The sequence below is a fragment of the Myxine glutinosa genome, chromosome 2 (assembly GCF_964187855.1).
Source record: "Myxine glutinosa chromosome 2, kmMyxGlut1.1, whole genome shotgun sequence".
Lineage (NCBI taxonomy): Eukaryota > Metazoa > Chordata > Myxini > Myxiniformes > Myxinidae > Myxine > Myxine glutinosa.
The window spans coordinates 186,848,837-186,920,925 of record NC_136262.1 but is presented as its reverse complement, the minus strand read 5'-3'; positions in this window follow the sequence as shown (position 1 = coordinate 186,920,925).

Sequence of the window (72,089 nt, the reverse complement as noted above, 5' to 3'; positions counted from 1 at the left end):
GGCCTGGCTTGGCTTCAAATCAACATGTCACTCACTGTGCCTGGCCTGGCTTCAAATCAACATGGAACTCCCTGGGTCTGGCTTGGCTTCAAATCAACATGTCACTCTCTGGGCGTGGCTTGGCTTTAAATCAACATGTAACTCCCTGGGCCTGGCTTGGCTTCAAATCAACATGTAATTATCTGGGCCTGGCTTGGCTTCAAATCAACATGTCACTCTCTGGGCGTGGCTTGGGCTTGGCTGAAAATCAACACGTAACTCTGGGCCTGGCTTGGCTTCAAATCAACACCTAACTCTGCGCCTGGCTTGGCTTCAAATCACCACATAACTCTGGGCCGGGTTTGGCTTCAAATCAACATGTAACTGAACATGTAACATGTAACTGCAATGTAATGTAATTACATGTGACATGTAACTCAACATGTAACTTTGTGTGTCTACCTTCAGGAGTGCCATGAAGCACTATCTCTCCACACTGAAGAATGAACTCTCAAACCTGTCTCCTTCCTCCAAATCCTGGTGGCGTCTGGTGAAATCCGTTTCTGGTGTTTGTTCCCCTTCCATCCCCTCCCATCCCTCAAATGGCCACACAATTGACACCACACGTGACAAAGCCGAATGCCTCAACTCTGTGTTTGCTTCAAAATCTTGTGTCCCAAACCCATCTCTGTTCCCACATTACCCAGTCGAACCCAACTGCTCCTGGACTCTGTGGTCTGTGTCCTTCTCTCCTGACAATGTGGAGAAGTTTTTGTCAAACCTCGACTATGATTCTGCAACTGGACCAAACGGCATCAGCCCACGGGTCCTAAAATTCTGCTCTGCCGCTCTATCTCACCGTCGCTCTGTGCTTTTCACCCTCTCTTTTGCTCAAGGTCATCTGCCAGTATCTTGGAAATCAGCAAACATTCCCACTTTACACAAAAATGGTGCAAAAACAGATCCTTGCAACTCCAGACCAATCAGCCTGCTCCCAATTATCAGCAAATACATGGATTCCATCACTGCTTCTTATATCAAATGCTTCCTCTTCTCCAATGGCTTGATCTCTGATCATCAATTTGGATTCAGACCAGGTCATTCTACTCTGGACATGTTGCATCTGCTGTCTCAACAATGGATGGAGGTCCTTAATGCCAAACAGGAAATCAGAGCTGTCTCCCTTGACATATCACGTGCCTTCGATACGGTCTGGCACACAGCTCTGCTCACCAAACTCCCCTCCTATGGTATCCATGGAAATCTCCTTGCATGGCTTGCGGAATTCCTCTCTGGTCGTAGTCAACGTGTGGCCCTGAATGGATTTCTCTCATCTCCCCTTCCTGTTCTGGCTGGAGTTCTCCAAGGTAGTGTTCTGGGCCCTGTGCTATTTCTGGTCTTCATCAATGATCTCTCCCCCCCGGTGTGTACCCCTGGTTAGAATAGGTACACCATATCCCTGCGTGTCGGAAGAGGCGACTAAAAGGGTTGGCGTCAGGAAGGGCATCCGGCCATAAAAACATTGCCTCAAAAAGAGAACCATGACAATTACAACTACATATGGGCAGGGTACAGCCCGAAGTACCCCATGGGGGACCCCACTCCCGCTCGTCAAAACTCAAGGTGGGGAACCCGATTGATGCAAGGGTGGAAATCACTCCATTTATGACGACGAAAAGTCTGATGCCCGACGTGGAGATCGGTTTCTGAGGTTTGGGACTTGGAATGTAGGGACAATGCCAGGGAGATCAGAAGTGGTAGAAGTATTGCTCAGAAGAAGAGTGGACATATGTTGTGTGCAGGAGACGAGATGGAAGGGAAGTGGTGTGAGAATGGTGAAGGGTAGGCAGGGACAGAAATACAAGTTTGTGTGGCAAGGGTGCCCAGAGGGCGTGAATGGTGTTGGTGTCCTGTTTTCTGAGGAGTTTGTAGACAGTGTCGTGAGTGTGACGAGAGTGAGTGAAAGGGTGATGATGGTGAAAATGATGATTGGAAAGCTCTTGGTGAACGTCATCTCGGGATATGCTCTGCAGGTTGGTCAGAGCGATGAAGAGAAGGAAAAGTTCTGGTGTGCAATGGAGAAGCTGATGGAAAACGTGAAAGATGAGGAAGTTGTTGTGGTAGGAGGAGACCTAAATGGACATGTGGGAAGGAGTATGGATGGTTTTGAGGGAGTTCATGGGGGTTACGGATATGGTGTGAGAAATGGAGAAGGTGAAAGGATTTTGGAGTTTGCTGATGGAGCTGATTTGTAATACTCAGTTCCAGAAAGAGGATAATAAGCTTGTTACATACACGTCAGGTGGGTCGACGACAACCATTGACTACCTGATGGTGCGTAGGCGAGATAGAGGGCACCTCCAGGACACAAAGGTGATCCCGGGGGAGGAGGCTGTTTGACAGCACCATTTGGTTGTCTGCGACATAAGGTTGAAAGGTGCGAGGAGAGCTCGGCGGGTGAAGTACCAACCGAGAATGAAGGTGTGGAGGTTGAAAGAGGTGACAGTGAGGGAGGCATTAAAAGAGAGGCTGAGTATGGTAGAGGATGATGTGGTTGAGCTTGAAACTGGTTGGATGTCAATGAAAGATAGTCTGTTGGGAGCCGTTGGTGAGGTATGTGGATGGACAAAAGGACCACCGAGGCACTCGGAAACATGGTGGTGGGATGATGAAGTTGGAAAGAGGATTGACGAGAAGAGGAAGAAGTTCAAGGAGTGGCAGAAGGCGAAGGGTACGGGGGAAGAAAAGGAAGAGCTTGAAAGTTATAAGGCAGCCAAGAAGGCTGCAAAGAAAGAGGTAGCAAAGGCACAGGAGGCATGTAGGAAATGTTCGGAGAACGCTTGGATTTGGAAGAGGGTCAGAGAGCGGTATTCAGGATTGCAAAGCAGATAGCGAAAGAGAGGTGTGATGTGATGGGGGTGAGTTGCTTGAAGGACGAAGTGGGACAAATCGTTGTGGACCCAGATGGAATTAAAGGAAGATGGAAGAGAAAAAAGAAATACTGTTGAATGCAGAGAATGAATGGGATGGCAACATGGAGAGTAACCCAGTTTTAGGACTGGCAGAGAAGATAACCGAGGAGGAAGTTGAGGAAGCGATTGAAGCAATGAAGAGTAGAAAGCGGGAGGGCCGATGGGAGTTGTGGAAGATATGTTGAAGGCAGCGGAAAATTGGGGTGAGAAGAGAATGACAGAGATCTGCCATCTGGCGGTGAAGGAAGGCTGCATTCCAGTGGATTGGGAACTGAGTACCCTCGTCCCTCTATACAAGGGGACAGGTGACCCTCTGGTCTGTGGCTCGTATCGAGCAATAAAGTTATTGGAGCATGGAATGAAGGTATTGGAAAGGGTGATGGATAGGAGGATAAGGAAGAAAGTGAAGATTGACGAAATGCAGTTTGGATTTATGCCAGGAAGAGGAACGACAGACGTGCTTTTTATTGTGAGGCAGTTGCAGGAGAAGTACATGGAGAAGAGGAAGAAGTTGTTTATTGGGTTTGTTGATCTGGAGAAAGCATTCGATAGAGTTCCACGTGAAGTAGTGACATGGGCATTGAGGAAGTTAGGAGTGGAGGAATGGTTGATCCGAGTAGTGATGGCAATGTACAAAAGAGCGCGCACAGCTGTAAGGACGAAGGACGGGAACAGTGGTGAGTTTGAGGTGAAGATGGGAGTGCATCAGGGGTCGGTACTAAGTCCACTACTATTTGTAGCTGTGATGGAGGTGCTGGCTCGGAACGTAAAGGAGGGTTTACCGTGGGAGTTGTTGTATGCAGATGATCTGATGTTGATTGCAGAAAGTATGGATGGACTGAAGGAGAAGATGAACAAGTGGTAGGAATGTATGGAGACGAAAGGTCTGAAGGTGAATATCGGAAAGACGAAGGTGATGGCAAGTGGTAAAGCATGTGGTGAGGTGGAAAGAACTGGGAAGTGGCCATGTGCTATGTGCAGGAAGGGTGTCGGAGTGAACTCAATTCAATGTACAATGTGCGCTGAGTGGGTTCATCAAAAATGTAGTAGTTTGAGAGGGTCATTAACCAGTGTGGCAGCTACATTCAAGTGTAAGGTGTGCACAGAGGGAGCTGCAGATGGAGGAAATGTTGAGTTGGATCCTGGAGATGGTGTGAAGCTTGAAGGTGTGAAACCATTTTGTTACCGAGGAGACATGCTGAATGGAGAAGGTGGATCAGACTCGGCAACGGTTGCTGGAGTGAGATGTGCATGGAAGAAGTTTCGGGAACTGAGTGGCGTGCTGACGAGGAGGGGAGTGTCGTTGAAGCTGAAGGGAAGTTATGACATAACAGGGAAGTTATGACTAACTTCCCTGAAAATGTCTGCTGCTCTTCTTCTGCTCCGATCGGATCATCTGATCATGTCCTTGTTAAAGTGGACATCTCTCTGACCATCCTCAGGGAGCCTGCTCAGCGTCGACGAGTCTGGCATTTCACTCAGGCCAACTGGCACGGTCTTCAAGCAGCCATCAATCATCTGGACTGGTCTCCCATCTCTACCACCTCTGACATCAACTCATCCTGGGAATTCTTCCAAAGTAAATTGCTCTCTCGCATGCACAGATTTATCCCATCTCGTCTTCAGTTGTCATACCCTTCCTCCCGTCCATGGTACATGGAATCTTGTGGTGAGGCTGTTGCCCAGAAACAACTTGCCTTCGTCTCCTGGAAAGCAAATCCAACGGAAGGAAATCTCATTTCCTTTCACAAAGCCCGAAACAAGTGTGTGTCCACCCTCAGGAGAGCCAGGAAACAATATCTTTCCGTTCTCAAGACCGAACTCTCTTATCTGTCTCCCTCTTCCAAATCCTGGTGGCGTCTGGTCAAATCCGTTTCTGGTGTTTGTTCCCCCTCCATCCCCTCCCTTACCTCAAACAGCTACACAGCTGACTCCGCACGTGAAAAAGCTGAATGCCTCAACTCTGTGTTTGCCTCTAAATCTTGTGTCCCAAACCCATCCCTCTCTGTACCCACCATACCCAGTTGTACCCTGCTGCTCCTGGACTCCGTGTCCTTTCCTCCTGACAAGGTGGAAAAGTTTCTGTCAACCCTCGACTCTGATTCTGCAACTGGACCCGACGGCATCAGCCCACGGGTCCTAAAATCCTGCTCTGCTGCTCTATCTCACCCTCTCTCTGTTCTCTTCACCCTCTCTTTTGCTCAAGGTCAACTGCCATCTGCTTGGAAATCAGCCAACATCACCGCTTTGCACAAAAAAGGTGCAAAAACAGATCCTAGCAACTACAGACCAATCAGCCTTCTCCCAATTATCAGCAAAGTCATGGAATCCATCATTGCTTCGGATATGAAATCTTTCCTCTTCTCCAATGGCTTGATCTCTGATCATCAATTTGGTTTCAGACCAGGTCACTCTACTCTGGACATGCTGCTTCTGCTGTCTTAACAATGGATGGAGGTCCTCAATGCCAAACAGGAAATTAGAGCTGTCTCCCTCGACATATCACGTGCCTTCGACACGGTCTGGCACCCCGCTCTGCTCATATTGCCGCTCCATACCTCATCCCACAGATCGGCAGTCTGCAGCCTCCTCACTCTCTGCAGACCTGGACAAAATCACAGTCCGGTCAAACAAGTGGAACATGTCTTTCAATCCTGACAAATCTCACACTCTTACTATGTCTCTCCGAAAAGACCGACTGGAAAACCCCTCCCATCCACATTCTCAACAATCCTCTCCAAGAAGTTCTGTCGCTCAAGCTGTTGGGTCTCACTATCTGCCATGATCTTTCTTGGGAAAACCACATTTCCAAGCTGGCCTCCAAAGCCAGTCGCCGACTGGGCATCCTCCATCATGCGAAGTCCTTCCTTGGCACACCTGAGCTCCTCACCACATACAAGGCTTTCATTTGCAGCTCAATGGAATACTGTTCCCCCCTCTGGGCCGGTGCTCCTGCCTCACACCTAGCTCGGCTTCACGCTGTTGAAACCAAAGCTTTCAGAATCATTGGAATCTCCCGAATAACAGGCGAACTATCTCCGGAATCATGGCCAAGTTGCAAATTCGTGCCTCGAGTTTGGATTCCTGCACGAAGCAGGATTTGAAAATGAAATCGGAGAAGTGAAAATCCACCTGATGAGCAAGCAGATAAGCCGCGAAAATCCACCTGAAGATAAGCCGCGGTTGAAGCCGCATGATTGATACCTGGTAATCAGGGAGCCATTGTTAAGTACGTGAAGCGATTGTGCATGGACGTGCAATGGCGACGGTGAATGAATGCGATGAGCAGGGATATTGGGCTTGAGATAACGACTTTGCTAAATTACCGCACAATTACAACTTTCCATTCGAGTCTGCGGAGGTTTAAAGTTGGAGAGGATATTTAAGGCTGGTTAAATTTTTTTTCCTGTTTATCATCGCCGCCCGCCCCATAAAAGTCGTCCGGCCCTAATTTTTTTTTTTCTCGCTAAGTCAGTAAAATCCGTTCCCGCTCAGTGGAACAGGTTCGAATTTTGTATGTGCTCACGTAGGCCTATATATAGATAACTAGCTGAAAGCACCCGGCGTTGCCCGGGTTATTTTTGAATGAATTTACTACTATAATTCAGCTTTTACCCGCGGCCGTAGACGATTGACTACCATAATCCCGACATTTTTTGAATTAGAAGTTTCCTCCTATCTTTCACCGTTCAGGAGATTCGCTTGCGCAGACAAACAAACAAAAACTTTCTTTTATAATATAGAGAGATGAAGGCGGGGCTAGGCATGCGCATAACGGTAAACAGTGGGGAATAGCAGGAGGCGGGGTCAGATAAGCGTAACGGGGGGGAGGGGGGGAGGGGGGGGGGGAGATAAATTCAGTATAACGAGATAATGAGGAGGTGATGAAGAAGATTTGTAGTGGAGAAGTTGTAGTGCCAAACAATGGATTATAAATGATTGTAAATTGCGGTGATTTTGATTGGTGCGGTTTTAACAAAATAATATTGTTCATTTGGGGAAAGGGGGTCAACAAAACAATGAAGGTTAAAGTGATGGCTACAACTGATAGTAAAGGTATATGAGATCCTCGGGCAGGAAAAGAGTGATTTTAAATAATGAAGGGTTAAAGTGATTTATGAAATGGCACTAATTGCTAGTGTATTTGGTATTATAAGAATTATTGTTTTTAGTGGTGCACATGATATTACATGTGGGTGACCGTTTGTAGCGTATGTACTAATGGGGAGATTATTAAAAAGGGGACGGGAGGGAGAGTAAGAAGATGTGAGATTATGAAGGAGGGGATTCTGGGAGAGGAGGAAGTAGATTGACAGACAATGAAGGAGGAGATGGAAGAGGCAGTGGAAAGGGTGGTGGTGGTGGTGGAGGAGGGGATTCTGGGAGAGGAGGAAGTAGCTGGATAGACAATGAAGGAGATGAAAGAAGCGGTGGAGAGGGTGGTGGTGGTGGTGGAGGAGGGGATTTTGGGTGAGGAGGAAGTAGATGGATAGGCAATGGAGGAGGTGGAAGAGAGGGTGGTGGAGGAGGATGGGAGAAGGAGTTGGGAGAAACTGGAAGAAGATGCAAGTCACAGTTTGATAATAAACAGAGACCTGTTGGTGGTTGTTGTGCAAATGAATGGTGTGGCTGTAGGCAGTAGTCGTGGGATGAGGAGAGATTCCGTTGTGAGGTTGGAACAGGGTAACCAACGAGTGATGGAGGAGGGGAATCTGGAAGTGGGGGGTAGGGGTAGAGAGGAGATGCCATGCTGGAAGATGCACAATGTCTCGAGTTGACTGGCATGTTGGGGGTCCGAGTCCAGGTTCCTGGCATGTTTCTGGGACAGGGAATTGGATTTGTTGTGGATTTGGACCCAGCTATGGGATTGTGAGAAGCTGATGTTGTCGTGACTACATTGTCAGATTTGCTTCAGTTTGAATATTCAACAGAAGCGGAGGCTCTGGATGACACCAGTTCCAAGTCCTGCGGATGAGAGCAGAATACTGTCGCCATTGCTCGCTAATTAAACAAACATATTGATTTGGAGGGAATAAGAACAGAGAGTAGATGGTTAACATTATTTACAAATCGTACAAAATCGATTGAAACGAAGTTTATTGGTATCAGGAAAGACTTTTCGGGTGAACATATTTCGAGATGAGGGACATGCTGGATGATCCTATCATTGTTGGTGAGGTTAGTGTGATGGGCGTCCTTTAAACAATGGCTTTTCGTTCATCTTGATTACAATAATAATAAAAATAGGGGAAATACCCATCCGCGCTCACCTGGTAGAATTAATAGTATACTACACTGAATAAAGGTATTGTTACGGCCTGGAGTTTGGGGTCTACTACGAGGGGGTGAGCCTCCGTTCCCGCCCGAACTTACTGGACCTGAGGCTGCTGCGCACGAATAACTTCGTACTTCAGCAGGTTGCGAACCAGCAACTACGAACACCAATTGGTCCATTGCGTGATAGCAGGGTCCATCCGCTTACCTGTACCACTTGACGGTTTAAATCGGGTAAACTAACCCTCCGGCGGTGTACCACTTTTGTTCCTGGATGGAAATTTAGACAGCCGAGCAACCGTTGGTACCCGCGGTGCTGATAGTAATTTTGTTACGGCCAATCGTTACTCTGGGTGCGAGCAATGGCGGACCAATGGAAGAAAGGACATTCGCGGACAGTTGGAAAGGAAACGTTTAACGATTCGATTTAATTACAAATATTGACAGTGAAACTTATCGATAGGAAAGAAAAAAGGACAAGAGGCAGAAACTTAGCTTATTCTACGCCTTATGACGATTACAACAAATAAACGCAACATGGGCGCCCAGCACACACTCACGAGGTCGGGAGAGGGGAAACGAACGTTGGGATCCTGCTACCAAATGGTTGCAATGTTACCAGGACCTTGTTGTGTCCACTGCAACGACCTCGTCTTGTCGTCACCAACAAGCACCACGCCGACAAAATGGCCACCCCCAGCACGAGCAGGAAGAGGCAAAGGTGATCCCCAGCATGAACACGAAGAGGCAAAGAGTGATCCCCAGCACGAACATGAAGAGGCAACGGCGATCCCCAGCATGAACACGAAGAGGCAACAGCGATCCCCAGCATGAACACGAAGAGGCCAAGAACGTCGGGAACTCGGCAGAGTGAGTGCGCCAGGAACTGTGCAGGTAATAGCCAGTACACGTGGAGAGAGAGCACGTCGTGATCTCGTGCAGAGTAAGAGTACTGTTACGTGCTCCTCCCCAAACCCCGGTCACGGTGTACCTCCGAGCCCCGAGAGGAGTCACGGCAGAAAGATGTGTTATTCTGTATGCCAAGGATCAATGGTGAAACCACACCAATTGTTACCAACAAACAAGTATTGTATTAAGGTCACACAAGAATAACGGTACAGTAACAATATTAATCAAAAGTACAATCAATATATATCATTCCTAGGATGGTACCATCAGTTTCGTAATATAAAACACACTGTGCTCCAAGTGAGCGAAAAGAACATCCCCAATGTCTCTTTCCCGGCTTCAAGGCAAAGTTGCTTCCGGCTTCAAGCCAAAGTCGATCCACTCCAGTGATCGTCCGTACGATGTCGTATCGAGACCAGAATCCCGTTGGGTTGACAGTTACACTGCCAAAGATGGGCGAAGGTGTCCTCGAGAAGCGACGGGGAAATCACATCTTCAGGTATGGATGTTTGACGGCTCTCAATCGGCGAACCGCAGATTTCCCACTCAAAAGCCACGTTACACACACACCAAATTAACGTCTGGATGCGGTGAGAATGGTTGAAGCGAAGTGAAAAACCTTGAGCGATGCGCAAAGCGCGCTAGTCAAAATGGCCGACGGCCCGTTCTCGAGGCGTAACGGCACTACGTTGATTCGCCTCGGAATAAACCGCAAAACCTGGCATGCAGGTTTATCTGTCACAGCGATGACAACTCTGTCGCAGGAATCCCTTTCCCGGGAAACCCAAAGTTCACTCGTGACCCTCGTTCGCCAATCGTTCGCTCCAGACCTCGAAGCAGCTCGGCTTCTTGTCCGACTCACTCGCTCCGCCTTCTTTTCCTCCTCTTCCTCTTCGTCCGGTTCCAGTTTCATTTAAAACATTAACTTTTTTACCTTTTGAAAATAGTAATCTCTATTTCCCTCAAACGACAACAATAATAGTACATGGAATCAAAAATGTTTACAGTGGATGAAAACCACAACAAAGGAAGTGACGAATCTGTAACAGTACGTCATGGCCTCGTGCAGAAAGTCCAATGGCCACGTGCAGAGTGGAACCGGCAGGCAGAGAGCAGGCACGTGCAGTGAGAACACAAGTCCAAGGCCTTTCTATCCAGCAGACAGCGTCATGCAGGCACGTGAAGAGAGAACCAAGCCCAAGGCCTTTCTGTCTAGCAGAGAGTGTCATGCAGACACGTGCAGAGAGAACAAAGTCCAAGGCCTTTCTGTCTAGCAGAGTGTGTCATGCAGACACGTGCAGAGAGAACAAAGCCCAAGGCCTTTTTATCCAGCAGAGAGCATCATGAAGGTACGTGAAGAGAGAACAATGTCCAAGGCCTTTCTGTCTAGCAGAGAGCGTCATGCAGACACGTGCAGAGAGAACAATGTCCAAGGCCTTTCTGTCTAGCAGAGAGTGTCATGCAGACACGTGCAGAGAGAACAAAGTCCAAGGCCTTTCTGTCTAGCAGAGAGTGTCATGCAGACACATGCAGAGAAAACAAAGTCCAAGGCCTTTCTATCCAGCAGAGAGCGTCATGCAGGTATGTGAAGAGATAACAAAGTCCAAGGTTTACGCTGTCCAAGGAAACCGGGGAAGGATTACGCTGTCCGAGGTTTTCTGGGTTCCTGATTGGTGGAGTTTGTCACCCTGCCCCCACAATCCCTCTCAAAGAGATTTTTACCATGACACTCTTTGGCGAAGGGACTTTTATTGTGACGCTCTTTGGCCTCTATGGGGCATAAGGCTGCCTCATCTCGTGAACTCCAGCGCAACAGGTTAATTTGAGGACGCACTTGCCTGGTGTGCTTTTGAGCCTGCTTGCACTGCCTGGCAAATTATCCCCTTATGAGTGGAGGGCCTCGCTTCCCATCTCCAATGCATAACGACATACTAACCCATATAAGGGGAAGAATGAATGAATATGAATGATCGTTTTAAGGCCATTTTCCCTGCTAGAGCGGGGGTTAGCCTTGCGGGCACCATGACAATCATGGTTCCCTGTTTGAGGCAATGTTTTTATGGCCGGATGCCCTTCCTGACGCCAACCCTTAGTCGCCTCTTACGATGTGCAGGGATACAGTGTACCTATTCTAAACCGGGGTACACACCGGAAGGGACTAAGATAATGTTCTGCTAGGAAACAACTATTCTAAGGGACCTGTATGGTGGTTGACATCACTTCTTATCGGTTTTCCAAAACCATAACAGTATTTTAAACCAATTTCAATGGTTTCTATAAGACAGGGCAGCATGTAGAATCATACTAACATAATCATAAGACTTTAAACAAACAAACAAAAAAATACCTATTTTGGGGGGCAATCCCTCTCCCCCACCCCCTCCACCCAGTATACCTCCTCAGACCCCAATTTTTGTAATGCCTTGAACAAACTTTGGCACATCATAGGTGATTAAGGTTGTGGTGAAGTTTCATCAAGTCGTGTATGTAGTTTCAGAGAAAAGAGCAAATAACTACTTTGGGGTGGGGTGGGTTAGGGGGAGGGACGGTAGGGGGGGCAACAGCAACAACAGAGTGAGTGCAACATACCCTCCCCCCCCCATAAACAAACTTTAGTCAAAACATAAATATAATTTGGGCCAAATTTGGTTACCATCCAATCAGCGGTTTCGGAGAAGAAGTTGGAAGTGTTTATGGACTGACTGACGACGCGCCATCGCATAAGCTCCCCGGAACTTCGTTCCAGGTGAACTAATCTGTATATATAGAACTGAAAAAACACGGTCCGGGAAGCCATCCATCCGCCCGTCCAAAACAATAGTCAAGGCTCATGGAAGAGCGAGAACAGTGAGCGGATTTGAACAAACAGAACAGCAGAAAGAGGGGGAAACACCAGCAGCAGGGTTGAAGGACGAAATAGAGGGAGATTTGGACAAGCAATAAGTGTGGGGCGGAATGGGGGCGCATGGGGTTGATAAGATGGATACAGAATCAAACTCTCAGGAAGGAAAAACTGGAAATTTGGAAGGAGTTGTGCTTGGGAGTGGGGGATTTACGGGGGTAGAAATGATCATGGTTTGCGATGGGGAATGATGACCTGAGATGATTTTGGATGGGGATGACAAGAGATGATTTTGGATGGTGATGACATGAGATGATCTTGGATGGGGATGACCTGAGATGATTTTGGATGGGGATGACCTGAGATGATTTTGGATGGGGATGACAAGAGATGATTTTGGAAGGGGATGACATGAGATGATTTTGGATGGGGATGACAAGAGATGATTTTGGATGGAGATGACCTGAGATGATTTTGGATGGGGATGACTTGAGATGATTTTGGATGGGGATGACTTGAGATGATTTTGGATGGGGATGACCTGAGATGATTTTGTCTGGGGATGACCTGAGATGATTTTGGATGGGGATGACCTGAGATGATTTTGGATGGGGATGACTTGAGATGATTTTGGATGGAGATGACCTGAGATGATTTTGGATGGGGATGACCTGAGATGATTTTGGATGGTGATGACATGAGATGATTTTGGATGGGGATGACCTGAGATGATCTTGGATGGGGATTACAAGAGATGATCTTGGATGGGGATGACCTGAGATGATTTTGGATGGGGATGACCTGAGATGATTTTGGATGGGGATGACAAGAGATGATTTTGGATGGGGATGACTTGAGATGATTTTGGATGGGGATGACTTGAGATGATTTTGGATGGGGATGACCTGAGATGATTTTGGATGGGGATGACCTGAGATGATTTTGGATGGTGATGACATGAGATGATTTTGGATGGGGTTGACCTGAGATGATTTTGGATGGGGATGACTTGAGATGATTTTGGATGGGGATGACTTGAGATGATTTTGGATGGGGATGACCTGAGATGATTTTGGATGGTGATGACATGAGATGATTTTGGATGGGGTTGACCTGAGATGATTTTGGATGGGGATGACTTGAGATGATTTTGGATGGGGATGACTTGAGATGATTTTGGATGGGGATGACTTGAGATGATTTTGGATGGGGATGACCTGAGATGATTTTGGATGGTGATGACATGAGATGATTTTGGATGGTGATGACATGAGATGATTTTGGATGGGGATGACCTGAGATGATTTTGAATGGGGTTGACCTGAGATGATTTTGGATGGGGATGACTTGAGATGATTTTGGATGGGGATGACTTGAGATGATTTTGGATGGGGATGACCTGAGATGATTTTGGATGGGGATGACTTGAGATGATTTTGGATGGGGATGACCTGAGATGATTTTGGATGGGGATGACTTGAGATGATTTTGGATTGGGGATGACCTGAGATGATTTTGGATGGGGATGACAAGAGATGATTTTGGATGGGGATGACATGAGATGATTTTGGATGGGGGTGACCTGTGATTATTTTGGGTGGGGAATGATGTGAGATGATTTTGGATGGGGAATGACCTGAGATTCTTTTGGATGGGGGATGATCTGAGATGGTTTTGGATGGGAATGACCTGAGATGATCTTAGATGGTGGTGAAGAGCTGTTTTGAAGACCTGAGGCTTTTTTTTTCTCTCTACTTTTTTTTACTTCTCTCATATTAATGTCATATCCCTGACCCCCCCCCCACCCCCTTTTTTGCCTCATGGTGTTCCTTAATCATCGAATCCCATATTAGCCAGGTAGAAATAAAGATGACGACGCAAAATTATTCAATAATACCTGAAGGAGATTGTGCAGAGGCAGAACTTCCTTCCTTTTGCCTTGGAATGCGTTTAATACTGTTGTCCTTTGTGAAGTTTTCGATGACACCACAAAGGACATAGAATTGGGCATCACAAAGGTGGTGGGATGTTAATAGGTCGTCATGTGCAGGTGACCCAAAGAGGAAAGTTTGGAGTTTAAATTGTTGACACTCAAATGAGGCCAGCAGAGCAGATATTGGGAGAAATACATAAACTTTTTATTAGCAGACATAGGTATTAGTACAAATGTATAAGAAATTGCATTCTAAACACATTTTAAGGTGTATCTATGAAACATTGCACTTTGACAATGTACATGACGTAAAAGTACCACGTAGAGAAAAACCTAAGGCCAGGAAAACTGATGCAAGAAATATTTTAAAACAGTTGGTCCGTTTGATGTTCCCATCTGATCACGTGGTTGATTATGCTGGGATCCCAGGTTAAAATCCAAGAAACTTAGGCTTGTCTATTCTGTCTCTCTATCTCTCTCTCTCTCTGCCTCCTCCCCCTTTCTTCATCGCCCCTCCCTCTTTTTCCTCTGCCCCGCCCCTTTTTTCCTTCACCCTCTCTGGGTATGTCCACACTCTGCTGACAGATCGAAGTCGCCTCTTGGCAAGGATTACACTGGTTAGTTTGCCATTTGCCTTCCAGCAGTCAATGAGGATCGGAATTTGTCATTTGTTCAGGATGCCGAAGATAGCTCGCCTACCCTTATCTACAATATACACTATGGTGTCGTTAGACGTGCACCAACTAATGCCAGCACATGGGACACCTAGCTTGTCGTCCAATCGGAGGGACCACACCCTACACCATAAAAACCAATCCTTCAGCTTATAATCTTGTAATTGGGTTGGGAAACCAGAATTGATAGAATCGATTTGTCCTTGTCGAACACCCAACCTCTCCACCACATTTCCTACGAATCTGTCCCCTTTTTGAGATATCCTGTTCACAGACAGCTAAACAAACAAGAAGGCGTCAGGAGGGAGCTTGACATGTATGACAAAAATCGATATCAATGAAACATTATCAATGAATTTTTTTTTATAGCAATGAATTTTTTTTAAATCCAAATAGCTTCCGAGCTCAAAAGGTGTCTGAAATATTGCCCTGAGGAGAAAGAAAATAAGTAAGAAATTAATAATTAAAATAAATAAATAATAATTGTAAAATCATTCGTTTCTGAATCAATTGGCTAATGGCATACCTAAATCACCTCTGTTTAATCAGAATCGGCAACTTTTTGAAAATCAATTAATAAAGTAATTAATCGAAAAATTAAATAATTAATTGATTAATTGATTAATAAATGAAAAATACTCTTTATAGCCAAATCCCTTGGTCACTGTTGTGTCCAAAAATCAGCTTCATAGCTCAAAAGGTGCCTGAGATATTGCCCAGATGAGAAAGAAAATAAATAAGTGATTAATAAATCGATAATAATTAAGTAATTAATCAATTAATTGATTAATCAAAAAACATACCATTTTGCCAAAGCACGTGCTCACTGTTGTGTCCAAATTTCAACTTCCTAGCTCAAAGGATGGCTGAGATATCGCCCAGACAAACAAACGAGAGAACCTTGATCTTTGACCTTGACCTTTCATCTATGTAGTCAAAAAACGTTCCCAGCCTCACTTTTATCCTTCAGAACCCTCTGGTAAAGTTTGACGAAGATAGCTGAAAGCATTCGCGAGTTATCGCTCTCACAGACGAACAAACAAATGAGACAGACAGAAATTGAAAATTTTCGTCATAACAGACAGTGGTGAACACATAACCTCCATCTACCTTCGGTGGCGAAGGTAAATATGGCATTGTAAAAATTATGACAAAACTGTTACGAAACCGGGGTCAGGGGTTACCACGAGGGGCTCTTAAGTCCTGCTCCCCGATCTCCGGGCCTGAGGCCACTGGTCACGGATAACTCCATGGTCCAGCAGATTGCTGGTCAACCATGGACGCCGATTGAAACCACTAAATCAAGCAGGTTCTCACTCCTTTATTAACGTGTTACCTTACCGGTGGTTTGGTAATCCCGATTGGGGACTGTACACTCAACGCCCACCTGTCTACTTATTACAGCCGAGCGAAACCATGGGTTCTACGTTGGCTAAACCAGTGGCCAAACAGTGGGGCAGAACTTCCCATCTATCTGATTCTTTACACACTATGTTGAAACGATGAAAGAGACAATTGAGCAGGTTTGAAAGCTGTTTACCAACAATAAAGGATGCATATATGAGCACGCACGGTATTTACAAAGCAATATTCACACAGTTAAATGGTAGTCAAACAATAGTTACACAATAAGCAAGCAATAGTCAAACATTCACAAGCACGTATCACGAGCAGGAGCAAGTCATGAAGCACATATGACAAGTAGGCAAAGACAGCGGAGAAAAAGTAGTTACCATTTTCACCAAACAATTAGACATGGACACCTCAGTGCATTCAGGGATGATTAGGGAAAAAGGGACCAGAGCGAGAGAGAGGAAGAGAGGGAAAGAAGAAGAATTTGGGTATGGGGTATTCAAACCCAGCCTCACCCATACGTGAAGCAATAGGTTGTACGGTATGGTGAATGGCTTGGCGTTACTCATCTTTCCACTTGGAGGTTTACTTGGCACCCCCTTTTGACGCCTGGCACTCCTCAACGCTCACTTAAGTCATTATCAATAGCAATGGGCACACAATGGAGGTTGTAGCGACTTACTTTGGCTTCCCTCCCCAAGGGGGATTTCCACCTTGGACAAATTCCAAGTTAAGGTGTATAAATAGCTCAGCGTGGCATTTTATGGGGAAGTATAAATTATTATGCCCCACTGGAAGTAAAAATTATAATAACCACAACCTATTCTGTCAATTCTTTCCAAGGTATGATTACCTTTTTAAATAGTCACTTCTGTTAGTTTTTTTTTTTTTTTTAACAGTAGCTACTGAAATAAATTTGGAGCAAACCAGGGATGTGTTCCATCACCAATAGTCTTGTTATCCTTAGCAACCGTTTCAATGGAGTGCTTGCCTGAGTGCTTATGCAACACGGTGAGCGCTCTACAAGCTGATTGGTAATGGAATATATTCCCGACGTCCTTGAGTCATTCTATGCTAATCGCATTCCCCCCAGACTAATGGATCCGAACCTTCTCAACTTTCTAGGCCTATATAGGTAAGGTGCTCAAATGAGTCTTTACCATGAATGATGTATCTCATTGCGTGTCCGATTTTTCTAGCCATAAGATTTTGTGGACTGTACATGGATTGTTTATAATATTTATCTTTGGGCCTCATATGTCATTTCTCCTGGCCAAGGCTTCAAGTGTGATGTGCTACATTACCCCTGAAAACCCCACAGCCCAATTGTGACCTTTATTCGATGTACAGTACAACACTGGCCTCCAAGTTGTCTGGCCTGGGTTTTAATATCGGCCCAGCTAATAAACTGTCATCCTGGTGTTTCACAGCCAAGGTGATTCATCATTGTATGTGCCGTCCCTCAGATAAACATTAAGTTGGGAGTCCTATCTGCCGGCGTTAGTTGGTGGACCTTAAATATCCCACAGTGTACTTCGCAAAGAGTAGGCGAGTTAGTGCTGGCACCCTAAACAAATTACAAATTCCTGCCTTAATCTTGGTTGAATGTCAGGCCTGGCTAGCCACAGTTCGTGAATGACTTGGTGAAATAATCTGGTCAGGTCAGTCTTTTGGGTCTGCCACTGGTAACATGTAACCCAGTGCTACCTGCCGCATGGTCGGGATGTCAGCGACTAAACCGACACTCCTCATTGGCTTTGCCAGTGGGGAGGGTGACTGTGACACCCTGCCAGGACCAAAAACAACACCTGGCAAAGGTCAGATGAGCTTCCGTAGGGAGCCAACTGCCATCCAGTAAGGAGATGGTGTCTCCTAAAAAACACCCATCTGGTTTGGACCAGTTCAAGTCATACCAAAGACTTTAAAATGATACGTGCTGCTTCCTTGCTTGAAAAGGATAGAGTATGGACAATCCCCATCGTTTGGCATCCATGGGGAGGAGGAAATTCCTCTTGAGGAAATGCCCCACTGAGTACGGTAAGAAAAGCGGTGCCATTATTATGACATCACTGATTATGAATATCAAGATGCCTTTTATGTTTGTTGTTTCAATACTATCGGTAGCACTTCCTAATTGGTGCAGTGTTCAATGGTTTTTGTATTCTGCCAGGAGTTGGTCCACTTTTGCTCTGACGAAGGGTAAGGCGAGAAATAGCTTCACTTTTATTCATGGCAGATCAATTACCATTTATGATATTATATTTCTTACGAGCAGAGATCCGCGGAACATCTGCCCAATGTAAAATGTGACTTCACGTCCTCAACTCTCCTCCAGCCCCACCCCACAATCCAAAGTCAACAACCCTCCATCCCAAATCCCAAGTCCTCCCCCTCCCCTTTTCAACCCTAGGGCACCAATCCCTTCCCCCACTCTAAGCCTTCAAAACAGACCGCTGCCTTTATCGCTGAGGCCTATCTTCACAAGGCCTGTGGCGCCTATCGAACCAAAATAATGTTGCGGATCTCAAACGTCGGCCTTCCCCTTACCAAGGGGGGATTAATCCCCTTGTCTTTTACTAGCCGACGTGATCCAGAGCTATTACGTTCCTTCCGGTCAGCGCTGAATAGGGTGGTAGGCCGAATTATTCCTATTACCTAATTACCAGCGCCTCCCAGGAAGCAAGGGAATAACCCCGCCCGAACCACGGTTTTAGGTGGAAACGCCGAGCGATAGCGAGCCGTGATCCGGGCCGTTAACAGGTACTAAACCCGATCCGAGCGGTTCTGAATCGTGCCACGCTTACCCAATGGAAGAAATCACTAATACGGTCGGATTAAGAAGAAAGGAAGAACAGATTGGTTTATCAACACTTTGTACAATGAAGAAGAAGAAACAGAATACACCGTGCAGCCTTTTTACAGTCTTATACTTATCCCCTGGACAAACGGGCCCGCACACACAGACACACTCACACGGGGATGTAGATGGTCAGGGTTGATGGTCCAGGGATGATGTCCACAGCTCGTTCTCCGGGTCCCCGACTCGTACCGCGAAGAAGATGGAAGGACGGCAGGCGTTCCCCGCGTGTCGTTGGCGCGGATCGGACAATTATCGGGGGAAAGGTACGCTAGGCTGGCGGTTACTTCGTGGCTCAGCCGCGTATGTAATAAATGAACCGGCGCTATATGCGCTCCCAACAGTTCAAATGGCGAAGCGCCTCTCCCGCCGAATTCCTCAACAATGCGCCACTGATGTGAGTTCTTTATACAGGGCGCTCTCCAATCGTTCTTGCTTATACAATGTGCTCTCCCAGCAAGTCCTGTTAATGCAGCGAGTCCTTCACAAAGCCAATCCTTGTACACCGCCAGCCTTCCCAAACGAGTCCTGTAGACAAAGCGCCTCTCCCAATAGTCCTTATCAATTCTTCCGCACGAGAGTCCTCTTTACCTCTTGATACCAGCGCTTTTGCGTAAGTCCTCTATCATGCCAATGCTTGGCTTCCCTCACGAGTTCTCTGGAAGGGCTTTGCGTGCGCGTTTATATATCGCCGCCCAGCGAACCCTCTCGAATTTGCCAGCTGCGCTTTGACCACGCCCCTCACGCCATTCCACCCGAGCCCTGGTTGGTCGTTGGCTCTTACCGGCTCCGCCCTTGACGTCTGCTTGACGTGGCCACACCCCGACCTCGCGCTCCTCCCCCTTTTCAGGCCTACCTCATGGCATTTGGCTGGTTTGAGCATCCCAATGCGAGGGCAATAGCAAAAATTGGGCGCGGACTGGATGCTGCCCAACGAGGTAGATTTGGAGGGTGGGCCGCAAAATGAATGGGACCTACTCTTATTTCTTTTACACAACGCAGGTATCACTATTGGGAATGGCCTTATTCTACACCTATACTATGACATAACTAATGTTCTAAGGTGGCCTACGTGTTGCATGTGGACTAACTATGGGGGCAAACCTTTAACCTTTATTAATCATATATGTACACTTTCTCAGAACCGCAACAATACTTTTAACTGTCACTTTGGTCGTTTTCCACTGAGGGAAAACTTGTAGGGAGGGCATGGCGATTGTGAATATGACAGCTCCGAAGATGTCTTTGGCTTCACATAGCAGTGAGCACCAACATGGTGGCAGTATGATTTTTCAGGTTGAAATTGTGGGTGGCTTCAGGTGAACTGTCCAACCAATGGTGGAACGGGATGTAACACATTCGCAGTCGGACGGACAAACAAGGGTATCATTATGTTCGTTGGAGGTGGAGTTCGACGGAACAAGCATCATCCGAACAGTAAAAGCTCGCCTTACTGCAGACACGGTGCTCGCACATTACGAACCTTCACGTCCTCTCATTCTGGTGTGTGGCAGCTCCTCGTCGGCATCGGTGCCGTCTTGTCTCACGTAATGAGTGACAGTGCTGAGCATCCGGTGTGTTTTGCGTCACGTGCTCTGAGAGCTGCAGAGCAGAACTTCGCTCAGATTGAGTGTGAAGCGCTGAGTTTGGTATGGGGCGTGTATAAATTTCGTCAGTACTTGGTAGGTCGGCATTTTCTCCGACAAACTGATCATCAGCCGGTTCAGTTCTTGTTTAATCCTCAGAAACGCATTCCAGTCACGACCGCTGCTCGGACTACACTACAGAGATGGTGTCTTGTCCTCAGTGCGTACGACTATGAAATCAAATTTCGTGCTTCCGAACGGCACGCTAACTGTGATGGCCTGTCTTGATTGCCATCTACAATGGCCGTTGTCGAACCTGAGGATGAGGCCGAGGTGTTCAGGTTGGAACAGATCATGCGAGGCCGCTGTGGGCGGGACCGATCGAGGCCGCTGTGGGCGGGGCCGATCGAGGCCGCTATGGGCGGGGCCGATTGAGGCCGCTGTGGGCGGGGCCGAGTGGAGGCCCGTGTTGCCTGGAATAAAATATGGTGCTTGATCCTCTCTGTGTGTCCGCACCTTCATAACAGACATTACACAAAATTGGCACCAATACAATACATGAGTACCGTATACATATACAGAAGATTTGTTTTGTCATCCGTCCAAAGATGGCCGACTGACAGCCTTTAATCAGACAAAACACGGCGGGGGCTATGACATTTTATGTCTTTTTCTTCTTGATGCTCTAATACTAATACAGGCAATATGCGTGGTGTTGGCTTAATGGTTAAAGTGGCTGGCTTAAGATCTTAGCGTCTTAGGGTGTTGAGTTTGAGTCCCTGTCAGCCATTAATTAACACCAGGTTGGTTGACTGGGCCTGTCATCCTTCTGAGGTCTGCAAAATAAGTACCAGCTTACTGGAAACAGGGGGCACCACATCAGCGGCACAGCGGCGCTTCCAGCAATAATGCAACCAGCAGCCACAGACTGCATATGAAATATTAATATTTTTTCTAATCCTGATCATATTATTGATTTTTAATTACTTATTTCATCAGCCCAAGTGAAAGTTTCAAAGTAAGATTTTTGCGAGTGATTATATATTTGAGATGTATTCAAGTAAAGCATCATAAATTGATCACATGTTTCACACCTAAATTGTTGTGATGACTATTGTCAGAGGCCTAGTGTGAATAGACAACTGTATTATATTTATTACTAGATTAATTCAGCCTGATATTGTATTGTAAATACTTAAAATATTAGGTTGTGGTGATCCAAAGCCAGCAGGGGGCGGTAGTGTGACGTATTCGTGATTGTTTAAACTGAATATTTTAAACGGAATATTTTAAACTGGAAATATTTTATTTTATTTGAAGAAAAGTAATAGATATTGCATGTTGCCTTGTTTACATTAAATAAATGTTCATTAGAGGAGCCTGGGCCTACATGACATCACTCAAGAGGTGGTTACAGGTAGTATCATGGCCGGATTTAAAATAATTAAAAGTTACAATAGGACAGATTAATTGAGGGATTTAAAGTTTGTAATCTGTTCAGATCCTCATGACAAGCTCTTTGACCAAGGTGCTACAGGTGGTATAAATCATGAATGAGAAAAAGCTCTTTGACCAAGGTGCTACAGGTGGTATAAATCATGAATGAGAAATCTTGCCAATGAGCATGAAGAAAAGAATGGGTTTTGCGAACTTTTGGAAAATGAAATTGGTAAATATCCAAGACAACCACCAACTTGCATCCCTTTGGGGCAGGTAGACATGAATAGCTGAATCACTGGTGCAAGGAGAAGCATTATTATATAAACTACATGGTGAGCCATAGGTCCCAGGATAATAACATGTTACAGTAATAACATGTGGTGCATGGTCTTGAAATTCTTCAATATAATGTGGATTAGCATCAGTCCAAAAGTAAACATTGCGTTGATATGAACTGATGTAAACAGCACACACATCACCAAATATAACCTTTGATCTTTTAGGAAATGTATCGAAGTGCTCCGCAGTCAGTCATGAGCTGTCAACCTGTTTTCATGATCTGCATCTGAGAATTCATAAATTCACAAATTGCTTTATATGGTTTTATGTGAAGGTCTTATTTCATTGTGTGACGTAACGGTGAATACAAAACGCCCAACTCTGCAGAACGTTTCTGCAATGATTTTTCCGGAGAGCTGAGAACGGATATTTTATAGTTTTGAATTCCCAAATCATTAATTTTGGTCGTTAAGTATGACAGTATGAAATGCCTTTTTCCCAAAGATGAAGATTTTATCCAGACCTGAACAAAAATGGAAACTTTTTCAGTTATCGTGCTATATATCGTATTTTGCCTTATCTCTCAATGGTGAAAAATCATTTGAAATATTCTTTGATGAGGATTCGGATCTTCACCAAAATCTAATCAATTCTTCATTGTCACACACCCAACCTCTCCACCAAGTTTCGTCCTAATCCGTCCATAACTTTTTGAGGCATCCCGCTCACAGACAGACAGACAAACAGACATGGGTGAAAACATAACCTCCGTCCATATTGGTGGTGGAGGTAACTATGTAGCGTGTAAAATAGACCGCTTTATGTAAAGAGCATTCAATTACATCTTACATATGTCAACAAAGAGGGATGGATTGAGGAGAAGGGCGAGAGGGAGGGATGAGTGAATACTTGTAAAAAGGAAAGCAAGGTGTAGATATAGTTGGGGAGACAACAACAACAACATGCATTTTAAGGCCATTTTCCCTGCTAGAGCGGGGGTTAGCCTTGCGGTCCCCATGACAATCTTCTCCATTTTGCCCTATTTTCTGCACCTCTCCTTGTTAACCCCCTTGCCCACATTTGTTCTTCCACCATCTTTAGCCAAGTCTTTCTCGGTCTTCCCCGTCCTCTACCTCCTTCTACATTCATTTCCATCACTCTTTTCAACTAGTCACTTTCATCCTTCCTCAACACATGACCAAACCATCTCAACCTGTTCCTCTTCACAGCATCAATCACAGGCTCTATTCCCATCATCTTTCGCAATTCATCATTTGTCTTCCTCTCTCTCAACGATACTCCGCACATCCACCGAACCATTCGCATTTCCACCCTTTTCAGCCTTCGTTGCTGCTCTACGTTCATTACCCATGTCTCGCTCCCATAAATCATAACACTTCTCACACATGCAGCAAAATTGCAGCATACACCTTTCCCTTCAGCTTCAACGACACTCCCCTCCTCATCAGCACGCCACTCAGTTCCCGAAACTTCTTCCATGCACATCTCACTCTAGCAACCGTTGCCGAGTCTGATCCACATTCTCCATTCAGCATGTCTCGGAGGTAGCAAAATGTTTTCACACCTTCCAGCTTCACGCCGTCTCCAAGATCCAACTCAACGTTTCCTCCATCTGCAGCTCCCTCTGTGCACACCTTACATTTGAATGTAGCTGCCACACTGGTTAATGACCCTCTCAGACCACTACATTTTTGATGAACCCACTCAGCGCACATTGTGCATTGAATGGAGTTCACTCCGACACCATTCCTGCACACAGCACATGGCCACTTCCCAGTTCTTTCCACCTCACCACATGCCTTACCACTTGCCATCACCTTCGTCTTTCCGATATTCACCTTCAGACCTTTTGTCTCCATACATTCCTTCCACTTGTTCATCTTTTCCTTCAGTCCATCCATACTTTCCGCAATCAACACCAGATCATCTGCATCCAACAACTCCCACCATAAACCCTCCTTTACATTCTGAGCCAGCACCTCCATCACAGCTACAAATAGTAGTGGACTTAGTACCGACCCCTGATGCACTCCCACCTTCACCTCAAACTCACCACTGTTCCCGTCCTTCGTCCTTACAGCTGTGCGTGCTCTTTTGTACATTGCCATCACTACTCTGATCAACCATTCCTCCACTCCTAACTTCCTCAATGCCCATGTCAATACTTCGCGTGGAACCCTATCAAATGCTTTCTCCAGATCAACAAACCCAAGAAACAACTTCTTCCTCTTCTCCATGTACTTCTCCTGCAACTGCCTTACAATAAAGAGCGCGTCTGTCGTTCCTCTTCCTGGCATAAATCCAAACTGCATTTCGTCGATCTTCACCTTCTTCCTTATCCTCCTCTCCAACAGCCTTTCCAATACCTTCATTCCATCCTCCAATAACTTTATCGCTCGGCACGAGCCACACTCCAGAGGGTCACCTTTCCCCTTGTATAGAGGGACGAGGGTACTCAGTTCCCAATCCACTGGAATGCGGCCTTATTTCACCACCAAATTACAGATCTCTGTCATTATCTTCACACCCCAACTTCCTGCTGCCTTCAACAAATCTCCCACAACTCCCGTCGGCCCTCCCGCTTTTCTACTCTTCATTGCTTTTATCGCTTCCTCAACTTCCTTATCAGTTATCTTCTCTGCCGGTCCTAAAACTGGGTTACTCTCTATGTTGCCATCCCATTCATTCTCTGTATTCAACAGCATTTCCATATATCTTTTCCATCTTCCTTTAATTCCATCTGGGTCCACAACGATTTGTCCCACTTCATCCTTCAAGGAACTCACCCCCATCACATCACACCTCTCTTTCGCTATCTGCTTTGCAATCCTGAATACCGCTCTCTGACCCTCTTCCAAATCCAAGCGTTCTCCGAACATTTTCCTCCATGCCTCCTGCGCCTTTGCTACCTCTTTCTTTGCAGCCTCTTTGGCTGCCTTATAACTTTCATGCTCTGTTTTTTCTGATCCCATACCCTTCGCCTTCTGCCACTCCTTGAACTTCTTCCTCTTCTCGTCAATCCTCTTTCCAACTTCATCATCCCACCACCATGTTTCCGAGTGCCTCGGTGGTCCTTTGGTCCATCCACAGACCTCACCAACGGCTCCCAACAGACTATCTTTCATTTGCATCCAACCACGTTCAAGCTCAACCACATCATCCTCGACCCTACTCAGCCTCTCTTTTAATGCCTCCCTTACTGTCACCTCTTTCAACCTCCACACCTTCATTCTCGGTTGGTACTTCACCCGCCGAGCTCTCCTCGCACCTTTAACCCTTATGTCGCAGACAACTAAGTGGTGCTGTGAAATAGCCTCCTCCCCCGGGATCACCTTTGTGTCACGGAGGTGCCCCCTATCTCGCCTACGCACCATCAGGTAGTCAACGGTTGTCGTCGACCCACCTGACGTGTATGTAACAAGCTTATTATCCTCTTTCTGAAACTGAGTATTACAAATCAACAAATCAGCTCCATCAGCAAACTCCAAAATCATTTCACCTTCTCCATTTCTCACACCATATCCGTAACCCCCATGAACTCCCTCAAAACCGTCCATACTCCTTCCCACATGTCCATTTCGGTCTCCTCCTACCACAACAGCTTCCTCATCTTTCACGTTTTCCATCAGCTTCTCTATTGCACACCAGAACTTGTCCTTCTCTTCATCGCTCCGACCAACCTGCGGAGCATATCCCAAGATGACGTTCACCAAGAGCTTTCCAATCATCATTTTCACCATCATCAACCTATCACTCACTCTAGTCACACTCACCACACTGTCTACAAACTCCTCAGAAAACAGGACACCAACACCATTCACGCCCTCCGGGCACCCTTGCCACACAAACTTGTATTTCTGTCCCTGCCTACCCTTCACCATTCTCACACCACTTCCCTTTCATCTCGTCTCTTGCACACAACATATGTCCACTCTTCTTCTGATCAATACTTCCACCACTTCTCCTGATCTCCCTGTCATTGTCCCTGCATTCCATGTCCCAAACATCAGAAACCGATCTCCACTTCGGGCTGTACCCTGCCCATATGTACTTGTAATTGTCATGGTTCTCTTTTTGAGGCAATGTTTTTATGGCCGGATGCCCTTCCTGACGCCAACCCTCTTAGTCGCCTCCTACGACACGCAGGGATACGGTGTACCTATTCTAAACCAGGGTACAGTTGGGGAGAGGGTGACAAAAATAACACAAGGTGATTGGAAGGTAAGAGGAGTAATGGAAATCTGGGAGATTAAAGGGAAAATGCTGTGGAATATTCTGCCACTTTTGCATATGCAATATGTAGATGATCTTTCAGTGTGATTTAATCATCGTTGCTGACCATTTGCATCCATACAATAAATCCTCTTGCTTGGGCGAGGGGTCTTCACCCATTTGCTACAAACAGTGTTTTTATTTTAAAAAATATTTGCCCGAATGTTGTCCTGAAAAATGTGCAAACTGCTCCTGACACAGAGTGATGTGATATTTGCTGTGTGGCATGACATCGGAATGACCGGTGGCTTCACCTTCATCCTGATCCAATCGATTCTGCTTGTTGATTTGCTCATTCATGGAACAAGAACTGGTACGATGAACAAGAACTGGTACGATGAACAAGAACTGGTACGATGAACAATAACTGGTACGATGAACAAGAACTGGTACGATGAACAATAACTGGTACGATGAACAAGAACTGGTACGATGAACAAGAACTGGTACGATGAACAAGAACTGGTGCGAACTTAACCAGAAGCCACAGAAGTTTTTTTTCTTTTTTTGTCAAGTTATCAGAATTCTCTGGCGGGTGTCTTATTTTCACTGCGTTAGCCTTAGGCTTATGAAGGAGCTGTTTCATTCCAAGCTCCACCATAACATCTAGAAATACCAAAAAGGCATTTTCCATTTTTTTGAGGGGGGGAGGAGAGAGTTTGTCATTTTGTCCAAATAAAGTGGTCTTACCTGTGAGATACCAGGATGACAGTTTATAGCTGGGCCGAGATTCGAACCCAGGCTAGACAGCTTGGAGGTGAGTGTGCGTATGTGCATACCTGTAGGCCATCCTGCCTGCCCCATTGACTTTGTGAAAGCCAAGAAGTCTATATCATTTCAGCCCATGTTTCTCAAAATACCTCCTTCCACTCCCCCAGTACTTCCTGCATCTCCCATCCACTCTCCACCACAACAGCTAGGTCGTCTGCATACAATATCCTCCCCACAATATCTTTCTTGTTTACCTTCCTGCTTACCAACTCCATCACCATGATGAGCAAGATTAGGCTGAGAGCACTTCCCTACCTCCAACTGATGTTCATCCATGAACATCCCATGTTTCTGCCATGTTAGCCATTAAATCAGCATATCTTTCTTGCTATTGATTTAACCATATGACAGTCTAAAAATCAGTAGATATCATTTGAGTAACTTTTTCTTCGATGCACCACAACATGAAAGGAGGGTACGTTCACAACATTGTAACATGTTGATAAATATGTTGACATATAATATGGTTTGAGATAATATGGTAACAGGGTCTTGGTATCGGCATTATATATTTATTTATATTGGGAGAGAGGCCATAAGGTGGCTGGGGGCAGTAGACTTTAAGTCCTGGAGGGAACAGTATTCAGGAGGCTCAAAATGATTCTACATGTGAGAAAAGAGGTGAATGATGACAGGTAAGCATTAGACTTTGACTTCGAGAGGATAGGAACTGAAAGGGTTGTGATATGATGAGTGAATGACTGCGTTTGTCTGTCTGTTTGTGAATAGTTGTGGACAAATTCGTACAAAACATGGTGGATCGGTTGGGTGTGTGACAAGGATGAAGTGATTTAATTTCGGTGAAGATTCGAATCTGGATCTGGAACAGAGATTTTTTTTTATTGATTCTTCACCATTGAGTGATCGGGCCAAAACCGATATATAGCACGATATGCCAAAAAGTTGTGGACGACTTATGACAAAACTTGGTGGATGAGTTGGTTAGGTGACACGAAGAAGCAATTAGCTTTTGGTTCAGGTCCGAATCCAGATCCGGCCTATCAGTGGGATACAAAACGTTACCTGTTCAGCCTGGCGCAGGTATGCTCTCTACCGAGTGTCGTTCTAGTTCCTTGTGATATGCCCCAAAGTGCAAATCTATCCCGCCCCTAAATGCCAAAAGAGACATCACAGTCCCAGGCCAAAATAATGAGGTCTACTCTCTGACAATTTACTTACAAACATCTTTATAAATATTGATTCATTGTTGTAGTCATAGTTTAATTGTATGGTCCAAGGGTTGGTTGTATCACAACCTTGTAGGCCCCAGTTCTCCCTTTTTTGGTTGAAAAACACCTAATTTGTTGACAATGGGTGGAATATTTTGCTTCTGCACATTTGCGGTTTCCAGAGGAAGGAGGGAGTCGTTCACCGCTCGCTTCCATATCATGCGGAATGCGCAGGAAGCATGCAATCATCATTTTCAGCAGTTTCACTTCTTACCCACTGCATACTTGGCCATTATCTGGCTTTCATACAGCATTTGGTCCATTATCCTGTCAAGCGATTCCATCTTGTATTGTTCTTGCCAACCATGCTGGTTCAGCCGGTGTATCATTCGAAAAGCATCCATACAAATGATTCTTTATACTGTAGTGGTTACCTTATTCACATGTCGCGGTTACCTTATTCACTTGTCGCGGTTAACTTATCCGCATGTGACGGTTACCATTACGATGGGTTTGGTCTAACCCACGCACACGGACGTTTGGTTGTGTCGTCGTGACGCACACGCGGCTGTTGGAGCCACGCCCTCCGAAGAGGGTGCTTGGTTTTATATAAGCCGTTACGACTTCCGTTCGCTAGCAGTTGCTGGAGATTTCTGTACAAGAAACAACCTTTTGTACCCAACGAAATGGCCTCTTCTTATCGTCTTCGGCAACCGCTAAACTGGTGACCCCGTTGCCCCCGAACGTATTCGGGGGCCACATGAACACGGCAGGATTGCGACCGCAATTTCTTCCACAAGACCTAAACTCGAACTGCCGGAGTTTTAGCAACGACGAGCGGCCATGTGGTTCGCGCATCGCACTCGGTTCCTCCTCTACGACTAGAGGGGCGAACCAGCTCCGGGACCCTCCGAAGGAACGCCGTTACGGGGCGTTGGCAGCACGGCTACTTCGTCGCCTTCGCGCACACAGGCCGAGTACTGCTACTTCGTTGCCTCCACGCACACAGGCCGGGCACGGCTACTTCGTCGCCTTTGCGCACACAGGCCGAGCACCGCTGCTCGTCGCCTCCGTGCACACAGGCCGAGTACTGCTGCTCGTCGCCTTCGCGCACACAGGCCGAGTACTGCTACTTCGTCGCCTCCGCGCACACAGGTCGAGTACTGCTGCTCGCCACTCCTACTACTGCTGCTACGGCAGATCCCGAGGCTGATGCTCCTGCAACTACAGCTACTACCGCTGCTCATCTCTTGCGCACGCACGGCTGCTTTGTTACCTTCGCGCACACTGGCGCCTCGTTGTCTTCGCGCGCACTGCTGCTCGCCGCTCCCGCAATTCCTACTGCTGCAACTACAACGGCTACAGCTGCTCAGCACCCGCGGCCCGGCTCTGTTCCACCCGCGGCCCGGCTCTGTTCCACCCGCGGCCCGGCTCTGTTCCACCCACGAACTACGTACACGCCCGTGGCATGCCTTCTGGGGGGGGGCGCATGTAGTGGTTACCTTATTCACATGTCGCGGTTAACTTATCCGCATGTGACGGTTACCATTACGATGGGTTTGGTCTAACCCACGCACACGGACGTTTGGTTGTGTCGTCGTGACGCACGCGTGGCTGTTGGAGCCACGCCCTCCAAAGAGGGTGCTTGGTTTTATATAAGCCGTTACGACTTCCGTTCGCTAGCAGTTGCTGGAGATTTCTGTACAATAAACAACCTTCTGTACCCAACGAAATGGCCTCTTCTTATCGTCTTCGGCAACCGCTAAAATACTTTTTATAAAGGTCTTCGGTGGTTGTCTTATTTTATTGACGATTTTTGTTTTCTACAGTGTTCAAGTATATAATTGCTTAAATAAAAGCTTTTTCTCCTTCTTTAACGGTCACTATAAAGCCACCTATTCGTGTGCGGTCTGCCAGGGAAAGCTTGGGCCTAATCTTCATGAACCGGCTGGCCAGGCCTGGCGTTCGACTAGTTAGGGCAGGAGTTTGTAATTTGTTTAGTGTGATATAGCACACACATTGATGAATCACCCCGCCTGTGAAACACCAGGATGGCAGTTTATAATTATAGTTGCGTCGGGATTCAAACCCAGGCGAGACAGCTTAGAGTCGAGTGTGTCATTTATGGTTTTGTTTTGAAAACCACCAATGAAACCCGCTTTTCCTGCTGTTTAACACAAAACTGAAAGGGAGGAAGACCGGGGTGTGCTCATTTACCAAGCAGCTAGCCAGTGCTTGCCAAGCCAGCCGTTCCTTAACGGTTTTGAATTGAGTGCTTGCTCGAATGCTTAAACCACTTGGCGATCTCTCCACAAGAAACTTGGTCAATGAACACACACCCAATGTTTTGAGACCCGACCATAGATCGACTGTAATCTATATACCCCAAAGAGGCATGACCCTTTCTGCCGCTCCCGTAGTGAGCGGGTGTACCAGTTTAAAATGTCGGTCGGTGGAGTCAGCCATCGTAATGACGTCATAGACGTAATGACGGAGCGTGACAGCCAGACACAAAATTGCCGCTACTTTAATATATAGATGATTATATATTTTAACCTCCAGTAACTTTGCAGTCACTACGAAGGGATTAGTGTTACGATTACATTTACTGTAATATTAACGTTACGTTATCATTATTCTGAAATTGATATTACTAAAAAAAAACCTGAGGCTAATTCCTTACTTCCGCGATATTTGTACCGTACACCACTTATCATTGATTCTTGAACCATACACCGCTTCAAACTAGAAACCTTGCAATAACGACAAAGGGATTGCATTGTTTCGATTATATTTACTATATTATTAGTATTAACTCAATTATTATTATTACGAAAACAATACGACTGTATTAAGAAACCTGGGCTAATTTGTCTGAAGTGGCCCGAAGGTGAGGCATGAAGGCTTCAAGCCTAAGGCCTATAGTCCTATACGTACTGCGTCGTTGGAAGATCCGTAACGCTGATGCTTTCGATATTTCATGGTCATTTTAACAATCGGTTTGTTTGTGTTTCACACCGAATGAAAAACATAAAGGTAGAGCATGGCGATTGTGATATATGACAGGTTCGACGATATGTTCAGCATGAACGGCATATAAATCAAAATGGCGGTGTGTGTAGAGTCACCTACCGTACCGCCATAAGGACATCAGACGTAATCACATCACCCTGTCATGTGACCAGATCCTCAGCTCTGATTGGTATACGTTTGAGGGGACATACATACATACATACATACATACATACATACATACATACATACATACATACATACATACATACATACGGATGGACAAACACTGTTCTCGACTGCTTTGTCCTGTGGGCTACACCATAAAAAGAAGAGCTCCAGAGCTATGGATTGTTTTTTTTTGAAATACAAGATTGAGGCTCGTGAAAGAGCTATTAACATTAATCGCACAAAAAGTCAAACTGACACATAAAACATATAATAAGGAGAGTGGTAGACAAGATGGGGAGAGAGGAGGAAGGACACAAACACAACATTTGAGAGCAGGGACATCGGGAGATCTGTGGGAGGGAGAGGGCTTGGGGGGAGGTGGGAGAGGGCTTGGGGGGAGGTGGGAGAGGTATAAAACATATGGACACTGCAAGGACTTCCAGGAAAGAAGTTGGAATTTTAAAAAAAAGTGGATCTGGGGTGAATTCGCGGGGGTAGAAAAGATCAAGGTTTTGGATGGGCGAAGATAAGAGATGGTGGTGAACAGCTGTTTTAAAGACCTAGAGGGAGGAGTGGGATTGAAGAGAGTAAGGGAGTTTGTTCCAGAGGTGGGAGAAAAGAGGAATGAAGGAGTGAAGGTGAGCAGAGAGCCTAGATTTTGGCAGTTGAACCATAAGAGGGTTGCTGGCATTTCTTGAGTGACCTGTAGGAATATTTGGGGGACAGAGCACAGAGAGAGCTGGGGGGGCAAGGCCGGAGAGGAGTCGGTAGAAGACAGAAAGACTGATGTACCGTGTAGTCATGGGTAATGTCTCCCTTTGCAATTCAATCCCCAATATCGTCAACATTCTGTTCATCTTCCTTTCGCTGACGATGACAAATTGTGGTGGAGTAATTGTGGTAATCAACTTCTAGCTTTTGATTGGTGAACCAATTTAGTGACCCGGTCAGCAAATTCTTTAAATTTCAGGTCAATCGTGTGAAAATTGGCGATTTTATGCAACCTTGACCTTTGACCTTTTGATCTTAAAAAAAAGCAATCAGTTTCTAGCTTTTGATTGATTAACCAATTATGTGACCCAATATGCAAATTCTTTTAATTTCAGGTCAATTGTGTGAAAATTGTTGATTCTATGCAACCTTGAACTTTTGATCTACAAAAACAGTTTGTAGCTTTTGATTGGTGATCCAATTCAGTTACCAAATATGCAAATTCTTCAAATTTCAGGTGAATTGGATGAAAATTGATAATTTTATGTGATATTGACCTTTCACTTTTTGACAAAATTATTAATTTGTCTTCTCCGTATTATCATAATAAAGCTTTGGTGAAAATTTGATGACAAAACTCAAATGGTAAAAAAGTTATGGCACGGAAGACAGACACACGTACACAAAGACACACACACACACACACACACACACACACACACACACACACACACACACACACACACACACACAAACACACAAACACACACAGACGTGCATACACACAGACATGCACACAGACATAGAATACACACACACACACACACACACACACACACATAGAATACACACATACACACACCACACACACACATACACACATACACACACATACATAGATACACACATACACACACACAGACATAGACACACACACATATACACAGACATAGACACACACACACACACACACACACACACACACACACACATGGACACGCACACACACACACAGACACACACACACGCGCGTGCGCACACACACACACATAGGCACGCACACACACACACACACACACACGTACACAAACACACGCACGCACACACACAGACACGCACACACAAACACACACACGCACACACACACGCGCACAGACACACATAGGCACGCACACACACAGAGACACACACACACATAGGCACACACACATAGGCACGCACACACACACAGACACACACACACAGACACACACACACACACACATACACACACACACACACACACACACACACAAGTGATTACAAACCTCGCCGTCTCCTGTTTCGCAGGGAATGGGCTAATAAGCCAGAGAGACGCGAGATTCGTCACTCAAGCTCAAACAACCTGTGCTCCGGAGGTGGCACTCGTGTCCCTGGCAAGGCTTAATCCGGCTCTTGTGGCGCCAATCGCTGCCCTCATCCGGCGGCCTCATCGCAGAGACCCCGCGTCGCCACCATGACGCCCAGACCTGAACCGGGGTCAGACGAGGCGGAACACAAGGCAGACATTCTCAACCGAATCAACCACTACATTTGGACGACACCATTCCTCCAGCAGTGATGCGAAGGACACTTTGGCACTTCAGCAATCAAACATTGACCTTAATATCAGAAAAATGGATCTAAATCATTCCCACGAAAGTCCGACCAGTTTGAAACTTTCACTGAATTTTCTGTTGTGCAAATACATTAAATTATTATTAGTTCCCATGATTTGTGTCAGCGGTACCCGTAGCGAAAGTTGTCCGAATAAATACAAGCGATTGATGTACAAACAATTTTCGCGGGTTCTTCCTCTTCATTTCCTCACACATCTTGGTCACGTGATTTCGAAAGAACATCCTGGGAAGGACTTTGGGATTAATAATTCTTGTAGCAATGAATGAATGTTGATCACGTGTGCCTGCCCCTGTCGAATGTGTTCACTAAACCCGAATCGAACGTTGCCGAAGCTCATGTGCACAATTGCTTTCCTCCAGAGAAAATGTAGGAATTCTGCGCAGCTGTTGATGCCACACACACTTTTGGACTGCAGACAATGGATTACTTGCTCGGGAGGATTGAATTGCCTTTGATGTGATATATTTATACATGTCTGCCAATTACAACGGCGCTTAACATTTGGCTGAGGGATCATTCTCCGATTTCGCAGCCCTGGGTTGGGACTTGGGTGATCGATTGTTGGGTGGGTCACGTGACTGTCTTACAACGGTCTTTTTGTATCTCCCGTGGTGGTTTGTACGTTCAGGCTTTTCAGTTGTTTTTTTTCCTTATAAACATCAAATTGGGGGGAATCCCGAATAATTCTGGAATAATTCTGCTACCCAGAATGCCCCGGGAAATGACGGCACTTCCCTCAAGCTCAGTGGAAGTAGTCAATGTCTGTCTCGCCAGTATGTCCGTGTGTGTGTCTGAGTGGCAGCTCCATTACGAGACTTAGACATTGTGTAAAAAATGAACATGTTACTAACCTACCTGTAATGTATGTTTGAAGTTCCCGCAATTGAAAAGCAACTACATGGTTGTTGTTGTTGTTGTTTGTTGTTATTATTTGTTGTCGTTGGTTGTCCCGAGGGACCCAGAAAAATAAACAGACTTCCGGCGCGGACCGGATGGCCTAACATTGGAGTCCTGCTTATGCTACACTACCTACTTACCATTTCCATGTCTTTCGTATTTTTGTGGTATTTCGGATTTTATTTTGATGTACTGCGAGGATAACCACGTCATGGCCAACAAAAACTTTGGTTTGTCTGTGCTGCGAGCCTCCGTCATCGCTCCTGCATCGTGTACCTCACATTCTCTATTCTCCAGAAAGCAGTAAATGCACTTCGTGAACCAAGGCCTTGCGTGGCAGGTTCCTCTGCTCCTCTTCTTGACTTTGTCTTGAGCTCTTCTTTCTCCGTTTCGTTCTTCCCTCTGTGTGTCTCAGCCTCCATCTTCCCCCCACGTTGGCATTTTTTTCCCCAGGTGCTTGTGTACCTTCACCAGACTACATAATAAATGCATCACTGGGTTTTTGCTTTTAAAGGGAAACCTGTAGAGTTTCAAATATTAATATTTGTTTGATCCGATGATCATTATGGATTGAATTTTCAAATTTACATCCCAGCATGCAGATTCTGCATGCAGCCATTTCTGGTTCACATTTGTTCCTTTAACGCTTCCCATGTCCTCAGTGCAGTTATATGTTTACATGTTAGTGGGTTATTGCATGAAGAGGTCCTAATTACCTGTACTACCAAAGGTGAACGGAGGCTATAGTTTCACCCCTGTCTGTCTGTTTGTTTATTTGTTTTTTTGTCTGTTTGTTTATTTGTTTTTTTGTCTGTTTGCCTGTCTGTCTGTTTGTCTATTTGTCTGTTTTTCGTTATCTGTTTGTCTGTTTTGTCTTTGTCTGTTTGTCTTTGTCTGTTTGCCTGTCTGTCGATTTGCCTTTCTGTCGGTTTGCCTATCTGTCTGCTTGTCTGTTTGCCTGTCTGTCTGTTTGTCTCTCTGTTTATCTTTGTCTTTTTGTCTGCTTGTTTGTCTGTATGTTTGTTTGTTTGTTTGCATGTTTATAAACAGGATATCTCAAGAAGTTATGGACGAGTTTTGACTAAACGTGCTCGTTATGGACGAGCAGGGGAGGATGCATAGGGTGGACAACATGGATACAGAAGGAAACTCTCACGTGAGAAATGTGGTAATTTAGATGGACGAGGGATTGGGGTGAGGTGGGGGGAGGGTGGAGTTAACGAGGGTAGAAAATATGGTTTTGGAATTGGGATGATCTGAGATGGTGGTAGACAACTGTCTTGAAAACCTTGAAAGTAGGATGAGATTGAAGAGAATGAGGAAGTTGCTTCTACAGCTGGGAAAAAGAGTAACATGAATGTAGGTGAGCAGTGATAGTGGATTTAGGTAGTTTTACTGGAAGGCGTTTATGTTGAACCATGTGAGCCCTGAAGAAACCTGGGGGGAGGGGGCGGGGTTGGGGGTGGGAGGCAGGATGAAGCATGGAAAGAGAACAAGGTGCAAGACCAGAAAGGAGGTGGGAGAAGACAGAGAGACCACCGAACTGTCTGTGATGGCGAAGGCCCATGGACTCGGCTTCATCAGGAGATTCCAATAATCTTTAAGCCCTTGGATTCCACAGCATCAAGCTGAGTAATATGTGAGACAGGGGAGCCAGCATAGAGGGGAGCACAGTACTCCATCAATCTGTGGAGGAAGGCCCTGTAGATGGATAGGAGTTCAGGTGTGCCATGGAAGGACTTAATACGGCAGAGGATGCCCAGTCAGTGTCTGGCTTTGGAGGACAACTTTGAAATGTGGTTTGTCCAAAAAAGATCATGGCTGATAGTGAGATCCAGGAATTTGAATGACTGAACTTCCTCAAGAGGACTGATAAGAAAGTAGATAGGAATTTAAAAATAAAGCAGAAGAAAATGGTAAAAAAGCAGACAGGAGGTAAGTTTAAAAAGAGGTTTTCCAGATGGTCCTTTCAGAGAGAGATAGTGAGAGTGTGAAATTTGTCAGGATTGAAAGACATTTTCCAAGTGTTTGCCAAGCTTATGATTATTTTTTCAAGGTCTCAAGAGTGGGAAGAGGCTGTAGCCTGCCTGTCTGAAGGATGATGGAGTCATCAGCAAATAGATAAAGAGGATTTTCCAGAGAGTCAAAGAGATCATTCATGAAGATCACGAATGGGACGAGGCCCAGAACACTGTCTTGGGGGCACTCCTGTCTTGACAGGGAGAGGAGATGAAAGGATTCTGTTCAGTCACATGTTGACCACGAGAGTAGAGGATGTCAGTTAGCCATTCTTTTTCAGTGTGTTCGGCCAATACGGAACTTTCAAAATGACATAATCCCCCCCAAAATGCTCTGGTGCGCATGTACAGATACCTCAGGAAGGTAAAGCGTTTGGGGTGAAATTAAGGATTGTTTTAGGCCGAAAAAATATATTGCTGGTCTCTGGTCAGACCAAAGTTCCAGAATTGATGCGGCGATGCGTTTTTTTTTTTCTTTTTTTCTTTTTGAAAAGCATGGATTGCACATATAAAGGTGGTTTTTTTTGTGTCCTCATGCCTTGCCGTCCTCCTCATCTGCCATGGCGCCATCCAGAGAGAAATTAAAGACAGCCAATGGGACTTGTAGGCTTTTTTGTAAATAATGAACACAAGCATCAGTTATTTTAAAATGTATATATTCTGAAAATCATTAAGTTCTTCAAGCATATTATAGACTGCCATTTCGTTCTCGAGATCGCCTCGCCGTACCGTCAAACATTCCAATGCGTCGATCGCGTCAACACTGCGCATGCGCAAGTGGTCTAACAGGCCGATGGTCTCCCACGATCTCTTCTCGCAGTCCACCAGATTATCACAGACACTTACAACTTCATGACAAACGAGATAGGATCCAGGCCTAACTAACGAGACCACCCGCAGCTCTCTCGGCCTTCTGGTTGCTTCACACGAACCCGACAAAGAACGTCTTCGTTTCAATAAATGACAATATCCAGCCGATTGGATTCATGACGTTACGGCACACAAAACTACTCACATCTTTGGAACGGCTGGTTGGATTTGAATAAACTAAACGAAGTTTTGTCGAGCAGAACTTTGTGCGAACGTCGATACCAATGGCGACCTTCACAGATATTCACAGAAATACGACCCGTATTTCCCGAGATAGCGCGCCCGTCAACAACCGGGGCGCGCTGTTGTAGGTACCGTTGGAAATTTGAAAAAAAAGAATTGTTGACGCGCAGGGTCAAAATCGATGCATGCGCTGACCAGAGACCGGAAATATGTTTTTCTTGGCCTTCCTGGAATGACTCACCATGCTTCTGAAAGAAGCCAAAATACTTGGCAAAGTAGCTGAGAGGAAGGGTTGTCCCTCTGCACAACGAAATACTTAGATACGCTTCTCAGCTCGCCAAACTGGCACCTGCTCGTACTGCAAACTCTTGACCATGTGGGTCGGTGTAAGGCCCGAGTGGAGTGTGTTACACCACTCCCGGGCAGATCACTGCCAGTTAATGGACTGTGTATCTGGAGCAGGTGCTTTTGGACACTGATGGGAAGGAGATATTTGGGGCTTGTGCATGTACAAGTTAAGTTTAAAATAATGATATTTTACTATTAATTATGTTGGAAGGGGTTGTGGGTGGTGAGTGGGGTGGGGGAGAGGGGGGAGGGGTGGAGGCCCGCCCCAGATGACACCTTAGATGGCACTATCTATGGTGATGTCACATCCTTGGGTTCACGACAACGTTGGAGGGTCGGGGGAGAATGGAGGTTCCCTGGCCCTTGCCATTTCAGACAAGAAGGACAGATCGATCATGTGACATCATTAACGTTGATAACCTCTCTACCGCACACAACACTGCCTTCCAGCGGTGCATCCAATCAGGATGGCATAACCTCAACATAACGTCCTTGTTCCAGGTAAAAATTTGCTGTCCTATGTGAGCACACGGCCTATGCTAAGGCCTTACACTTTGGTATCTACCCTGTACCTGCGCCGACATGCATAATAGTGATACGTTTTTATTTTGGGTACCATATCATTCACCTTTTGATTTTGGGTACCTGCTGCTTGATGAAAAGACTTCATTGAGGGTATTATTGTTGGCGAATGCATAACGGACTGGGAACTGGTGCTTCTGTATAGTTGTTGCAGTGCCCTTGCCCATCAGAGTGGGAATTTGTAAATTGTTCCGTATGTGCCAGCGATGACTCTCATACTCTTCGTGAAGGACACAGTGGGATCTTTGACGTCCACCAACTAATGCCGGCAGACGGGACGTCGGTTCAACATCCATCTGAGGGACGGCGCACACACATTGGACGCCCTTGTGTGGAAAATACCAGGATGACATTTTATAGCTGGGCCGAGATGCATCCCAGACTATAGACAGCTCCTCGGAGGTGAGTGCGCTTACCTTTAGGCTATCTGGCCAGCCCATTGGGTTTATTAAAAACATGGCACAGATATTGCTTTTCCTTCTCCCCTCCATGATATCCCAAGTATTCAGATTCTCTGGTGATGGCTTATCCATTTGTATTTAACACACCAAATTTGCAATTTTTATGGTTATAAATGTGGACTAAAAGTATCCCAATGGCTGTGTATCAGGACCTTGGTCCAGTGAAGACCTGGGTGTGTTACCGGTCATCAATCACGTTGCTCAGTGTAAAGTAGACACCAATAAATCAGTTGGTCGAAGAAGATCATCTTCAATACCTGGGAACAAGGTAGATCACTGTCTTGGGGCACTTGTGGTGTGTGCGCACACATTTAAGAATGAAACGTACAATTCTGGAAGTGAGTATTTCAATCGGTTGTCGTTGAAAGCGATTTTTTTTTTAAATCTCTTTTATGTGACGTTTGTGTTTTCCTAAACTGCTTATTTCCTGCCATCGTGGAATGTTCAGCAGTTAGCCGAGCTGTTGCCTTCAGGCATTCCTTCTTGTCCCTGCAGTCCAGCGAGGACACAGCCACGTGACCGTCTTAATGCAGGGCAGAGCCGACGTGCAGCGGAGTGGACGCCACCACGATGGTTGTCGGTAGCCTTGTTACGTTAGGCTTGAATTAGGCCGTCTTATTTTCCTGGTTACGGAACCTCACATGGAGCATTTGAGTGAAAATGCATTTGAGCCTTCTCCCATCTTCTGGTCCTTACCGGGCCAAGTTTGATTGGCCAGTGATAGGAGGTTGTTATTGTTTATTATTATTTTATTTTAATTTTTGATGCTCTCTGGAAGCTGCAAGCAGCCTGTTTTTTACTCCGCTGCATTGTACAAGAACTTGTGGAAACATGTTAGTGAATATACAGTGTTCGAGTAGGTTGGAACATGCCTTGAGTAAATGAGGGACTATGAGCTTTCAAAAAATGTCCCCCCCCACCTGTGGATGTGTTGTCCTAGCAGCAACGTTTGTTGTTTATCGTGTGAGCATCATGACTTTTACAATGAGATTCCTCACTTCTTCAGTACTTTGAATTGACTTGGTGAACATTTCTTTAATAAATACACATTGTTCACAAAATATTTAATTTGTAACAATTTTTTTTTATTATTACCAATCTTGTGGCTTTTTTCTGGCTTCTGTTGGCCTGTTGTTAAAATGTGACATTTTAAACTTTTTCATCCTTCATCCCCCATTAGTGTAGCAGCATAGCAAACCTGTTGTGCATTTTGTGATACAAGCACCAAATTTGGCACAAATGTACATTAATATGTTGCGAACATTTTCAGATATTGGGCCACTTGAAATTCCGTAATTTTTTTTTTCAAATTTTTTCAAATTTCGTAATTTCAAATTTTTCGGGTGACACCGTCACAATTTCGGTCTTCGAGGCCGTCCGATATAGTGGGTCGGCTTAGCCCAAATATTCAAAAGAATTGTGCATTTTGTGATACAAGCACCAAATTTGGCACAAATGTACATTAATATGTTGCGAACATTGTGTGGTCAGCAATGAAGACGAGAGTCTGAATTACATGTATGCAAAAGACCTTGTGAACCAGTGAAGCAAATACACGGGTAAGCATGAATTAAATCTAGGGCATGATATAATTTCCATGATGTTTACCTCTACACTCAATGGTGGAAGGAGGTAATGTTTTGATCCCAGCTTGTCTGTATGTCTGTTTGTCTGTTAGTCCACAAAATTCCAGACAAAGCTTGTAGTAGTGGTAGTTGTAGTGGTAGTGGTGATAACAGAAATTGTTATATAGAACTGAACTTATATTATTATTATATGCAGAAAATAACTTCATTTCTATATGCCCTGCAGTGGACAGGTTAATTGGTTTATGCACTGAAGGGGTCACCCTGGTGTGCACTGCTGTGTTCTGCCTCACTGAGTTGTTCAGGTATGATGTACTCAGCACAAGCTTCCGGTCGGCCCGGAGGTGGGGGTGCGGGGCCTGTCACGGAACGTCAAAACAAACGGCCTGCCGGGGCCGCCCAAAAGTCGGGCGTGAGGGGCGCGTCCACTAATGGAATGCCTCTCGCTTCCCAGATCGAGGGCCACGTGGTCAGGAGAACCTCGTCCCTTCCGGTCACACTTTGCCTATCGGCCGGCCTCGAAGACCGAAATTGTGACGGTGTCACCCGAAAAATTTGAAATTACGAAATTTGAAAAAATTTGAAAAAAAAAATTACGGAATTTCAAGTGGCCCAATATCTGAAAATGTTCGCAACATATTAATGTACATTTGTGCCAAATTTGGTGCTTGTTTCACAAAATGCACAATTCTTTTGAATATTTGGGCTAAGCCGCCCCACTACATCAACCCTTCCTCGTCTAGCTTGAATTTATGTCGAGTTTAATCTGATTCTTAAATTCCCCTGTAGTGCAGTTGTTTGTGAATCCTTTATCTAGATTTTGTTTTTTTTGTATTGCAAATCCGGTAGATTTGGCTGAATATATAGAGACCTTTAAAATGAATGTGGTAGTGTGATGGTTAGAGTGAGACAAACTCTGAGACTGGAAAGTTGGTGGTACAAACTCCGGTGGATGAGCCATACAACAGTGCGTGCTGCTTCCTTGCTTGATGTTCAGCATTTAAAAGGTTAAGATCATGGACAATCCTCATAGGTTGGCATCCATGAGGAGGAGGAAATTCTTCCTTAGGAAATGCCCCGTTGAGGGTGATGAGATATTGTGACGTCACTGGCACCAAGAGTAGCCCGGGAAGTGATTGTGCTATATATCATTATTGGCCCTATCTCTCAACTTCAATCTCACTCCTCCCTCCAGGTCTTTAAAACAGCTGTTTACCACCATCTCTTATCTTCCCCCATTCAAAACCTTAATCTTTTCTACCCCTGTTAATCCCAGATCCACTTTTTTGAAATACCGACTTCTTTCCTTAAAGTCCTTGCAGTGTACATGTGTTTTATACTCCCCCCCCCCCCCCACTTTCCCCTACCCCCTACCCCCAAGCCCTCCCCCACCCACAGATCTACCGATATCCTTGTTCTCTGCTGTTGTTGTGCTTGTGTGCTTCCCTCTCTCTCCCCATCTTGTCTCCCGCTGCGCTTTATTATGTTTTATGTGTCCGTTAATGTTTTTTGTGATTAATGTTAGTTCTTACACGAGCCTCAATCTTGTATCCCCCCAAAAAATGTAAAAATAATAACAAAAAACACTTTAAAAAATTATCGGATCCATCTTCACCAAAATTAAATCAAATCCTCCTTGTGACACACACAACCTGTCCACCAATTTTCGTCCAAATCACTGCACAACTTTTTCACATATCCTGATCACCCACAGACAGACAAACAAACACAGGGGTGGCAACATCACCACCATCCACCTTCAGCAGCGGAGGTAAAAAATAAATGTAGGGAAAGTGCTTTTCCCACCTTGTATATTCTGCATTGACATTTTTGCAGATGTTAATGCAGATTAGAATATACACGGTTTAAAAATTCAGTTTATCTCTTATAATTATTTTTCCTGCCCTCCTCATTTAATGTGTAATTGTTTATTTGCTAACGACACGTTTGCTTGTTGCAAATGGAATTCCCCTGCAAGGACTGAGAAACTTTCTCAACAATGAAAGTTTTTGAGATCCGAAACAGTAGCGGGGGAGTTGTTGGTGGTGGTGTGGTTGGGTCAAAACTCATGGCAGAGTATCTGGGTGCTCACGATACGTCGTGAACGTTTCCATGGCGGAGAAGAAAACCTGGACAGGTGTCCACTCTGTCGCAAGGTGTGGAAAATTCTCCTGGACAGCGATGTGAATGCAACGAGGCTTTACCCACTCCACCACCAAGTCTCACAATTAATGGGGCAGGTCGATGTAAAAGTACATGGATCAAAAACCCAATTAACAACTTTTACCTGAGAGTACCACATTTACCAGAAGGTGATCATGACGCATGCAAGTCTTGTTACAAGCACCACTCTTGTTTTTTTTGGAAAATATGATACATAAGTACTGTAAAAAAAAATCTAATTTTTTATTGTGCCAGGAGTATAAATTGCACACCAGATCTTGATGACGTCATTTCCCCTCCAGATCTAAGAGTGTTGTTTCAATGGCGAGGTCGTTAGTTTGCTTTCTTTGGTTATCTACATCAAGGTTTACATCAAGGTTATCATCAAGGTTATCTACATCAAGGTTGCCTAGGGGCATGCCCCTAGAAGGGGGGGGTTATCCCCCCCCCCTTCCCATGCCTCCTCCCCCCAAGCCCTCTCCCTTCCACACATCTCCCTGCTCTCAAATGTTGTGTTTGTGTGCTTCACCTTCTCTCCCCATCTTGTTTTCCGCTCCCGCTTTTTATATATTTTGTTTGTCTGGTTGATTTGTTTGTGAAGTAAATGTCAGCTCTTTCACGAGCCTCGATTCAGTATACAAAAAAAACTGACAATTTTCATCCGATTGACCTCAAATTTTACGAATTTGCATATCAGGTCAACAAATTGGTTCACCAATAAAAAGTTAGAAGCTGATTATTTTTTTTTATATCTAAAGCTCAAAGGTCAAGGCTGCATAAAATCAGAAATTTTCATTTCGCATTTAAAAAAAACTGTTTTTGTTATTTTGAGCCTTCGGCAGAAGAAGAAGAAGACTGCGGAATACAAACGGATGCGGACGGGCTTTGCATTTTCAGGTGCTTTCTAGTTTTGTTTTATTTTTGTCTATGTAGTTGGTTTTGTGTTTTTGTTTTTTAATGATTATTTCACAACTCAACAAACTACAGTATCCTCATTATTCCTCTTAAGCCACAAATGTGTGTGTGTGTGTGTGTGTGTGTGTGTGTGTGTGTGTGTGTGTGTGTGTGTGTGTGTGTGTGTTGTGTGTGTGTGTGTGTGTGTAATATGGTGGGAATATCATCTCCACCACTCCTGGTTTCCAAGCTGTATCTCGCATCACAATACCTGAGTTTGCTTTCCGCAACATAGCCTGAGTTTTAGGAAAAATGTTTTTTTTTTGACTTTTTCAAAAACTTTGGCTTTGGGTCAAGAAAAAAAAGGAAATATGTTCATGCAAAACTTGATTTTGTGAAGGCAGTTGTCAGTTGTTGCGGATCATGTGTGCGAGATGTGGTTATGACCACGAAGCATCATATTTTCCTAATTCGGGTCAATTTAAGTGGTGTATTTGGTTAAAAAAAACAGCACGAGGCTATTTCTGCCCTCGGCCAATACCTGTCTTGTTTGTTGTTCCAGTGAAATCTTGTTTTGCCAAGTCTGAACTGGAAAGTTGTCCTCATTTATCTACCGCGCATCCCCTTAGCATTCCTTATTTGTGGAGTTTCACAGTCATGTCATGTCATGGTATTAATGTCAACATGATATTTGACGTAACACCTGCCTATAAGAACTTGGCTGCAATTTTGTGTAATAATGTACAAATTATTTTGAAATCACTGCATTGTTTTTGACTTTTCGGCATTTCTGGATGGGCAGTACTGTTCGCTATTAGTAGGTCTTTTGAACTTGTTGTTATCCTTACTTGAATGCCTTCCAAACTTCCTGACTTATCCTGCTTTTCCTACTGTTTTGTGTGCCCATGCTTTGACCCTCTACCCAAACCGATCATTCCTCCGGTGGTCTTTGCTTTTGCTGGTGCCCACTCCACTGCCAACACTTCCTCCATGGCAATGGTGCCCACTCCACTGCCAACTCTTCCTCCATGGCCCTGGTGGCCACTGCACTGCCAACGCTTCCTCCATGGACCTGGTGCCCACTCCACTGCCAACTCTTCCTCCATGGCCCTGGTGCCCACTCCACTGCCAACTCTTCCTCCATGGCCCTGGTGCCCACTCTACTGCCAACTCTTCCTCCATGGCCCTGGTGCCCACTCTACTGCCAACTCTTCCTCCATGGCCCTGGTACCCACTCCACTGCCAACTCTTCCTCCATGGCCCTGGTGCCCACTCCACTGCCAACTCTTCCTCCATGGCCCTGGTGCCCACTCCACTGCCAACTCTTCCTCCATGGCCATCTTGGCAGTACAATACTGTTATTGGAATGTAGCAAAAGTTTGGATTTTTACCACAAATTGACAACTATGTTTCTGGTACCACGTTTACCTTCTGCATACCTCAACAGCATTTTTGTAAAATTAACATTTTGTATTGAAGTATTTTGCTATAAGGGAGCAACCTTTTTATGTATGAGGTGAAATTGCTGCTCCTTCCCCCAAAAGTGTGCATCTACTTGTCCTTACCATTCTCTCTGCAATCCTCTCACTCTCGTCACCCTCATCTTTGTCCCGTTCTCTTTCTTTTTCTCCACTCAAAACCCACTCTTCTTGTCTCTATGTAATAAATAGATGTTTCTTTGCTTCTCTGCAAATCCCATTTCTGACACCAATTTAAGAATGTCTGGTTCTATTTAGATCTGGCTGTTTATAGATAAAGCTCTTCCTTCTGATTGCAGGTATCTGTCATCCTTTTGCATAGGCCGAGAACGTCTCAGGACGCTGGTGTGACGGACAAATTATGAGGAAGATACAGTCGTGGCCAAAAATATTGGCACCCTTGCACTTTTTTCAAATAACTCACAATTTTCTTTAAAACAAGTTGAAATTGACAAAAGTATTTGGTCTCCTCAATTCTTTATTTCAATTTTAATATTACAGAACCTTTGTTTTTATTCAGAACTTATTATATCCTTGTTAAATTAGAAAATAAAAAGAAATGGCATTGACAAAATTATTGACACCCAAGACCTAATATTTGGATGCACAAAATAGCCTTTGCATAAAATAACAACAGTCAAGCGCTTACTATAGCCATGAATGAGCTTCCTACACCTCCCCAATGGCAGTTGGGCTCACTTTTCTTGTGCAAACTGCTCCAGTTCTCCCAGATTTGAAGGGTGTCTTCTCCCAACTGCCGTTTTCAGATCTCCCCACAGGTTTCAATGGGATTTAGATCTGGACTCATATCTGGCCACTTCAGAACAGTCTAGCATTTTACCTTGAACCATTCCTGGGTGCTTTTTGAAGTGTGTTTGGGGTCATTGTCCTGCTGCAAGACCCATTACCTTTGAGGGAGACCCAGCTTTCTGACACTGGGTTGAACATTGCGCTCCAAAATGCCTTGGTAATCTCCTAATTTCATGATGTCATGCACACATTCAAGGCACCCAGTGCCAGAGGCAGCACAGCAACCCCAATACATCACTGAACCTCCTCCATGTTTGACTGCAGGGAAGGTGTTATTTTCTTTGAAGGCTTCATTTTCTTTTATGTAAACATAGAGATGATGTGCTTTACCATAAAGCTCTAATTCGGTCTCATCTCTCCACAGGAAATTCTCCCAGAAGGATTTTGGCTTGTTCAGGTGTGTTTTGGCAAACTCTTTGTGTTGGTTTGGCGGATGTGTTGGTTTGGCGGATGTGTTGGTTTGGCGGATGTGTTGGTTTGGCAGAGGGGTTAGTTTGGCAGAGGGGTTGGTTTGGCAGAGGGGTTGGTTCGGTGGATGTGTTGGTTGGCAGATGTATTTGTTTGTCGGATGTCTTGGTTTGGCGTGTCTGTTGGTTTGGCGGATGTCTTCATTTGGTGGATCTGATGGTTTGGCAGATGTGTTGGGCTGGCGGATGTGTTGGGCTGGCGGATATGTTGGGTTGGCGGATGTGTTGGTTTGGCTGTTGTGTTAGTTTGGCAGATGTGTTGGTTTGGCAGATGTGTTGGTTTGGCAGAGATGATGGTTTGGTGGAGTAGAGGGTTTGGTGGATCTGATGTTTAGGCAGAGGTGTTGGGTTGGCGGATGTGTTGGTGGCGATGTGTTAGTTTGGCAGATGAGTTGGTTTGGCGGATGTATTAGTTTGGCGGATGTATTGGATGGGCGGAGTTGATGGTTTGGTCGAGGGGATGGTTTGGCGAATGTGTTGGTTTGGCGGATGTGTTTGTTTGGTGGATGCATTGCTTTGGCGGATGTGTTAGTTTGGTGGATGTATTGGTTTTGCGGATGTGTTAGTTTGGCGGATGTGTTGGTTTGTAGGATGTGTTGGCTTACAGGATGTGTTGGTTTGACGGATGTATTGATTTTGCGGACGTGTTACTTTGGCGGATGAGTTAGTTTGGTGGATGCATTGGAATGGTGGATGTGTTGGTTTGACGGATGTATTGGTTTTGCGGATGTGTTGGTTTGGCGGATGCATTGGAATGGCGGATGTGTTGGTTTGACGGATGTATTGGTTTGGCAGACGTTGATTTGGCGTATGCATTGGTTTGACTGATTTATTGGTTTGGGGGAGATGTTGATTTGGCGTATGTGTTGGTTTGGCAGATGTATTGGTTCGGCGGATATGTTGGTTACGCCGATGTATTGGTTTGGCAGATATGTTGGTTTGGCGGATGTATTGGTTTGGCGCATATGTTGATTTGGCGGATATGAGGATTTGGCGGATATGAGGATTTGGCATATGCGTTGGTTTGACGAATGCATTGGTTTGGCGGATATGTTGATTTGGCATTTGCTTTGGTTTGGCGGATGTATTGGTTTGGCGGATATGTTGGTTTGGCCGATGTATTGGTTTGGCGGATATGTTGATTGGGCGGATGTGTTGATTTGGCGTATGCGTTGGTTTGACGGATGTGTTAGCTTGACGGATGTGTTGGTTTGACTGATGCATTGAAATGGTGGATGTGTTAGTTTTGCTGATGTGTTAGTTTTGCTGCTGTGTTGGTGTGGTGGATGTGTTGCTTTGGTGGATATATTGGTTTGGCGGATGTGTTACTTTGGCAGATGTGTTGTTTGGCGGATGTGTAAGTTTGGCGCATGTGTTAGTTTGGCGCATGTGTTAGTTTGGCTGATGTGTTGGTTTGACGGATGTCTTAGTTTGGCGGATGTCTTAGTTTGGCGTATGTGTTTGTTTGGCGGATGTGTTAGTTTGGCGGATGTCTTAGTTTGGCCCATGTTTTAGTTTGGCGCATGTGTTAGTTTGGCTGATGTGTTGGTTTGACGGATGTCTTAGTTTGGCGGATGTCTTAGTTTGGCGTATGTGTTTGTTTGGCGGATGTGTTAGTTTGGCGGATGTCTTAGTTTGGCGCATGTGTTAGTTTGGTGGATGTGTTAGTTTGGCGGATGTCTTAGTTTGGCGCATGTGTTTGTTTGGTGGATGTGTTAGTTTGGCAGATGTCTTCGTTTAGCGCATGTGTTTGTTTGGCAGATGTGTTAGTTTGGCGGATGTCTTCGTTTGGCGCATGTGTTTATTTGGCGGATCTGTTTGTTTGGCCGATGTCTTAGTTTGGCGCATGTGTTTCTTTGGCGCATGTGTTTCTTTGGCGCATGTGTTTCTTTGGCGGATGTGTTAGTTTGGCGGATGTCTTCGTTTGGCACATGTGTTTGTTTGGAGGATGTCTTAGTTTGGCGCATGTGTTTGTTTGGCGGATGTGTTCGTATGGCGGATGTCTTAGTTTGGCGCGCATGTGTTTGTTTGGCGGATGTGTTCGTTTCGCGCATGTGTTTGTTTGGCGGATGTGTTAGTTTGGCGCATGTGTTTGTTTGGCGGATGTCTTAGTTTGGCGCATGTGTTTGTTTGGCGCATGTGTTTGTTTGGCGGATGTGTTAGTTTGGCGGATATCTTAGTTTGGCGGATATCTTAGTCTGGCGGATATCTTAGTTTGGCGGATGTGTTTGTTTGGCGGATGTGTTAGTTTGGTGGATGTATTCGTTTGACGGATGTATTGGCTTGGCTGATGTCTTGGTTTGGTGGATGTGTTAGTTTGACGGATGTATTGGTTTGGTGGATGTGTTAGTTTGGTGGATGTATTCGTTTGACGGATGTATTGGCTTGGCTGATGTCTTGGTTTGGTGGATGTGTTAGTTTGGCGGATGTATTGGCTTTGCTGATGTCTTGGTTTGGTGGATGTGTTAGTTTGACGGATGTATTGGTTTGGTGGATGTGTTAGTTTGGTGGATGTATTCGTTTGACGGATGTATTGGCTTGGCTGATGTCTTGGTTTGGTGGATGTGTTAGTTTGGCGGAGGTATTGGCTTTGCTGATGTCTTGGTTTGGTGGATGTGTTAGTTTGGCGCATGTGTTTGTTTGGCGGATGTGTTAGTTTAGTGGATGTCTTAGTTTGGCGCATGTGTTTGTTTGGCGGGTGTGTTAGTTTGACAGATGTCTTAGTTTGGCGCATGTTTTTGTTTGGCGGATGTGTTAGTTTGGCGGATGTGTTAGTTTGGCGGATGTGTTAGTTTGGCGGATGTGTTAGTTTGGCGGATGTGTTAGTTTGGCGGATGTGTTTGTTTGGCGGATGTGTTTGTTTGGCGGATGTGTTTGTTTGGCGGATGTGTTAGTTTGGCGCAGGTGTTTGTTTGGCGGATGTGTTAGTTTGGCGGATGTGTTAGTTTGGCGGATGTCTCAGTTTGGCGGATGTGTTAGTTTGGCGGGTGTGTTTGTTTGGCGGATGTCTTAGTTTGGCGCATGTGTTTGTTTGGTGGATGTGTTTGTTTGGCGCACGTGTTTGTTTGGCGGATGTCGTAGTGTGGCGCAAGTGTTTGTTTGGCGCATGTGTTTGTTTGGCGAATGTGTTAGTTTGGCGGATATCTTAGTCTGGCGGATATCTTAGTTTGGCGGATGTGTTTGTTTGGCGGATGTGTTAGTTTGGTGGATGTATTCGTTTGACGGATGTATTGGCTTGGCTGATGTCTTGGTTTGGTGGATGTGTTAGTTTGACGGATGTATTGGTTTGGTGGATGTGTTAGTTTGGTGGATGTATTCGTTTGACGGATGTATTGGCTTGGCTGATGTCTTGGTTTGGTGGATGTGTTAGTTTGGCGGATGTATTGGCTTTGCTGATGTCTTGGTTTGGTGGATGTGTTAGTTTGGCGGATGTATTGGCTTGGCTGATGTCTTGGTTTGGTGGATGTGTTAGTTTGGTGGATGTATTGGCTTTGCTGATGTCTTGGTTTGGTGGATGTGTTAGTTTTGCGGATGTATTGGCTTTGCTGATGTCTTGGTTTGGTGGATGTGTTAGTTTGGTGGATGTATTCGTTTGACGTGAAGGAACTGCGCTCCAACGCGAGTCGAAAGAATTGACGCGACCAAAGACGGAATTCGTCCGAGTTGCTTTATTGAAACAAAACAGCTCAGGTATTCTGACCAGCCCGTTTTTCGGGCAACAATATATATACACATTTATGTCGGGAAGTTTGCCCGGCAAAAGCTATACCGGGCATGCCCGGGTATCAAGGGCGAGCCTTGGAAAGGCGAGTCTGGACCTGCCCGGGCGTGTTTGGCTGCGGCCTGGCAAGTCGAGGCTGGGCGTGCCCGGGCGCTCTGGGCGAGCACTGGAAAGACGATAGCGGGCATGCCCGGACGCTCTGGGCGAGCCCTGGAAAGGCGATAGCGGGCATGCCCGGTCGCTCTGGGCGTGCCCTGGAAAGGCGATAGCGGGCATGCCCGGACACTCTGGGCGAGCCCTGGAAAGGCGATAGCGGGCATGCCCGGACGCTCTGGGCGAGCCCTGGAAAGGCGAGAGCGGGCATGCCCGGGAAAGACGAGACCGGGCGTGCCCGGGAGTTTCGGGCGTGCCCGGGAACAGTGAGTCCGGGCATGCCCGGGAGAGGCGCGTCTGGCCGTGTTCTGGCCGGTGCAAGGCGATTATGTACATCCAGCGGTAACCGCTACACACGCCCCTCCAGAATCGACCTGCACCGGCAGGGTCAATTTAAGGGGGGTCCGGATGACCCGGCCGAAGCGACCCCTGGAGGGTCGTGGGGAGGGGTCTGACGTGGTGGTGGGTGGTCGAGCGGGGGGAACTGTGGACGGGGGGCGGCCTCGCCGCGGAGGAAGGGCCAACCGTGGTGGTCGGTCGACGTCCATGTGCGCCGGTTTGAGGCGGTCCACAGAAATCCGGTCCGGCCGGCCGCCGAAGTCGACGATGAAAGACTTGTCGCCCCGTCGCAGGACCCGGAAGGGCCCGTCGTACGGCGGCCGGAGTGGCCCCCGGTGCGCGTCATGACGCACAAAGACGTACTCCACTGTGCGAAGCGCCGGGGGGACGTAGGACTGGGGGCCACTGTGGCGGGACGTCGGCACGGGGGCAAATCGTCGGGCGGCCTCCTGGAGGTCCGAGCACTGGCGAGCGGCGGACCAGGGACTGGTAGCGTCAGGCACGAATTCGCCCGGGACGCGGAGTGGCTGGCCGTAGAAGAGCTCGGCGGCGGACGCCTGGAGGTCTTCCTTGGGGGCCATGCGAAGGCCCAAAAGGACCCACGGCAGCCGGTCGGCCCAACCGTCGTCCTGAAGGCCGGCCATGAGTGCGGCCTTCATGGAGCGGTGAAACCGCTCGCACAACCCATTGGCTTGGGGGTGGTAGGCCGTGGTGCGGTGCAGCGTGACCCCCAACGAACGGGCGACCGCGCCCCAAAGCTCAGACGTGAACTGTGGGCCGCGGTCGGACGAGATGTCCGCTGGTGCGCCGAAGCGCGTGACCCAGGTGGCGATGAACGCCTGCGCCACGTCGGCGGTGGTGGTGGAGGTGAGGGGCACGGCCTCCGGCCACCTGGTGGTCCTGTCCACCATGGTGAGCAGGTGGGTGAACCCCCGCGAGGGGGGCAGGGGACCCACCAGGTCCACGTGGACGTGGTCGAAACGCCGTTCAGGCACGGCGAAAGGTGCCAGCGGGGCCTGGGTGTGGCGGTGGACCTTGGCTCGCTGGCAGGCCGTGCAGGCGTTGGCCCAGTCGCGGATGTTTCGTCGAAGGCCGTGCCAGACGAAACGCGCCGACACCAGCTTCTGAGAAGCTTTCCGGCCCGGGTGAGAAAGGCCGTGGATGGAGGCGAAGATGCGGCGCTGCCAGGAAACGGGCATGATGGGGCGAGGCTGGCCCTGGGAGACGTCGCAGAGCAGGACGGTGCCTGCGAAGGGGATGTCGGCCAGGCGGAGGCCCGTGTCCGCCACGCGGAGTGCCTGCACCGAGGCGTCGGTGGTCTGGTCGGCCGCCATGAGCGTGAAGTCCACGCCGAGGTGGACCGCGTTCGCGCTGGCCCGCGAAAGGCAGTCGGCCACGGCGTTGTCTTTGCCGGCGACGTGCTGGATGTCCGTGGTGAACTCCGACACGGCGGAGAGGTGGCGCTGCTGGCGGGCCGACCACGGCTCCGTGACCTTAGCCATTGCGTAGACCAACGGCTTGTGGTCGACGAAAGCCGTGAACGGGCGGCCCTCCAGGAGGTGTCGGAAATGGCGAACGGCCAGGAATAGCCCGAGCAGCTCGCGGTCGAACGTGCTGTAGTTTAACTCGTTCGGCCGGAGTTGCCGGCTGAAAAAAGCGAGTGGCTGCCAAACCCCGTCCACCCATTGCTCATGGACGGCGCCCACCGCGTAGTTGGAGGCGTCCGTAGTGAGGGCGATGGGCGCGTTGAGCACCGGGTGAGCCAGCAGCGTTGCGTCGGCGAGGGCCCGTTTGGCACTGGCGAAGGCCGCGTCCATGGCCGCGGACCAAACAATGTCATGCTTGGCCGGCTTGCCCCGGAGGGCCTCGTAAAGGGGCCGCATGAGCTGAGCAGCGCGGGGCATGAATCGGTGATAAAAATTCACCATGCCGAGGAACTCTTGGAGGGCCTTGATGGAACGGGGACGCGGGAACGTGGTGATGGCCTCGACCTTGGTCGGCAGCGGCACGGCCCCGGTCTTGGTGATGCGGTGGCCCAAAAAGTCAACGGTCGTCGCGCCGAAGTGGCATTTGACCGGGTTGACAATTAAGCCGTGCTCGCTGAGGCGACCGAACAGTGTTCGGAGGTGGAGGAGGTGCTCGGCGCGGGACGTGCTGGCGACGAGGATGTCGTCCAGATAGACGAAAAGAAACGGCAGGTCGCGCAGCACGCCGTCCATCAAGCGCTGGAACGCCTGGGCCGCGTTCTTGAGGCCAAACGGCATCCGCAAAAATTCGAACAGGCCGAACGGCGTGATGACGGCCGTCTTCGGGACGTCGGCCGCCCGGACAGGTACCTGGTGGTAGCCCCGTATCAGGTCAATTTTCGAAAAGATGACCCGTCCCGCCAAACGGGCGGCAAAGTCCTGAATATGCGGGATCGGGTACCTGTCGGGGGTGGTAGTGTCATTGAGACGGCGGTAGTCGCCACACGGGCGCCATCCACCCCCCGGCTTTGGCACGATGTGCAGTGGCGAGGCCCACGCGCTATCGGAGCGCCGCACGATGCCGAGGTGCTCCAACGCGTCGAATTCGGCCTTTGCCACGGCGAGCTTGGCTGGGTCGAGGCGGCGGGCCCTGGCGTAGACCGGCGGGCCCGTAGTGGGTATGTGGTGCTCGATCCCGTGCCGTACCGCGACGGCCGAAAACGTCGGCCGCGTGAGGGCCGGGAATTCCACGAGCAGGCGAGCGAACTCGTTCGTTGCCGGGAGGGCGCACGCCAGTTCGGTCGGCGCGGAGCTGCTCATTGTGCACGCCAGGGAGCTGACGGTCTCGGCGTGGACAAGGCGACGTCGTTTGACGTCGACCAGCAGCCCGTGCGCGCAGAGGAAGTCGGCGCCCAGCAAAGCCACGGGGACGCTGGCGGTAACAAAAGTCCATTGAAAGCGCTGGCTGCCGAAGCAGAGGGTGACGACGCGTGGGCCGAAAGTGCGTATGGCCGAGCCATTAGCAGCGACCAAAGAGGGGCCGCAAACTGCGTCCAGCCTGTCCTGCTCGGAGGCAGGTATGACGCTCAGTTGGGCGCCGGTGTCGCACAGGAAACGCCGTCCAGACACTTTGTCCCGAATAAACAGCAAGTTGCCCGAGTGGCCGGCGCTCATGGCTGGGAATGAACGCCGGCCCGGCCGTTTCCCAACCTGCCGAAAGTGCACGGGGGCCGGCACGTCCGAGCCTTGTGTCCGAACCTGGCGTGGTAATAACACCACGCCCGGTCAGGTGGAGGCCCCGGCCGTCGTGTCGGAAGCGGGCGGTGCGGCGTGGCAGCCGCCAGTTGCACCGGCAGTTCGGCCTCCAACCGCGCAAGGCGCTCGGGCATCGTGGGCGTCGCCTCGGACGGCGGCGGGCTCCAGGTAACCGCGTCGATGTGCTGGCCCGCCGAGGAGATCTTATCGGCTTCCCTGGCGAGGGCGCGGGAATCCGTGATCAACGTGCCAGCCAGGGCGAGGCGTACCGGGTTAGGCAGCTGACGGAGGAACAGCTCCCGGAACAGGAATGCCGGAGAGTGCTCGCCGAGCAACGAGAGCATATAGTCCATGTGCTCGGACGGGCGCGTGTCGCCGAGCTCGGGCAGGTCAAGCAGGCGCCGTGCGCGTGCTGCCGGTGAGAGGGCGAAAGCGCCGAGGAGGAGCGTCTTCAGCGCGTCGTATTTGTCAGCAGCCGGCGGGTGCTGGAGGAGGCTCAAGGCGCGGGCCGCGGTGGTGGAACCGAGCGCCGCCACAACATGGTGGAAGCGGGTGTCGTCCGCGGTGATGCCTCGCAGGGCGAACTGGGAGTCCGCCTGGGCGAACCAAACAGCCGCGTGAGTCTCCCAGAAGGTAGGCAGTTTAAGCGTCACTGCCGTATCCATGTCGGTAGGTCACCAATGAAGGAACTGCGCTCCAACGCGAGTCGAAAGAATTGACGCGACCAAAGACGGAATTCGTCCGAGTTGCTTTATTGAAACAAAACAGCTCAGGTATTCTGACCAGCCCGTTTTTCGGGCAACAATATATATACACATTTATGTCGGGAAGTTTGCCCGGCAAAAGCTATACCGGGCATGCCCGGGTATCAAGGGCGAGCCTTGGAAAGGCGAGTCTGGACCTGCCCGGGCGTGTTTGGCTGCGGCCTGGCAAGTCGAGGCTGGGCGTGCCCGGGCGCTCTGGGCGAGCACTGGAAAGACGATAGCGGGCATGCCCGGACGCTCTGGGCGAGCCCTGGAAAGGCGATAGCGGGCATGCCCGGACGCTCTGGGCGTGCCCTGGAAAGGCGATAGCGGGCATGCCCGGACACTCTGGGCGAGCCCTGGAAAGGCGATAGCGGGCATGCCCGGACGCTCTGGGCGAGCCCTGGAAAGGCGAGAGCGGGCATGCCCGGGAAAGACGAGACCGGGCGTGCCCGGGAGGTTCGGGCGTGCCCGGGAACAGTGAGTCCGGGCATGCCCGGGAGAGGCGCGTCTGGCCGTGTTCTGGCCGGTGCAAGGCGATTATGTACATCCAGCGGTAACCGCTACAGACGGATGTATTGGCTTGGCTGATGTCTTGGTTTGGTGGATGTGTTAGTTTGGCGGATGTATTGGCTTTGCTGATGTCTTGGTTTGGTGGATGTGTTAGTTTGGCGGATGTATTGGCTTGGCTGATGTCTTGGTTTGGTGGATGTGTTAGTTTGGCGGATGTATTGGCTTTGCTGATGTCTTGGTTTGGTGGATGTGTTAGTTTTGCGGATGTGTTAGTTTGGCGGATGTATTGGCTTGGCTGATGTCTTGGTTTGGTGGATGTGTTAGTTTGGCGGTTGTATTGGTTTGGTGGATGTGTTAGTTTGGTGGATGTATTCGTTTGACGGATGTATTGGCTTGGCTGATGTCTTGGTTTGGTGGATGTGTTAGTTTGGCGGATGTATTGGCTTTGCTGATGTCTTGGTTTGGTGGATGTATTCGTTTGACGGATGTATTGGCTTGGCTGATGTCTTGGTTTGGTGGATGTGTTAGTTTGGCGGATGTATTGGTTTGGTGGATGTATTCGTTTGACGGATGTATTGGCTTGGCTGATGTCTTGGTTTGGTGGATGTGTTAGTTTGGCGGATGTATTGGCTTGGCTGATGTCTTGGTTTGGTGGATGTGTTAGTTTTGCGGACGTGTTTGTTTGGCGGATGTGTTTGTTTGATGATGATGAGTTCTCCAAGTTTCATAGTTTTTATGATGAGGAAAATGTTTACTCATCTCACAGGTATTTGCACATGTATGTACAGTAGTTAATTCTTTGAGAAGGTACTTTAAGCCCGTCAGCATCCGTTTGCATTCAGTCATCTTCTTCTTCTGTAAGATCAAAATAACGAAAACAGTTAAAAAGAAAATACGAAATGAAAATTGATGATTTTATGCAGCCTTGAACTTGAGCTTTAGATCTAAAAAAAAATCATGTTCTAGCTTTTGATTGGTGAAGCAATTCTGTGACCCAATATGCAAATTTCTCTATCTCTTTTTCTGCATTTATTATTTATATTTTCTCTGTATTTATTATATTTTCTGTAAATTTCTCTATATTTATATTCTCTATATTTTTAAGACCCTCTCTATCTCTTTGCTGATGACTCCACTCTCTGTCGCTCCATTCCTCATCCCTCAGATCGGCAGTCTGCAGCCTCCTCATTCTCTGCAGACCTGGACAAAATCACAGACTGGTCAAACAAGTGGAACATGTCTTTCAATCCTGACAAATCTCACACTCTTACTATGTCTATCCGAAAAGACCGTCTGGACAACCCTCCCATCTACTTTCTGAACAATCCTCTCCAAGAAGTTCTGTCACTCAAGCTTTTGGGTCTCACGATCTGCCATGATCTTTCCTGGGAAAACCACATTTCCAAGCTGGCTTCCAAAGCCAGTCGCCGACTGGGCATCCTCTGTCGTGTGAAGTCCTTCCTTGGAACACCTGAGCTCCTCACCACATACAAGGCTTTCATCCGCAGTTCGATGGAATACTGCTCTCTCCTCTGGGCTGGTGCTCCTGCCTCACACCTGGCTCGGCTTCACGCTGTTGAAACCAAAGCTTTCAGAAACATTGGAATCTCCTGCGATGAAGCTAACTCCGAGGGCCTTTTACTTACTCCCCGCAGGCAGGTTGATGGTCTTTCTGTCTTCTACCGACTCCTATCCGGCCTTGCTCCCCCAGCTCTATCTGTGCTCTGTCCCCCAAATATTCCTACAGGTCGCACAATATCTGCTAGCAACCCTCTTCAGTGAAACTGCCAAAATCAAGACTCTCTGCTCACCTTCACTCTTTCATTCCTCTTTTCTCCCGCCTCTGGAACAAACTCCCACACCCTCTTCTATCCCACTCCTCCCTCCAGGTCTTTAAAACGCCTGTTCACCACCATCTCTTATCTTCCTCCTTTCAAAACCTTGATCTTTTCTACCCCCGCAAATTCACCTCGGATCCACTTTTTTGAAATACCGACTTCTTTCCTGGAAGTCCTAGCAGTGTCCATGTGTTTTATACCTCTCCCACCCCCACCCCCTCCCCTTCCCATGGCCCTTCCCCCCCAGCCCAGCCCTCTCCCTCCCACAGATCTCCCGAGGTCCCTGTTCTCTCCTGTTGTACATATGTATTTCCCTCTCTCTCCCCATCTTGTCTCCTGCTCCCTTTATTATATGTTTTTTTTTACATGTCCGTTTGTTTTTTGTGATTAATGTTAGCTCTTGTACGAGCCTCGATCTTGTATACAAAAAAAATAAATTCTTTCGATTTCAAGTCAATTAGGGGAAAATTGATGATTTTATGCAACCTGACCTTTGACCATTTGTTCTAAAAAAAGACAATCGACTCCTACCTTTTGATTAGTCAACCAATTCAGTGACACGATGTGCAAATTCCTGAAATTGTAGGTCAATTGGGTGAAAATTGGTGATTTTAGGCAACCTTGACCTTCGACCTTTTGATTAAAAAAATAACAATTGGCTTGTAGCTTTTGATTGGTGAACCCACTCAGTGACTCAATATGCAAATTCTTAAAATTTCAGGGCAATCAGATGAAAATTTAAAATTTTATGTGACACTGACCTTTGAACTTTTGTCCAAATTATTAATTTGGCTTCTCTATATCCTAATAATAAGGCTTTGTTTTCAAATTTGATGACAAAACTCAAATGGTGGATTGAAATTTCAGGTCAATTGGATGAAAATTGATGATTTGGGTGATGCTGACCTTTGACCTTTTGACAAATTATGAATTTGCCTTCTCCATATTATCATAATAAAGGTTTGGTGAAAATTTGATGACAAAACTCAAATGGTGGATTGAAATTTCAGGTCAATTGGATGAAAATTGATGATTTAGGTGATTCTGACCTTTGACCTTTTGACAAAATTATGAATTTGCCTTCTCCGTATTATCATAACTAGGGCATGCCCGTACTATATATATATCTAAAAGTATATCCCCCCCCCTCTATTTACATGCAATGGTTTGGTCCAAAGCTAACGGCTTGCGAGTACGGTGACAATCCCCCCCCTCTATTTACATGAAATGGTTTGGTCCAAAGCTAACGGCTAGCGGAGTTTGGTAAAGAAATCGCCATAGCGTGCACAAATGCGCAGGAAAGCGAAAGAATCGCAAATTAGTTTTAATTAGTTTTAAAACATAGTTTAACGCCAACATAGCGGCAACATAGTTTGCCAACGTGAAATAAATGAATACGCTCTCAAATGTGCCAAAAAAAAAAAAAAACGCTACCCGTACACTCTACCCCGCCCGTACGCCCGTAAACAAAAAAAACAACGCTCTTCGCTTCCGCCCTTCGCTCTGACTGAATTGGGAGAAATAATGCGCATAAGAAATCGAGAAATTATTATTTTCTCCGGAAGAAATCGAATTACGTACCGTAATGGCGCACGCGCTGGGCTCAGCATCAGCTCGCTCTCACATCGGCCACGCCTACGCAATAACGCGTTCTGTGATTGGATGCCGGAAGTGCAGTCCTCACTGTCCGGAAGGTCGTATATCGCAGTTACGATGAATCGCAAATTAGTTTTTATTAGTTTTAAAACATAGTTTAACGGCAACATAGTTTGCAAACGTGAAATAAATGAATACGCTCTCAAATGTGCCATCCGAGGCAGAGTGTGTCCGCCACGTTCGGCACACGCGATAGCTCGCTGCTCTCTGATTGGTTGAATCGTTTTTTGGACATAGCTCGGTAAGTAATTGTCCGATTAATATGAAACCTTGAAAAGGCACATCCTCGGGTCCCCAGCAATATACCTGGCAAGTTTCAAGTATATCGGACCGGTAGTTGTCGAGAAACAGCGGTCACAGACATACAAACAAACAAACAAACGTACAAACAAACATACACACAGAGATTACTGGAATTATAGATAGACTAGGGCATGCCCGTACTATATATAAGCTAGGACGTGCCCGTACGTGGGTGCCCGTTCCTTGCCAAAAAAAAAAAAAAAAAAAAATTTGTGTAGGGGTGTGTGTGTGTAAACATCCTAGGGCGTGCCCGTACGTGGGTGCAAAAAAACATGCGTGCAAACAACAACAACAAAAAAAAACTTTGAAACCACGTGGCAGTAACGACCACAGAACCCCCCCCCCCCCCTCTATTTACATGAATGGTTTGGTCCATTCGCAACGACCACAGAACCCCCCCCCCCCCTCTATTTACATGCAATGGTTTGGTCCATTCGCAACGCCAAAGCGAACGGCGAACGGCTAAATCGCCATAGCTCGGTAAGTACTTGTCCGATTAATTTCAAACCTTGAAAAGGCACATCCTCGGGTCCCCAGCAATATACCTGGCAAGTTTAAAGTATATCGGACCCGTGGTTGTCGAGAAACAGCGGTCACAGACAAACATACAAACACACATACACACATACACACATACACACATACACACATACACACATACACACAGAGATTAATGGAATTATAGATAGATAAAGGTTTGGTGAAAATTTGATGGCAATAGCTCAAATGGTAAAAAGTTACAGCCCGGCACACACACACACACACACACACACACACACACACACACACACACACACACACACACACACACACACCCACACACACACACACACACACTTAGACAGACACACACTTAGACACACACACACACACACACTTAGACACACACGCACGCACACACACACACGCACACACATACAGTCATGTGAAAAAGTAAGTACACCCCATGTAAAGTTTTGACTTTTTCAACATATTTCAACATACAGCTATTTGATCTTCATTTCAACAATATTGATAGATGAAGGTGATATAATAAAACAAATATCATGAAACATTTACATTTTGTAGTCCATTCTATAATTTAAATAAACATAAATGCAAATTTCGCATGTGGAAAAAGTAAGTACACCCTTGGCTCCAACAGGTGGTATTGCTAGTAGGGTCAACATAGGAAAAAAAACGCACCTCACCCCCAAAAAATTGATACAAAAGGTTTTTCAATGGATTCTGGTACCCTTGTGCATGCTAAATAACATACTAAAAATCTAGTAACATCTGACTTCCGGAAAGGGGTCATTTTCAAGATGGCGTCCAAGATGGCCGCCGGGAGCTTAAAATGGCCATATCTCAATTATTATTCAACCTAGAAAGGCGGTTTTGGTGTCTAACCCTAGGGTTTAGGGCCCAAGGAATCCAATTGAATCAATAAAATTACCATCAGTTAATTATTTATTGACAAGTCCAAGATGGCATCCCAAGGTGACATCCTGATCCACTAAAATGGCTCTGTCGAATAGTAGTCAACCTCGAGAGATTTTTTCAGTGTGTATACCTCGGTTTAAGGCACCCAGGAAATCATCAAAATTACTTAAATAAGCACAAAATAATCAGGTAATCCAGTAAGCCAGGTTTACCAGCCCATTAGGCATTTGTTGCCTTATACACTTAGTCGCTATTCATCGTCATCCTCCGACTCACCAGCTAATGAACCAAGTGTGTGTTTCAGATTGGAGATAAGAGTGTAATGTGTCTACACCACTGCCACCTGTGACTCCAGTCCACAGTATTCAGTGATCATTACAGACAAAGGTTTGTACAAAGCTTGAGAGGTTATGGCAAGGGACAGACTATTTTATATTGGGGGGGGGGGGGGGGGGGGGGGGGGGACTGAAAAATCTGACAAACAATTTATTTTCATCTCAAAAGGAATAAGTGTATTATTTGGTACATGTGTGCATAAACAAAATCCATATTTTTTAGTCCATATTTAGTCCAAAATCCATATTTAGCTCCAGACAGTCTCTTGAAGGTCATTCATTGTAACTGCTCCACTGCCTGCAAGACACTCTGCTGCTCTTGTAGACGATATGGACTACCATGTACTACTGCCTGTGGACCGTGCCAACTTGAAGAATGTGACAATCCACATAAGTTTCTTCCAGAGGAGTCGGAGGATGACGATGAATAGCGACTAACTGTATAAGACAACAAATGCCTAATGGGCTGGTAAACCTGGCTTACTGGATTACCTGATTACTTTGTGCTTATTTAAGTAATTTTGATGATTTCCTGGGTGCCTTAAACCGAGGTATACACACTGAAAAAATCTCTCTAGGTTGACTACTATTCGGCAGAGCCATTTTAGTGGATCAGGATGTCACCTTGGGATGCCATCTTGAACTTGTCAATAAATAATTAACTGATGGTAATTTTATTGATTCAATTGGATTCCTTGGGCCCTAAACCCTAGGGTTAGACACCAAAACCACCTTTCTAGGTTGAATAATAATTGAGATATGGCCATTTTAAGCTCCGGGCGGCCATCTTGGACGCCATCTTGAAAATGACCCCTTTCCGGAAGTCAGATGTTACTAGGTTTTTAGTATGTTATTTAGCATGCCCAATGGTACCAGAATCCATTGAAAAACCTTTTGTATCAATTTTTTGGGGTTAGGTGAGTTTTCTTTCCTATGTTGACCCTACTAGCAATACCACCTGTTGGAGCCAAGGGTGTACTTACTTTTTCCACATGCGAAATTTGCATTTATGTTTATTTAAATTATAGAATGGACTACAAAATGTAAATGTTTCATGATATTTGTTATATTATATCACCTTCATCTATCAGTATTGTTGAAATGAAGATCAAATAGCTGTATGTTGAAATATGCTGAAAAAGTCAAAACTTTACATGGGGTGTACTTACTTTTTCACGTGACTCTACATACACGTAGACACACACACACACACACACACACACACACACACACACATACACACATACACACACACATACACACACACATACAAACACACACATGCACACACATACACATGCACACACACACGCACACACACATACATACATACACATACATACACACAAACATACATACACACATACATACACACACACATACATACACACACACACACGCACACACACACACATACATACATACACATACATACACACAAACATACATACACACATACATACACACACACATACATACATACACACATACATACATACATACATACATACATACATGCATACATACATACATACACATACATACACACATACATACACACACACATACATACATACATACATACATACATGCATACATACATACATACATACATACACACACATGTACACACACATACATACATACACACACACATACATACACACACATGTACACACACATACACACACATACACACATATACATAGATACACAGACAGAAGTGATTACAATACCCCGTGTTCTGCTCGGCAGGGGTCGGTCTAATAAGTGATGAAAAGGAGATGAAAAGGAGGTTTTGAAAACAGTAATTTTTATTTTGAAATAGTTACGATGCCCAAATGTGAACACGCGTCTCATTTATCAGTCTTCAGCCGCTAAGAATAATTTATACTTTCCAAATGCATCAGTGCACATGAAGACCATAATACTATAAAAACGGTTACATTTTATTAAGTTAGCTCGTGCATGCAAATCCACCTCTTTTTTTCCTCCTTGAACTAAGTGGTTATAGCTTCCCCAGCTGTTTCTCACTACGGGTTACATTGCTTTTTAAAAGAGAACTTGCAAGCCAAGAATAATTTCACATTCAACCTCTCGCAGATGTCCACGGTATTCCTATTCCAAGCTTTTCCTTTGGGAGTTCAAATTGTTTTAGGCTCTCAATCCCACGGGTTGGATTGCTCTGGGCCCGGGGCCTGCCTCGTGTGGCTGCTCAAGGTGGAATGCCAAGACGCATGGCTTCAGCAAGGTCGTCCTCTGGATCTTTCCGCGGTTGCATCACCGCCATTAATCTGTGTTTTTGGAAAAAGCTCAATGAGCAACATCATGGGAGCTCAAAAATCGTGACACTTTTTCGATGTAAACGGCATTGTCGGTTTTGTCGAAATAATTTGTGATTTTGGTTCCTGTTTTGTGGTTTTTGTCACATCCGGATTTGCTCTTTGAAAGTTGAGCTCATGAATCTGAGATCAGCCGACACAGTTTAAAGGTAATGTCACGTCAGACATCCTCCGTTAACAAAGACCGTCTGAGCCGGATGGTCTGAGCTCCCCGAATGACCAGAATTATAATAAAGTTACTGCGTTACAATTACAGTTTTATTACAGACTTGGCATTTAATATGGAATATTTTTTTTTTCTTGACTTGGGTTTACTTTCTGAACTCAGTATATCAAGCTGGTGAGTTTATTTTACCCTTCGGTGATGTCTTTGTTGAAAGAACCATGTCACTGATTGTCTTTCGCAGCAAGAAGTCAATAACAGGATTATATCACAGGTGGCGTGGAAAATGTAAGGACAGGTACATTTGACGATTGGCTTCACAATCAGGTATATAAGGGTTGTTGCGTTCTGTATTAGTGGAAAACAACTGCTGCACATCTACAAAAGTTATTGCCGCTTCCTCTGGAGATGGTCCGTCAACTTGACAATGCTGTTTGTCATGGAGTGGTGGCTTTACGAAATTCTGGCATGAAACAGCGTGCTATTGCTCGGCAGTATGGCATCACTCAAGGTCAGGTGTCAAAGATCCTGAAACGAAATGCTCAGAGGGGTGTCCCTACTCCAATACCAAGGCCAGGAAACCCACGCAGAACCACAAGGAGAGATGATCGCCAGCTGCACCGGTTAGTCTGCAATGGCCGTACCAAGTCAGCTAATCGGCTTAGGGCTGAGTGGCAGCAACTGACAAATGTGCCTGTATCCAGAAGGATAGTCAACCAATGACTGGTTCAAGCAGGCTATCGTGCCAGGCGTCCCCTGAGAAAGCTACGCCTGACCAGACAACACAGCCAGCGCCAATTGCAGTGGGCCAGAGAGCACCGTAAATGGCAGCCAGGACACTGGAATCACGTGACCTTCAGTGACGAGTCTAGATTTCTGGTCGATCGTCAAGATGGCCATGTCCGAGTGCGCAGACAAGTGCATGAAGCCCACAACGAAGATTGTATAGTGCCAAGAGTCCAAGCTGGAGGTGGTGGGGTGACCGTTTGGGCTGCTTTTCATGCAGGGGGCAAAACTGACCTGGTTGTTCTGAATGGAAACCTGAACCAGTTCAAGTACAGGGTCATTCTGGAAGAAACATTGCTTCCATTTGCTCGTGCAGCCTTTCGAGGAAACTTTGTCTTCCAAGATGACAATGCACGGCCTCATCGTGCTCTCATGATCCAACACTTTCTTGCTGACCGTGGTGTAGAGCATATGGAGTGGCCTGCCATGTGCCCGGATATGAATCCGATAGAGAACTTGTGGGCAGAATTAACGCGTCAAATCGACAACTTGGACCAGCAGCGTACCTCTGTGCGTGAATTGCAGCAGACCATTGTCACTGCATAGCAAGCGATTCCTGTCCAAACCTTTGCAAATCTCGTGAACAGCATGCCTCGACGTGTATGTGCTCTCCTGAATGCTCGTGGGGGTTACACGAAGTACTGAACTGTAATTTTACTGTCCGTAATCCCAGTCATAATTTAGCTTTTGTTTTTGTTGAAATTTTTTTTGGCTAATGTGCAAAATAAAGAGATACTTCTGGAAAACGTACAGAAGTTTAACACAGTACTGTCCATGAATTGAGTTCGATATCAGTTTGCATCACTTTCAAGGATCAATTTATTTGCTTCAAAATGTCAAATGTGGTTTTTGTTTCTTTTAAAGGTCACATTAACAAAATCTAGAATCATTTCAACATAATTCCAATGAACTTTTGGTTCTAAATCATCTTGAAAAGTAAGTTCACCCCCACAAAAAAATATTCCATATTAAATGCCAAGTCTGTACTTATCTACGAGAAGGAATAAATAAATTCGCTATTGCGCCAAAATACCAGACTCGTCTGAGAAAAACAAAGGGACAGACAAGGTCTTATGGCAGGCATGCCCTGGTGGCATGCAAGCTCATGATGGGGATGAAGGTGAGAGGAAGAAGAACTGTGATGCCAGGGAGATGGTGACCTCGGTCTCTGGCATCAGGCATCATTCTCATTTGGGCAACGAAACAGAGAGAGAGAGACAGAGATATATTACTTTTCCGAAGGCCATCTCCAACTTGGTGTGCAAATGCGGTCAAGGCCTTCGTCACCTCTGGGACCACCCTCATTTACGGCGGGTGCCTTTCATTGACCACCTGCTTGCTTCCCGGGGGGGGGGGGCACCTTCTTTAGAGCCGTCTCCTCAAACTTGTTCCACCCTCACCCAGAGCTCTACAGGTCATCTTGCAGCCCATCACTAAACAGTTGGTGATGGTGATTCCTTTCAAAGCAGGTAGCACATTCCTGGTGCCCTTTTGTGCCCAGGTCCTCACCTGGCCTTACCTATACAGAAGGACAGACATAACACAACCTTACTCTAAACTGTTCTAATATTACGATCACTGCCTACTCGGTGCACATATTACATATGACTTGCTTCTGACTGTTTCCCAGAAACAAGAGTCAGATACAAGAGTAAATGTAACCTACCTGACCAAATGGTCGATACTGTTCTTGTAGTAAAAACGGAAAAAATATTGTTGTGGGTTTGGTGGGTTGATGTGGGTTTGGTGGGTTGATGTGGGTTTGGTGGGTTGATGTGGGTTTGGTGGGTTGCTGTGGTTTTGGTGGGTTGCTGTGATCGATTATTTTGCACTAAACGAGAGTTTCTCTCTTTTTGCTCAGTCACTTAAATTAACATTCTTTTTTCCATATAATTTATTTCAAGCACATGCATATGTTTCATATTTGTATATACATTTTTCATCATTGTAAAGTTATATCGAACACACAAACACACACACACACACACACACACAAACACACAAACACACACACATCCCAACCTTGTTACATCCCGACATCATCATTTTACATTACATCCACATCCTTTGACATTAAAAAAAACGTTTTTATTACTTGCTTATACTTTTTTTAGAAATGTATTTACATGCTGCAGAATTTCATTGTTATTGCACGGAATTTTTCTTATTCTTATGATTTGTGTTGTATTAAACACAAGCCATCCCCCTCCCCACCCCTTTGGGTGGAATGATATGGGTACATAAGAGGAATTTGAAGTGGAGTACATTCTTTACTGAAGCTAAATATGTAACTAAATTGATGTATCAGTAATTTCTGGTTATAAAGTGTTTTGTCAAGAATATGTGACAAGAGCGCCTTTATTAACTCTATTCCACTAATGATTTACAAATGTTGTAGTACAAACTTTATAGACGTGCTCACAATGTAAATAATGGTACAGTACATACATTATAGATGATGTAACGTTCTAAGCAGTACATACTTTATAGACGATGTAACATTCTAAACAGTATTTAGAATACATATTTTTAAAATATCATATTTAGAATTTATTTAGAAAAGTACTACATACATATTTAGCTACATACATACCTTATAGATGATGTAACAAATATGTATTCTAAATATGATATTTTAAAAGGTTATGCATGTCCTACTTTATAGACGATGTAACATTCTAAATAGTACGTACTTTATAGACGATGTAATATTCTAAATAGTACATACTTTATAGATGTAACATTCTAAATAGTACATACTTTATAGATGATGTAACATTCTAAATAGTACGTACTTAAAAGACGATGTAACATTCTAAACAGTACATACTTTATAGACGATGTAACATTCTAAATAGTATGTATTTTATAGACGATGTAACATTCTAAATAGAACGTACTTTATAGACAATGTAACATTCTAAATAGTACATACTTTGTGGACGATGTAACATTCTAAATCGTACATACTTTATAGACGATGTAATATTCTAAATAGTACATGCTTTGTAGACGATGTAACATTCTAAATAGTACATACTTTAATAATAATAATAATACATTTATTGGCGCTGAGGAAGCGCCTCTAGCGATTGACTTCCAGCCAGTGTAACGCTAATTCCTGTCACAGGAATTCTGAGATCATATAAGTGGGCGTGGCAGTTCCTGATTGGTTCGTGTTGGGGAACGCCTTCTCGCTGCCGACGTGACGTAAATTCGCGCACGCGCACTGGTGATTGGCGCTGAGGAAGCGCCTCTAGCGAATGACTTCCAGCCAGTGTAACGCTAATTCCTGTCACAGGAATTCTGAGATCATATAAGTGGGCGTGGCAGTTCCTGATTGGTTCGTGTTGGGGAACGCCTTCTCGCTGCCGACGTGACGTAAATTCGCGCACGCGCACTGGTGAAGCTTACTCGATCTTACTCGATCCCATATTACATGTACTTTCATTGCATACAAATTATACTTCCTCCTAGAAATTCCATGCCCGAACCTCAGCGCAATCCAAGAGGATTCACTTGTTTTATATAGCGCTTTTCAAGAGCCCAAAGGCGCTTTGACAGAGTACAAAAAACAAGTGCAAAAAGACAAAAATCAATAGGTAAATAATCAAAGCAAAAGGAAGGAGAAGGAGAAGAGATAGTCAGGGGTTAAATGCTGTGGGTTAAATGTTGAATGCAGTGTTGAACAGGTGGGTCTTGAGTGATGTTTTGAATGTGGTGAGTGAGGAGGAGTCTCTGATGGTGTGAGGTAGTGAGTTCCAGAGGGTGGGAGCAGCGATGGAGAAGGCCCTGTCCCCCCAGGATCTGAATTTGGTCCGCATGGGGGGCGGGGTCAGGAGGTTGGTACCAGCAGAGCGGAGGTTGCGGGTGGGAGTGTGTCTGGAGAGGAGGTCAGTCAGGTAGGATGGGGCCAGGTTATGGAGGGCTTTGTAGGTCAAGAGGAGGATTTTGTACTGGATTCTCTGGGGGATGGGGAGCCAGTGAAGCTTGTAAAGGACGGGGGTGATGTGGTCACGGGTCCGGGAATGGGTGAGTAGACGGGCAGTGGAGTTCTGAATGTATTGGAGTTTATTGATGATTATTGAGGGTGAACCAAAGAGGAGGCTGTTGCAGTAGTCCAGACGGGAGGTGATGAAGGTGTGGATGAGGGTTTCTGCAGCCGTGGAGGAGAGGGATGGACGGAGACGGGCGATGTTTTTCAGGTGAAAGAAGGCTGTCTTTGTGATCTGTTTAGTGTAGTTGTCGAAGGAGAGGGTTTGGTCAAAGATGATGCCAAGATTCTGGATGTGAGGGGAGGTGGATACTGGGAAACCGTCGATGTTGAGGGCAAAGTTATGGGTGGATTTGGTGAGCGTTTTTGGGCCAATGATGATTATTTCAGATTTATCATAGTTAAGTTTGAGGAAGTTGATTTGAAGCCAGGATTTTATTTCAGTGGTGCAGTTTGTCAGGATAGAGTGGGTGGTGGTGGAGATGGACTTGGTGGAGATGAAAAGCTGGATGTCATCGGCGAAGCAGTGGAATTGGAGACCATGACGGCGGAATAAGTGACCAAGGGGGGACAGGTACAGGATGAAGAGGAGGGGGCCAAGAACTGAACCTTGGGGGACACCTTGGGGGAGGGGAGCAGTGGGGGATTTGCAGTTATTGATGGAGATGAACTGGCGTCTGTCGGAGAGGTATGATTTGATCCAAGAGAGGGCAGTGCCGGTAATGTTAAAGGTGGTTTCAAGTCGGGTGAGGAGGATGGTGTGATTGATGGTGTCAAAGGCGGCGCTGAGGTCGAGGAGGATGAGAATGTTGAGGTTGCCAGCGTCAGAGGAGAGGAGAAGGTCGTTGGTGATTTTGAGGAGAGCAGTTTCAGTACTGTGGTTGGAGCGGAATCCGGATTGGAATGTTTCATACAGGTTATTGGCAGAGAGGTGATGTTTAAGTTGAGTGGCTACAGCGCGTTACAAAACTTTTGACAGAAAGGGTAGGTTGGAGATGGGTCTGAAGTTGTTTAGGGTGTCAGGGTTGAGTCCAGGTTTTTTCAGAATGGGGGTAACAGCAGCAATTTTGAGGGATGGTGGGATGATGCCTGTAGACAGGGAGGAGTTTATTGTTGCAGTGATAAGTGGAGAGAGAGCAGGAAGGGAGGCCTTGACAAAGCTGGAGGGGCTGGGGTCAATAGTGCAGGTGGCAGTTTTCATTCCTATGAGGAGTTCAGAGAGGTCAGTAGGGGAGACTGGGGAGAACTGAGACAGGGGTTGGCAGGATAAGGGGGGGGCAGGTGGTTTGAGGGGGAGCAGGTGCGGTGGTGGTTAAGCTGCTGTAGATGTTGTCAATTTTGCTTTGGAAGAATGAAAGGAAGGAGATGCAGTTGTCTACTGTGAATGACTGGGTGGTGGTGTCCAGGGGGCTGAGGAGTTTGTTTATTGTAGAGAAGAGTGCTTTTGGGTTTCCAGAGCCAGAGTGGATAATTTGAGACTAGTAGGCGGAGCGGGCGTGGGAGAGGGCATCTTTGTAGTGTTGTAGGTGGTCCTTGTAGGCTTGGGAGTGAATTGTGAGACCTGTTTTATTGCGGAGTCTTTCAAGTTGGCGAGCACGAGTTTTCATCAGGCGGAGTTCAGGGGTAAACCAGGGAGCAGAATGGGTGAAAGAAACTGTTTTGGTTTTTATAGGCGCAAGCTGGTCAAGGCAGGAGGAGAGAGTGTGGTTGAAGTAGTCAGTGAGGTCAGAAGGGGTGTGGAGGTCAACGAAGGGAGAAGTGGACATTTTTTCAGAGAGGGTGGATGAGAATGAGGTAGTTTGTTTATTGTTGGTGTACTTTATTGTAGGTGTAATGAGGTGTACTTTATAGATGAAGTAACCTTCTAAATAGTACATACTTTATGGAAATGTGTTGTGTGTTGCTGCTTTCAATTGCCCCGTCCCTGCCCTGTATGAACAGAGCATCAGCATGGAGAGAGCCGATCGACCTCCGGGAGCGACCCAACCAGAGATTCCTCACATCCAAGATGTTGTGGTGTTTGGGCGTTGGAGAGGAGGTTGGGTGGCGGTGGTAGGGGAGTGGGTTGAGGGAATATGGGCCAGCTCATGGGGAACAGACAGCACTATGATCATGACCATGCTTCCCTGATGAATCTGGGTAGCAGGAAGAGTGGGAAAGATCTGGCCCCCAATTTGAAGAGGCATCCCTGATAGTTCATGCACGTGCATTATTAATACGTACTTTATAGACAGACATACTCTAATTATTAGCAGTAAATGTTTTCAATCTACATACTTTATAGAAACACAACCCTGATCTCTCTCTGTTCCCACCTTTCCCAGTCGAACCCAATTGCTCCTAGACTCTGTGACCTTCTCTCCTGACAAGGTGGAGAAGTTTTTGTCAAACCTCGACTCTGATTCTGCAACTGGACCAGACGGCATCAGCCCACGGGTCCTAAAATCCTGCTCTGCCGCTCTATCTCACCCTCTCTCTGCTCTTTTCACCCTCTCTTTTGCTCAAGGTCATCTTCCAGCATCTTGGAAATCAGCAAACATTACCGCTTTACACAAAAAGGTGCAAAAACAGATCCTTCCAACTACAGACCAATCAGCCTGCTCCCAATTATCAGCAAAGCCATGGAATCCATCATTGCTTCGGATATCAAATCCTTCCTCTTCTCGAATGGCTTGATCTCTGATCATCAATTTGGATTCAGACCAGATCATTCTACTCTGGACATGTTGCTTCTGCTGTCTCAACCATGGATGGAGGTCCTCAATGCCAAACAGGAAATCAGAGCTGTCTCCCTTGACATATCACGTGCCTTAGATACGGTTTGGCACCCAGCTCTGCTCACCAAACTCTCCTCCTATGGTATCCATGGAAAACTCCACTCATGGTTTGCGGACTTCCGCTCTGGTCATAGGCAGCGTGTGGCCCTGAATAGATTTCTCGCATCTCCCCTTCCTGTTCTGGCTGAAGTTCCCCAAGGTAGTGTTCTGGGCCCTGCGCTTTTTCTGGTCTTCATCAATGATCTCTCCGACTCTCTGGAAAATCCTCTCTATCTCTTTGCTGATGACTCCACTATCTGCCGCTCCATTCCTCATCCCTCAGATCGGCAGTCTGCAGCCTCCTCACTCTCTGCAGACCTGCACAAAATCACAGACAGGTCAAACAAGTGGAACATGTCTTTCAATCCTGACAAATCTCACACTCTTACGATGTCTCTCCGAAAAGACAGACTGGAAAACCTTCCCATCTACTTTCTCAACAATCCTCTCCAAGAAGTTCTGTCGCTCAAGCTTTTGGGTCTCACTCTATCTGCCAAGATCTTTCTTTGGGAAAACCACATTTCCAAGCTGGCCTCCAAAGCCAGTCACCGACTGGGCATCCTCCGTCGTGCGAAGTCCTTCCTTGGCACACCTGAGCTCCTCACCACATACAAGGCTTTCATCTGCAGCTCAATGGAATACTGTTCCCCCCTCTGGGCCGGTGCTCCTGCCTCACACCTTGCTCGGCTTCACGCTGTTGAAACCAAAGAGCCCTGTTCAAGTGACTCGTGGTCGTCGCTCTAGGCTTCCTCTCCCCATTGGTATTTTTGTGAATATAAGATTGTTCTTCACAGTTCTGTTTAAATATGTTTAAACTTTCCCCTTCAGTGTTTTATTCAGTGGTTTATTACAACACGCTGTTTTTCTTCTTATTTAAAAGGCTCCTTTCAATTTCCTCTTCAACTAATTCCATTTCAAAAAAATATTCAATCTCTTATGATTCCAAATCACTCCATGCTCTAAATTCTCATTCATTCCATCCCTCCTCCATCGTTCTTAAACGAATCGCTAACTTGAAAATCACAACAAACCCAATTTGTTATATATGTTCATCTTTCATGAATCATCCACTTTCTAAACTCCCCCCTTGCCCCTCCCCTCCG